The sequence below is a fragment of the Denticeps clupeoides genome, chromosome 1, assembly GCF_900700375.1.
Source record: "Denticeps clupeoides chromosome 1, fDenClu1.1, whole genome shotgun sequence".
NCBI classification, from domain to species: domain Eukaryota; kingdom Metazoa; phylum Chordata; class Actinopteri; order Clupeiformes; family Denticipitidae; genus Denticeps; species Denticeps clupeoides.
In genome coordinates, this window is record NC_041707.1 from 22,065,505 (window position 1) to 22,131,857 (window position 66,353).

Below are 66,353 nucleotides of genomic sequence, written 5' to 3' on the forward strand. Positions count from 1 at the left end.
TTAAAAATTCAAAAAGGGGGTCGTGATGTGTTATAGTTATTCGCAAGGCTGTAGATTTCCTGTTGAAATCAGTGGGGACAAATTTGCCTTTGCGCTTGTGTTGTCATCTCATCTCAAAAATACCAATGGGGACAATCGCTGTATATTGTCCATTCTGTGCCCTTGGTGCCCATGGTAGCGTGACAGAGGAAAAATAAACAAATGAATAAAAAGACCCAAAACAATCTTTTTTGACTTTGGTTGCACCCCGAGGAGGGTGTGGGTCTTGTTTGTCGTCTAAATCGACGCGGCGTGAAGAAAGGGCCGCAGTCGCCGGGCCAATGCGCTCGTCACAACAGCACGTCCTCTCGCAGGGAAGGGGGCGGGGCGGGCGCGCTGACGTCAGCGGGGTATATACACGCGGCCTCGGGACGTGGTCGCGCGTGGAGGGGGCGCTCGGTGCGGCTGTTGCGTGGGGAGGAGGATGCGCGCGCCCTGCGGCGTCTCACCTGGAAGTAGGAAGGAGCGGGGACGGTTCGCGCGCATTTCATGCCCCGTTTGAACTGTACAATATTGTTATAAAGGCAAACGTTCGGCCGCAATAACTCTTAGACCCAAAGACAGGAAATGCGGAAAACGGTATTTCTGGTCTCAGGATAGAACATTTTGAGGATTTATTTTATTAAAACTTTTTTTTTTTTTACATATTAGTATAAATTGTAGTTTTTTTTTTTTTGTAAATAATGTATAGGTAGAATATACGTTTTGTACGTTGAAATATTTGCCGAACACCTCTGCGAAGCCAAGTTGCGATAAGGCGGCAGCGAGAACTCCAGCGGCAGGATGGGTGACGGGCCGAGGCAGAGGGGCAGCGCGGCGACGGGCTCCAGCGCAGATGTGGCCGCAGACTCCGGGAAGGACACGGGGGACTCCGGCGTGGCCCTGAAGAAGGAGATTGGCCTCGTTAGCGCCTGCGGCATCATCGTGGGTAAGTTCTGTTATTCCCCGGCGTTTGCACTACCGGTATCGGTTTCACTGTGCGTACGCCCCTCTCTCTCTCTCTCTCTCTCTCTCTCTCTCTCTCTCTCTCTGCCTGGTGGTGAATTGTACTCATCGTTTACGGTGACATGTACCGATGCTGAAGATCGCTGGCTGATCTGCGGACAGCCCCTTGTGATAATATAGTCGCTACAGAGGGCGCGCTGCTGATCCAGGACCAGCCTTCGTTTAAATGTTAACTCTGGTCTTTATGGAGTCTGCAGATGGAGACTTGTGGGTATGATGAAGCAACAGTTACCCAAATGTAATGTAATTTCGTGTAATTCAGAGGCAACATTTGTCTTGTGAAAGCGACTCAGGGCTTTTCAGAAATAAATAATAAATAAGAGTCCTATTGTGAGCCTCCCGTTAGCTTCGGTTTTGTTGATAGTTGAAAATTGATAAATGTTAATAGATTTTGTTATCACTGTATATATTGTTCATAATAGTTCTAAAAATTTAAAGCTAATGTGCAAATAGTTTTTAGTGGTGATTTTGTAGCCGAGTGGAAATGTAATGCTGTCTGATGGGAAAGTGAATGTATAAACAAATCTATTAAGCACAAAAAACTGATTTTGAATAGTCTGTTGTCAACCAAGCCCTAGTACAGAGTCTGCAGCGTAAACCACCAAGATAATAAATACGGGGGGTATTTATTATCTTGGTGGTTTACGCTGAAACCACCATGGGGCTGAAAAAGGCAAGTAAATAAGTGCAACGTGTGTTGTGCAGATGCAAATTGCTGGTCTAAATTGCTAGAGCATTAAAATCCACGTACAGTTATAACAGTCACAGCATAATTGTGAAAATCCAACCTGGTTACATCCTGACCCAACCCAAATTCTGATGTGTGATGTCAAGATGACATGCTCTGACCTTGCAGTAGATGATGAATGGGAGGTTTCCATGGAAACTGAGCTGAAGGAATACAAGGACACTTGTGAGAGCTGCAGGTGGTAACCCTGCATCAAATGCTCAGTTTAGTCTCATCCACTATGGTAGTATGAAGGAAAATAAATTTTAATGATTTTGAATTACACCTTAATTACTAAGTTTAATTAGTTATGTGGTAATTGTTCTCATATTATTGTCATTTATTGTAATTATAGGTTGGCAGTTTCAGAACTGTCCAAAGACAACAGAAGAAAATCAGTTTATAGTTCAGTGACCACTGTTGTTATAAAAAAAAATAGACCAATTAAATCAACTGCCAGGTTAGATTAAAATGTTGGTACTGTGTGACCTGGTCACTCATTTACCAACCACCTCATGTGAATGGTGTTATCAGATCACTGCTATCATCATGCATTCACCAGCAAGGCCTTTGTCAGAAACAACTGTCATATTTATCAGCCTTGCAACATAAGACCAAGACCCCCGGCCAGCTTCAAGCAAAGGTTCGTCCAGATAACGGTGTTCATTAGCCTGGTAGCCGGTGGGACTTCCCACTGTGGGTTTATGGCCAAGGTTCACCTGCATAATTGAGAGTTTGATGAATCAGGACAAACTGAGAGACCTTTGATGAAGCGGTTTCAAAGAGACCTGCAGATCGCCTTTACCGAAAGGATGGTGTAATCTGGAATGTGATAAAAGAAGAGGTCAGGGGGTTGGGGGGGTGATCAGTGTTACAGAGTCATAGTGACTCATGATGAGTGCAGGGTTGATTTGTTTCAGCGCTCCATACCACTCTTCAACTGCTACAGTCTGCGGTGTGTAGCGGACGGACGGAAGTACCATGCTGATGCCGCATGGTTTGCTGAAAGCTGCTGGAGTTCTGATGACATTTCTTCCCCTTTTCAACTGAAAATGATCATTGAACCCCTCCTCACTTGATCGAGACTTTTGCACCATCTGTGCTGATTTTCTTTGGTTATACCATCCATTGCTAAAAAATTATGATGATAATTATAATAATTTATAATGTACTTTACATTTTACAGAACATATCAAAGTGCATACAGACAATAAAAACAGCATTAGGTTCAGATACAGCATTAAAATCCTGAGAAGAATCCAACATTATCAATCATCTAAAAGTCAATAAAACATAGGCCATCAATGTAGAGGTTGGGCTTTCCAAAGTCATGGGGCCACGCTGGAAATGGCCCTAGCTCCAGTGTTGTGGGAGTGTGTCTTATTAGGGTGGAGAAGGTTGGTGTTGGAAGAATGGAGAGTGCGTGAGTGACATTGAGGGCGTCAAGAGTCCTTTTAAGCATGCTGGCGCATTACCATGCAGATATTGGAACGTAAGAAAGGAGATCTTGTAGGTGATCTTGGAAGATAACGGAAGTAGCGAGCAGAGTATGGGGGTAATGTGCTCGTCAAATTCTCATCAGAATCCTGGCTGCGTTGTTTTGTGTTTTGAAGTGTTTTGTATGTTCTTGTCCGGCTTTTTTGCTGCCATTTATTCCATCTACATGCTGTCATTAGAACAAAATACCTAAAGGGAAGCTGTTTTTATTGGAACAATGTTTGATCTGAAAGGATGATTTATAAGCAGGAGTTGGCACATGTGCTCTCATCCCCACAGGCCCTGTGAATCCTAGGTTCTTATACGAGATGTGCATCAATAACTGGAAAAATCAATACAGGGTAGAGATGAGATTAAGTGGGGGGTTTGAAGAGAGGGTGTTTGCTATTGATTCAAGACATGGAAAACGGGGTGATTTGTAGACTGAATGTGGCCTTGCCCTATACCCTAGTGTTTTGCTAACAAGGAAAAGGAGAAGGATGACAGGAAACATTTGAGCATGCACATTATTTTTCCTCAACAGTCAGCAGCACTGTGGCTCAGAGCAGGGACTCTAGCCCATGTTTAAATTAGGCGCAAAAGACAAAACTGGACCAGCCCGGTCCTTTTCTTCAGACTCTGTACATTCTGCATTAATGAATGAGAACCGCTTGGTGCACTGAACATTTCAGCCCAAACTAGTTCAGACCAGTCATTGAACATATGAGGCCTTTGATCTTTGATCTCAAAACAGTGGACATATGGAAGAGGTTAGGGTTACTATACTCTTGTTTTTTCAGTCACATTATCACAATATGATAAAAAAAACATTTATATAATCCATGACTGATCATAGACTATAGAATTTAAATAAAATTCTCCATTTATAAAATGCTAGGCTTAATCTTAATAATATCAGACATGCATGCGCAGGTATATTTTTTTCAGAAGAACTGAGATTCGTCAATCAGGAATTTAAGTTTTGTACAGTGAGGCCTCCCCCCCAGCAGACCAGTCCCTTCACCATCTTCAAAATTATAGGTTGCATGATTCATGTGATCATGTGACCTGCCTAGTTTGAGGAACCTCACCTTTGAGTCTCAGAGGGGCCTCAAAGTGTCATGTAAGCTCATTTTTGTCTGCAGTCTTTTTAGCTGTAGGTGTTTGGAGGATCATACAGGCTGTCAGCAGAATATTCAGATTCATAAAACGCCCGCCCACCCTTCTGCACTCAGTCACCCCTATCTCACTCCAGGCTGACTCAGCAAATCGACCTTCCTTTTTTTGCCCACAGAGAGTGATTGTTAAAACATGTTGCCTTCCAACATATTTTCTTATCTCTTTCTTTTCTTCATTCTTTCCCATTCTTTGTGTTATCTTTTCTCTCCAAAAACCTTGTGTCTTGCCTCCCATGTGGCTCAACTGATACTAATGTTTATTATGTTGTTGTCCCAGGTAACATCATTGGATCAGGGATCTTTGTCAGTCCGAAGGGGGTTCTGGAAAACGCCAGTTCTGTAGGCTTGGCTCTGATCGTCTGGATCGTTACTGGCGTCATCACTGCCATTGGTGCCCTCTGCTACGCTGAGCTGGGAGTCACCATCCCCAAATCTGGGGGCGACTACTCCTATGTGAAAGACATCTTTGGTGGACTGGCAGGGTAAGAATCAGTGCTGAAAATGAGTGTGTTTCACCCTCCAGAGAGTTCCTGGTCTTGCTGGTTTTCTGCATAAAACAAGTAGGACAGCGGCATTACTGAATGGCAGAACTTTCCTTCTCTTTATCTTTCAGACAGTAAGGCAGGTTTGGGTAAATGCTGTATTTAGCATTTGGATCATGCTATTGGGGCATGTTTGCACCTGTCAAAATTTATTGAATGAATTTGTATGTAGTAGTTATTAACAACAAATTATTAACAACAATTGTCATGCACAAATACTTCTCAGTTCGGTGCATTTACACTAATAATTTGTAAGGGCAGAAACCCTGAGTACCCTGAGGATAAAGGTGATTCCTTTCCTTTTGGGTTTTTAATAAAATAGCATTATACTAATTCCCAATTACAAAGTGGATTTTTGGAGGCCCCAGTCTGCAGGAGCACCAGACATCCCTTCAGAGTGGCAGGATCCCTAACAAGGCCAGGCACAACACGTAATGAGAGCTCTATAAGCTTGTGGAGAATGTGTGGATGGAAAGCACGTGCAAGTCATGCTGTGCCGTGTTCATTTACTCCAGAATCACTGATCACGTTACCTGCTGTAACCCTCTTTTCAGGGAGTGAACTCGATCACTTATCAGGGCTCATCAAAAGAAAGACTGACAAATAGTGTGAGCAAAGTCCAGTGATAATACTGATGACTTTAAAGGAGTGTGTATGGACCTGGAAGAATGTTCCCCCCTATTTTCCCCTTATTTACGATGTTCCCATACTGGATTAATATAATAAAATACATTTTGGCATGCAATTTCTGGTACCTGCTTAATAATTAAAATGCCCTCAATTTGTTCCAGTAATTAGAAACATTAAATGTGCAGTTTTGTTCCATATGTGGTACTTGCACAAAAAAGCATGATCAGATTAAGGTTAATCTGTACTTTAGAAAATACCCCAAACTTTTCAGACATTTTTTACTGCTATTATGATGTGCATGGTCTTAATTCACAGTATGGGTACTTTGTGGATGTCCCCATTATCTTTCTTTGATATTAATTATCTTACTTTTGATATGAAATAATTAATTTGATTTGATTTCAGGAAAGTTTTCAGGAAATGTCTAGAGATCTTCTACGTAAAACTGGGTATTGGTCTTTCACAACTCCGTAAGCTAGTGAATGATCTCCAAAAGCAAAAGGAGATGGAAAAGCATATTGTATTGTTGCTCAGAGAACAATAGGATAACAGGGCTGTGGAGACTTTTTTTTTTGTTTCTTTCTCTGCACATAATGTCATTGTTTTTAATGAAAATAAAGAAATTCTGCAGGAAACTGTTTATCTAAATCAATATTTGATTTGAGTTTTTGGTTACATTAACATCTTAAAGGAACAGTGGTTTTGATCTCACTGGTTTGTATTTGACATTTTGCACAGTACTGTGCATTGCATAACTTTGGCAAATTCAGTGACCTTTTCGCGATTATGTTCCAAACTCAGTTGTTTATGTTGATGTTGATAAGAACTTTATCCCTTCTCCAGGTTTTTGAGGTTGTGGATTGCTGTGCTGGTTATCTACCCCACCAACCAGGCTGTCATTGCCCTCACCTTCTCTAACTACATCCTGCAGCCTCTGTTCCCCACCTGCTTCCCACCTGAGAAAGGGCTGAGCCTGCTCGCCGCCGTCTGCTTGTGTAAGTACCATTAAGATGGAAAATTGTGTGCACAGACTGCATAAAGCCATTAGTAGTAATCTTTGGTTAAAGTGTGGTTTAACCACGTGTTCTTTTTTGTTTTCCACCTGTAGGAACTTTTCATAGCTCGTGGTTAGCCAATAGTCCAAACTCTGTGAATAGAACAGTGAAGTGATTTATAGATTTATAGGGCCAAGATGTTGCAGAAGGGCCCTAGGCCATGTGTCACCCACTTTCCTGACTTGGTGTTATTGGGCAGAATCAGAGAAATATCTTATAAAAATTCCACAGAATTTTGTGGGTTTGTAGACCTCCAGATGAAACTCACATAAACTCTAGAACTGGCAAGAGTCAGTACAGGCCAGTTTCAGGCAGTGAAAGAGACCCCTGCCCCCAACCTTCTTTTGCGTAACATTCTGAGAAATCCCACCCTATGCAGATGAACTTGATCCCTGCTGAGAACAGTTTATGAGTGGGATTCTAAGTGGAGTGTGCATGTATCTGGCTGGCAAACCTTCGCTGAAAACTGTAGTAAGCTTCTTTCGTTACACGATGCCTTTTAGCAGAAATGGTAAAAGATTTTTTCATTTGTAGCAGCTTGAGACACGTGAATGCACAGCACAATCCTCATCATGTGTTTTTGGACAGCATGTGCCTCAGCACATGGACTTTTATAGCCAAAGTTCTTTTAAAGGGCAAAGGCAGTGCAGTTAGACAGGGAAGAACTGCTTTACCAGTAGTTCTAAAACGTGATCTCCATCTCTTCGTTATTTAGCTTGATTTGTGTACACACAGGAATCAATGTTCAATATGTCTTACCACAGCCACTTCATGTCAGAAAGCATGTGCATGTCAGTCTGGAGTGTTCCTCACCTGAAACATAATACTCCCTGACAGTCAGTGTCATGTGAGTAACACTCCTGTGTTGTGCCACCGGATTGCTTTATTTAAACTGTTGTCGATGTGTGCGAACACACACACTCATGGTACTTTTTGTCCTTGTTCTTCCATGAAGAAAAATCAGGAAAGACTGCGTAGTGACGTGGGAGACCACATTAAAATCAAGATTACAATATCTGTACTGATGTAAAAAAGAAATACAGTATTTCAAAAAAGTGAGAAGAATATTTTATTTTATCTCACCTTGGGACAACACTGAAGATATGACCACAAATGTAAATATACTGTTCCCTCAAAATATTTTCCAGGACTTAACTCTCTTGAGCATGTAGTTCTCTAGACCTTCAAAGGTTGCCTCTGGAATCTTCTTTCAATCCGGTGAATGTTAGAGACCTTGCACTCCTTGTGCTCCACCACCTTCCTTCAAGACATGCACGCTTTACCTTCAGTTTCTTTAGCAAGGCGGTGGTCGTCTTGGAGGTGTGTTTGGATTGATATAATATTGGAATACTGCCCAGAACTAGGTTTCATTGGATTCTTCAAAATGGCCTCCATTTTGGTCTCCCTGACAGCCACAGAGTAGGTGTGTAAGTGTATGCGCCCCTCACACACAACACAACCATCCGGTTGTGTTCAAAGTCCTGTATAAGAGTTGCGCTCAGGACAAAGGCTGAAGTGCTTTATCATTTTATGATCCAGCAAACCCATCACCCTTGCCGTCACGGTTCTAAAGCTATTTACGAAATGGAGATCATGACGATGTCCACACAGAGATATTAATTTGTGCTATACTGTAAAATCTACTGATCTGTTGAACAAGATGAACAACTAGGAAAACAAATACTATACTGCTATAATTTAAACCAGGACCATAAGCACTTCACTTCGAGATCAAAGCATAATAAACAGCCAAGGACCCGTCTACAAGCAGGGTTTGGCAAAATTCTTAACAAAGGAAGTCCAGTGTGGGATTTAGCCTAAAATACAGGACATCACGGCTAATGTGCTTCATTTGGCATATCAGCAGCAACGTGAACATCTGCACTGAGTGCACTTTTATTGGTCTTTTATATCATTGTACTTTTTAAGTAACTTTTCTGAATACTGAATTGTAATACAGATTACAATGCAGTATTCATAACTGCACAGTCATACTTCATCCCAGGCTGCAACTGTATGTATATATCTCATTCCTGATACCTGATTCTCTGCTTTTGTCAGTGCTGCTAACATGGGTGAATTGTGCCAGTGTGCGCTGGGCCACCCGGGTTCAGGACATCTTCACTGCGGGAAAACTCTTGGCCCTGGTGCTCATTATCATCATGGGAGTTGTGCAGATTTGCAAAGGTAAGCACCATCTGTCAGAGGATGTGTGTGTGTATATATGCATGGGGGGTGCCTTGGGTTCATGACTGGAGGAGATTAAAGAGCTGTGGCAACTCGGGGTGTCTGGAAATGTGGTCGGCTCGATGAACATGGTAGAAGTCATCGAGTTCAAACCATACAGGCGTAAAAACCAACAGTGATAATGCTGTTTTCACAGCAGATGCTCACACCGGGTTGGAAATAATAACCCAGATGAGGGTATCTTTTGGATCACGGGCCACTGGGGATATCAGAGCGACAGCTTATGATCATTAGCAGGATGCTCAAAGACAACATGGGGATCTGTGTATGTATGTGTTTGTGTGTGTTTTTCCCCCCACAGAGTGACCTGCTCAGTCATGTGTGGGAGTCATTAGAGGCAGACTTGTGGAATGTGCAAAAGAGAGATATTTCAGACACAGGACAACCTTTTATCTTAACATCTTTATCCGAGGACACAGACCTGTCAGTGTCCATGCAGTGACAAAATATTTTTTTTCCTTCTCTCTGTCTCTCTGCAGGGGAGTATTACTGGCTCGAGCCCGTCAATGCCTTCGAACCCTTTCAGAAATACGATGTGGGGCAGATTGCCCTAGCCTTCCTACAAGGTTCCTTTGCTTACGGAGGCTGGAACTTCCTTAACTATGTGACTGAGGAGCTTGTTGACCCTTACGTGTAAGCATTTTTCAGTCCTAATCTAACATGGCAGGGGCAGAACATGCAGTGGGGTGCAGACACAAATAACAAGAAACACTGGGATAGACGCCCACACACTTACACCTGTGAACACACCCCTTGCTGTTGAGCGAATAATCTGATCTTGATCAATTGTTTTGTTCAGGCTCTAATCTGCTTGAATGTGGCGGTTTTCAAGGCCTGCAGCTGGCAGGCCCTGTTGTAGAACATCACACCCTGTCTCATGGTCAACAGACAAAGCAACATTGTATTGGATTATCGGTTAAACAGCTCACACAGTGCTTTGTTAGTAATCTGACCTTGTTCTTCCTTTCCTCTCTTGCCTAAACATAGGAATCTCCCTCGGGCCATCTTCATATCCATCCCCTTGGTGACATTTGTTTATGTCTTCGCCAACATCGCCTACGTAACCGCAATGAGTCCCCAGGAGCTTCTAGCTTCCAATGCTGTAGCTGTGGTGAGTGTCCACAGATGGCAGATTGTCTGTACCAAATCCAGGAGAATGATGATGAGGTTCATTCATTTTCACACTAGGCACATGTTACACTCTACCATTGCTGACTGGTTATCTATTTCTTTTTATTGATACTGGTACAGCAGAACCTGTGCGTTGGTTGAGCTGGTTTCTCAATGCCACACACACAGGTCGTTTTTATACACTGCCTCATTCAGTGTATGTGGCCATGCACACATACGGGTGGGGAATGTGAGCATGTATTCATCCCAACTCTTCCCCCTCGCAGACATTTGGTGAGAAGTTGCTGGGAGTGATGTCATGGATCATGCCCATATCTGTGGCCCTATCCACCTTCGGGGGAGTCAACGGTTCCCTCTTCACCTCCTCCCGGTCAGTCGCCGTCCCATTAACCTGTCAGCCTGCTGGCCCTTAATGCACACTACTACCTGTCACCTTTCCATCGATCACCAAAGCCTGCTAAAATAAACTAAATAAACTAAAATCCCTCCTATAAAATGGAGGCTGGTTGTACTCTGATGGGTTAAAATTCAGCAACTTGCAGTATTTTTGTGTTCATACACTTCATATGCATAACACTGTAAGTAAATGATAGTAAATAATAAGTAAAGTCTAGCTATTTTTTTTATTCCTCGTTAATTTAGAAAGAGTTGCTAGTTATCCCATTGCTGACAATGAATATAATATGGAAGAGTCTGCTCTTTGCTACACGCGTCTGCTTTTTGCACAGCTTGGTTCTTTTCACTTCTGTGTTTCATTTCATACTTTGCTCTATCTCACTGGTCCAGTAACCTTATCTCTTACGTCTCTTTCTATCAGACTGTTTTTTGCCGGAGCACGCGAGGGCCACCTCCCCAGCCTGCTGGCCATGATCCATGTGAAGCGCTGCACCCCCATCCCAGCCCTTCTCTTCACTGTACGTCAGTTGAGGTTTCATACATGCCGAGCATGTGATTTTCAGCATAACCTGGAGCTAGTTGACAACAAGACCACTAATGTAAAATCCATCCCATTGAGTATCCTGTAATCATCCACCTCTTGTTTCTTCAGTGCCTGTCAACTCTCGTCATGCTGTGCACCAGTGATATGTACACCCTCATCAACTATGTGGGATTTATTAATTACCTCTTTTACGGGGTCACTGTTGCTGGCCAGATTGTACTTCGTATTAAACAACCAGATATCCATCGACCAATCAAGGTGAGTTTTCAACAGTGAAAACCTGCTTCAGGGTCCAGAATAACAAGATTTACAAGATTTGACATTTTCAATTAAGTAATTATCTGTAATTTCTGCTTATTTTACCCTTTTTAAATACTCAGATTAGTCTGGTGTGGCCGGTAATCTACCTCCTGTTCTGGGCCTTCCTGCTCATTTTCTCACTGTACTCTGAACCACTGGTGTGTGGCACCGGACTGGCCATCATGCTAACAGGCGTCCCTGTCTACTTCCTGGGCGTATACTGGGACAACAAGCCTCAGTGCTTCAACACGTTTGTTGGTATGTCAGCCATCTGTATCACTGGGGTGATGGTTCTTTTACCATCACCCCGAACCCAGGGGCATTATGCTATTGTATTCTGCTATTGTAAGCATAAATATATTTAAAAAATGAGGCAAGTGTTTCCCAAGTATGGTGTAAGGTTTGAAGGGATTGTCTATCGTGCTATGCTGGCCTTTCTTAATTTTTTTTTTCAAACCAGAAATTATGTTTTAGAACATGACAGAAAAGGTGGGAAAAGTGTAGTTTCATTTTGCAATAATGTAGCCTGTGCTGATGAATTAGTTTATGTGTATTGATTTTTCTAAACAAAGGTTACAGCACTAACTTGTTTGTGTGATTTTGGCACAGATAAAATGACATACCTGGGACAGAAATTCTGCGTAGTGGTTTACCCCGCTGAGGATAAGCCAAAAGAGGCTGGTGGTATTGAACTCAAAGAAGAGAAATCTCCACTGGCGGGAGAAGACAACGAGGCGACAAAATGAGAAGGGCAAACACACATAGCTGCTCTCTTGACCACTCACATAGAGTGACTGTTTTTAAAACATGAAACACTTTTCATGTTCACCCACAGATTTCCTGCTTACTTCATTAGGGGGCAGAGGGCACAGAAACAAAACCAATCAAAGCAGGGTGAGAGAAGGGAGGTGGTTATAGCTGAAGGTGTTCTGCGACCTGCTACCTCTCAGTGGTGGACTTGCTGCGGGGTTGTGGTTAAAACCCTTCCCAGCATTCTGTTAACCTCATGATCCACTTCCATGCATTTACCACTGTTAATGCTTACTTGGTCTCCTCACACTCCATGCACAACTACTGGTTGATTTAGTAGAGTGATTGTGCACAAATATTGCTTTTCAGTGCTCCAATTATATTTTATTTTTTGCCTTTAAACACTTCCCAGCATGGTTTTGCAATATGTCTTTCTTTATAAATTCTATCAATCGTATAAATTGCACACCAAGCACATCTCATCATTGCACAAAGAGCAAAGTGATCTTACAATGCTGAAGGCCATGATTTCAAATAGTTTTCTTTAAATATTAGAATTGTTTTAGAATGTGTGTGTTTTTTTCTTATTCATTATGAACACTGGAGTAATTATTACTGTTTGAAAGGCATGTATTTATGGATTTAAGTTTGGGTTATGTGCCTTTAACAACTTGTTGTACATTCTTTTTTTTCCACTTGCCTTAATTATTGTATAATCAGTATTTTTTCTTATTAATTGTATTTTTATTATTATATGACTTTTTAGAAACAAACATTTTTAGAAACAAAGAACTGATTGTGACATTTAGTCCTATAAACTATCATTGGCCCAGGAAACCACAGGAATTATGCTTCAGAATGGAGACTTATTTTTAGACAGTGTTATGTATGTTCTACAACTAGATTACACAAATGTGTAACAAAATGAATAAACATAAAAAGAATGGTCACAGTGAAACACAACAGAAGCTACTGAAACTGTGTGTATACAAGCCACACAAGTCACTCGTTTCTTGTGGGTAGAAAACTAGTATTGATGATCAAGTGAAAAATGCTATAATTAAAGACTATACATTTATAACTATATATTAATGCTAGATGTCAATATGGGAAGGATTTATTAAGCAACACACGAAAGATTGGTGTGCCAATCCTGTACATCTAGATGTGTGGTGGCAAGAAGCATAATGAATTCACTAACCAGTCACCATTAGTGCAGGTTAGTACTGTACTGCCAGGTGGCTGTCCCTCCAGGGACAGTCATGCCTTTGTCACATTGCCCATATGCTGCTTCCTGACACAAAGAACCTCCAAGAACAGAGACTCCCATTCCCTGATGCATCTGAGGGATCCACTCATTTCCTGTGTCTTTCCATGAGCCTTGGGGCAGTGGTGGCCTAGTGGTTAAGGAAGCGGATCCGTAATCAGAAGGTTGCTGGTTCGAATCCTGATCTGCCAAGGTACCACTGAGGTGCCACTGAGCAAAGTACCGTCCCCACACACTGCTCCCCGGGCGCCTGTCATGGCTGCCCACTGCTCACTCAGGGTGATGGGTTAAATGCAGAGGACAAATTTCACTGTGTGCACTGTGTGCTGTGTATCACGTGTGACAATCACTTCACTTTCACTTCATACATCAGCCATATCCCATTAGAGGCATTTCATTCTCATTCTACAACCATCATCAGAGAACCTTCAGCCTGTCAGCTCAACAAAACGTTAAAGGACACTATATTACCTGATAGTGTCTGCAGAAAGAAACGTGAACATGAGAACCATGCAAGTAACGTATGATGTCAGTTATTGTAAGTGGGGAAAAGGGTCTTTTTTTAACACATTTACTCAGCCCTGAGCCAATGCTGCGAGCTGTATTAGACTACATTTCTGCATAATGACCCATACACTGTCACAATTAGCTGAACCTTGAAGCCACATGAGCGGTAGATGGCCTTTTGTCACAATACGATTGTAACCCAGGAACTATGTGATTTATGATGTGCTATTTAGGTTTTGTTTTGACACAGAAAAGTCTTATGGATTTTTGTATGAGTCTCAACATAAACATACTGTATATATAGAGGGGGAAATAAATCTACGCTGAAAAATCTACAGTGTGAGAGTAGTGATGTTGGGAATGTCAATGATGGTAAATGAGCGCCCCCTTGCGCCGACGCCGGTGCTATAACACAGATGTGATTAACTGGCTTGAGGACAACGTGAAATGACAAAAGTCACCTTTAATTTTTCAAGAGCACACAGAGTTTGAAAGTAAGCAAGTCAGATTAAGGACACACAAGTAGTTCCCAGCTAAACTAAACCAAAATTCTCAGTGCACACTAAAGCAAAGACTGGTCTTTCGTAAACTGTGGCACATGTTGGCCAAAAGACAGGCTACGCAACCTGAAAAGAACATTAACAGGTTCAGGAAGGTTTTCTGCATGGATCCCAGTCAGTGCGATGCACTATTCTTGATCAGTGCCTCCACCTCGAAGAGCCAGGACCAAATGCAGCACAGAACCCCCCTGGATCTTGTAGTCTGCAGCAGTCTTCTCATCATTCCTGCAAGAAGAGCAGGGTGCATTCTGACAACAGCGCGCACATAATTATACCACATTGCACACAACCTTGCCGATGACTTACATCTGCTTGCCACTGTAAATGAGCCTCTGCTGCTGAGGTGGGATACCTTCTTTCTCCTCCACCCTTTCTTTAATCCTCTCCACCTACAGAACATGGAGACACGTTTGCACACGCGATCAACTCATCTCACACAGAGCACTGCCAGTGGAGGAATCGAGGGTCTGCGGTACCTTATCTGTGGGCTCGATGTCGATTTCTATCTCCTTTCCAGTGAGAGTCTACAAACACACGCAGAACACACGTCATCGGAAATCCTACAAACCACTGTAATAAAATAAAACCAACACCGGTGCAATCAAGCTTAATTCAAAAGCGTGGAAAAAGCAAGTGAGCTGCATTTGAGCTGTTCTTCAAAAGCAAGTGAGCTGCATGCACCGATGTAGTACATTTAAATAATTTTCAATACAATGTGTAAATGAAATCTGCAGCCCAAGTGATACGTCAAACCCTCTTTGTCTTACCTTAACTTTAATCAACATTTTGGCAGGTTAATAAATTACACACATCCAAATAACGCAGCGGGATCTGTATTTCAGACGATTTCACGGCACTGCTGTAAGAAACTGGCTCAAGATTAAACAACTCTCTCTAACTTCATTCCAAATTAATTCCTCTCAACATCACGTAGTAAAGCAAAACAGCGCTTCCTGAGTTACGCCGAAATCGCCCCGCACCGCAACCAAAGGACAAACAAATGTTCCGCTTTTAATATTAATCATTCATTGACGTCAATCAAACGTATGTGTTTTTTAAGTACCATTTATTAATATGTTATAAAAACCTAAACATAAGCAATATTTAAATAATTACTTCTTTAACAGGTATAATGCCTAACTGCCGTAAAGCGTTTTCGCTGCAGTTCCTATTTTGCGACAATACCTTAGTGTGAGAGCGACGACATGTGAAAAAACTACAACGTGGGGGTTTACGGCAAAGAGCAGACATACCAACAGCTCTCTCTTCCTGGACGCGAGCAGAGCGACCAGAAGCGTAAATTCATACAGTCCAGCTGTCACCACGGTTACACTGCAAAGGTACTGGTGTAGAGTATATTCCTTTCCGCGCGAGTGTTTTTGTTATTACGGCTGGTAAATCCATATCAGTATAGATATGTTTATTTAAATGAGAATTGAATTCTGACATTTGACACGTCTGTGGTGTGGCACAGTAAGTAGCTGGTTGCATTAGCTTGCTATTTTATGGTATATGTGTTGGTTTTGTATTCTGCATTATGGATATATGTTTATGAATTCTTTACAATCATTCAATGACGTCTATGTTTATACAATTTTTCATACAATTATTATGTTTTATGTATTTTCTTTTTCTTCTGCTACTGTGTTGAAGCAGCCATGCCACGCATTGAAAACGACATCAAACTTGACTTTAAGGATGTCCTTCTCCGGCCAAAGCGCAGTACCTTAAAGTCTCGTAGTGAAGTAAATGATGATCCTGGGTGCTGTCACACACACACACACACAAATACACACACACACACACACACACACGTTGTCAGAGTTTAACATGAATGCTTTTAATCTGTCCCTTTACCAGGTGGATCTGATGCGCAGTTTTTCCTTCCGGAACTCTAAAGGAAGTTATCGTGGCATCCCCATCATTGCTGCCAACATGGACACTGTTGGCACCTTTGAGATGGCTGTAGCTTTGCACCAGGTGTTGTTTTACACAGGGAGCTTTCTGCTCTTTTTTATTCCAACAAAACAGTTGGAAAATGTTGGGTCTGATATGTCAATTTTTCCACCTATTTTGTTGTGGGATTAAGAGCTTCTGTAATGGGCCTTTCCTTTTGTTTCCCTTAAGTTCGCCCTCTTCACTGCCATCCACAAGCACTACTCTGTCGACGAGTGGAAAGAGTTTGCATCCCAGCATTCAGAGTGCTTACAGGTACTTAAGCACCGTTCAAATAAAAATAGGGGTCCAATAAAAATGGTTGGTCACTCATGTTCTATTTTTTGGCATTCTCCAGAGTCTGGCAGTCAGTACTGGAACAGGCGATGGGGACTTCGAGAAACTCAGTGCCATTCTGGCAGCCGTGCCCCAGCTGCAGTACATCTGTGTGGATGTTGCCAACGGTTACTCTGAGCATTTCGTTCACTTTGTCAAAGACGTGCGACAGAAATTTCCTTCACACACCATCATGGTGAGGGCACCTCCTTCCTTCCAACACCACACATCATGTAATAAACTGGATGTTGACAGTAATATATGTGTAATAAAGGCAAACAAATATTAGTATTGTCAGTAAGGTATTGGGTTAAGGTGCGGAGTATTGCTTTAACTTCCTTGTATAGGCAGGCAATGTGGTCACAGGGGAAATGGTGGAAGAGCTGATTCTTGCCGGTGCGGACATCATCAAAGTTGGCATTGGACCAGGTGGGTGAAGTGAGACAGTGAGGGTTCGTTGTTTCGTCTTCCAGTGTGATAATGAAAATTTTATCCATTGCTGTCTCAGCAAGTTCCTGCAGCGCTCCACTTACGTTCTTCTAATTTCCTCTGCCTGAGTGTAGGCTCAGTGTGCACCACTCGTAAGAAGACAGGGGTGGGATACCCACAGCTGAGTGCAGTGATAGAGTGTGCAGATGCAGCACATGGCCTTGGAGGACACATTATCTCTGTGAGTGTGTTATTTTGTGTGAAAGTTGAAATATACTGATATAGCATGACTTAATATTAGAAATATTTAAACTGAAAACAGCTGAAGGCTGAATGATAAGCACCACTTCCACTTCTAGAATTTGATCTTCCTGCTTGTTCCAAAATGGTGCCTGAGTGATGTCATACACAACCAACCTATGTGACCACCTTGAACTTGAACTAGATTGATGGATTATATGTTGACTGAATGTTTAACCTTTCATCATTATCTAGGATGGTGGCTGCACTTGCCCAGGTGACGTCTCCAAGGCTTTTGGTGAGCTGCATTAACACAATGCAAAATGTAAACCCTTCCCCATTACGTAAGCAACCGCATGACATGAGAATCGTTTGCTCTGCTTGACTGACAGGTGCAGGGGCAGACTTTGTGATGCTGGGGGGTATGCTGGCCGGGCACACAGAGAGTGCAGGAGAGGTTATCGAAAAGAACGGGAAGAAGTACAAGCTCTTCTATGGCATGAGCTCAGACACAGCCATGAAAAAGCACGCAGGAGGGGTGGCTGAGTACAGGTAAGATTAGTGGAGAAGTGACTGCTGCAGTTTGAAGCCATTGTTATTAAACCTTTGCGCATGCTGTTGTCTAGAACTTGCTGTTTGCGCACTCTTGTCTAGAACTTGTCATGCATTCACTCCTGTCAAGAGTGCCATTTTTAGACTTGTAGCCCATATGTTGCTGTACACTGCCACTCAGTACCCCTTTCAGACCACTGCTGACCAAATATTACCACATTGCCCCGAATATATGTTTTTTTCTCCTTTCAAAATGCACATGAAAAAGTTATAGTATCTTACATTCAATATAAAAGTATATTCTCAACACAGCAATGACACTGTTGGGTGCAGAGTGTCAAAGCACCCAATTAGGTCTGGCCAGCAGTCATCAGAAATGACCGGAAATGCAAATATTGATGTCCAGAATTGTAGACTAATAATAGATTAATTTAAATCCCATACCATTCCACAAATTGTAAATTATGTTTAATCTGCAGTAGAAATTCTAAAGCATTTTTGAACATGGATGACTTCCCAGGGCCTCAGAGGGTAAGACAGTAGAGGTGCCATACAAGGGACCAGTGGACGTTACCTTGCGAGACGTGCTGGGTGGGGTTCGCTCCACCTGTACCTACGTTGGTGCTGCCAAGCTGAAGGAGTTGAGTCGTCGCACCACTTTCATCCGGGTCACCCAGCAGCTCAACACAGTCTTCGGCAATGACAACTAGGTGTGAAGTTTAGTAATAATACTAAATACCATACTTGTTTTGCCAAGGTACCCAAACCAAAGAAGGTGCATGGAGATGAGTCAGGGGCTCAGATCTTAAATTACATACATAGGGCCTTATTTACTGATCCATTTTAGAAGATAAAAAAAAACTCAAGCATGTCCATTATATTTGCATTTGCCATTTTAGTACATAAAGACCATTGCCCTAATTCAAAATCGAAAGAAGATACCAATCATCCTTCCAAGGGGATGTGGAATATGACATATACATCCACTAGCTTGTAATCTTCCTAACATTAATAGAAACCAGATAGACAATGATCGCAGGTTTCAGATCTATGTGGTCATCCCCTCTAAAATTTAGATTTAGCCTCAGGTAATCTTTTTTTTTTTTTTTTTAAACTTCCCATCTTTTGATGCCTACAATTGTTAGCTTTTGCTTGGTTTCAACTATTCTTATGAATTAGTGTTGACACTGCACAACCTTTAGGAGACTGGGTCCATCATCACATTCCTAAATAAATGTGTTTTTGTCTAGATATTTGAAGAGTATTTCAACACATTTCAATTCCTTTCATTTCTTTTCAGTTTGATGTGCATGTTCCTTTGCAATTCCCACATGATACATGTGAAACCAGTCCTTTATTTGTGGAACTTACGTCTAGCAAGGCGTCTTTAATGCAACATAGCCGGTGTCACTGTCAAACATTAAAATAGAGCCTTATCTACAGAACTGTGGCCACAGCACTTTCTTATATTTAGAGATAAGGGTTTTTTTAGGTGCTAGACAGCAAAATTTACATTATTGTGAGACACAATTCAGATAAATCAATACCGTGTTAAATGCAGTATTGCAATGACATCGTTACATTTTTTTATGTATTTGCAAATGAGCAAATGAGAAGTTTTAGTATGTAAACTAGTGTTCATTTTGTTGAATTCACTGCCAACAATCTTGACTTCTGATGAGGTTCTCAACAGTTGTGTTCTATTGTACTTAAATTTCACTGCACTTGCCACTTCTGTAGTTTTTTTCAGTGTTAGAACAAACATTCCTCTATATATATATATATATATATATATATATATACACACACACACACACACACACACACACACACACACACACACAGACACACACACACCGAATTCATATATATATATATATCCTTGAATTTGCTAAAGTCATCCACACAAAATAAATATGTGATTGAGGATTTTAAGTCTGTACATGTTTTTTTTTTATATAATAATAACTCTTGGTGAATTAGCACCTTTCCTTGAGCATAAAGCATGCTAAAATGGTCCAAGAAACACATTGAACTACAATGAAAACTGGAGTCACAGGAGCCCTGGAACATTGGGGCATGACAGTTGTACTGTCAGCATTATTTATTTGGAGCAGGTCTTTCACACAAGTCTTTACTAAAATATACATGCCACATATACATGCCACTGTTCCAATAGTGAGAAATTAAAGAAAATCAAGGGCTTCCTAAAAACATGAATTCACTACTATTTAAAGATTTTGTAGCAAAAGTGTTTTATTATGTTAGTAAAATATGTGATGTAGTGTATATGAAGATCTTTTTTATTATTATTTCTAACATATTTATTAAGTTAAATCCATATTTAATTATCTTAAGTACATAAAGCAGTTCCTTAGACAGACAACGTGTCAAAATCCAGAAAGGCCTATTCACATGAACGGATTACTCTCACAAATACTTGTGGCACTCTGGGTCTTTTTCCTCTTACACTAGTAATAATTGTTCGTTATGATGTCCCATTGCCTAGTTTGGTTTAATTGCCTGTGTCTTCAGGCACCTGTTCTGAGGATTTCACATAGCACTTCTGTATATGGTGTACAAATCATACGGCCACAGTGACATTTTTGGGACAGCTGAATGGATGCAGCATTGAAAGGTGTGGGCTGCATTTTTTTGCATGGACAGACCCACAAATTAGCTATTTGATTCACAGAATATCTTTGTGATTCATCCATCAGTGTCACAAAAGGTAATAAACAATATGTCGTGTCTACCTGGATCTCGTACAGAAGAACTTTTTTGTTGAATGTTCCTCTGCTGTAAAATTGCAAGCATTTTGAGTAAAAGTCCCAGAGAACTTCCACCGTTGTCGGATAGGTGTCATATTGTGTTCTGGCTTTAATACATGAATGATGTCTGTTGTCAAGGGAGAGTTTGTTGTTCTGCCATTTTAATCCAACTCTCCCTCTGGATTTCCTATCCGAAATGCCAATGCTCCAATCACAGTTTTTAGAGAGCTTGGCAATCCAGTGAAGGCCGCGTTGTATGCCGTCCTGTTGAGCGAAAACTGTGTGGGTGGTGTATGGCATTGTTGGGGTGTAGAACAGTGTCTTATGATCCAAAGACATTGACATAGCAGGTCCCAGGGTCTGAGGGTCAAACTTGATGTCTGAGAGTTCGCCTTCTACTTTCGGGTTCTGATGGTGTTCAGGATCAACCAAGACCATCAAATTGCATTGGAGCTTAGCAGCATTTTTCAAAATGCCTTCCCCACATTGCTGAATGTTCATTATTAGTTCATCCCGTTCTTTTTGCAGCTCTAAGCCTTCTCTCAAGTCCACAGCATGGGCTCTGTTAACTGCACTATGGACACCAGCAAACTTCTGCAAGAACACAAATGCTTCTTCATCCATCAATGCAGCCTCAGTGTTCTCTCTTGCTGTCCTGATGGCTTCCAGGCGAGCTGAGACAGAGGTCTGAACACTCTGTAGATTAAGTTTACTCAGGGCACACACACTTTTCACCAAATTACCTCTGGAAGCTTCCAGCTCGTCCCTGTGCTTTTTTTCCCAGCGCCGTAATTTCTGACCTTGGCCCTCTTTCTCAGTGAGCAACTTGAGCTCCGTCTTTAGTTTCTCCAACAGCTCCATGTGTGCTGAGGGAAGAGTCTTCATGTTGTGGTTGCGGTGCTGGTGCTCAATGGAACAGGCGACGCAGACACAAGAGCAGTCGTCCAGGCAATAGTATTCCAGCAGTTTACCGTGCTCGGAACATTTGCCGACTCCCAAAACTCCATCTGAAGGGTCCACCAGTGGGTGAGTCTGCCAGAAGACGGGTCTGGTGAGGTGGGTCTCCAGGTGCTCAGCGCACATGGAGAATTCACATTTTAGACAGGTCTTCAAAGCCGGCGTCTTCCCTTCCACACATATATCACACAGCACAGGTGTAACTGGAGCAGACGCGCCATCTTGCATATTCTTGCTCTGACTCTTTTTCATCTTTTCTTTGTTTAAAGTCGTGTCTCCTGATTAAAACATTGCTAGCAGGATTGCTTTTACTATGCTAGCTTGTCCCTTTTTCTCTGCAACTGCAGTGAATCCGTCTCAGAACAAAGACTGATCAGTTATATAATATGCAATAAACTGATAGATGGGACAATAAAACAGCCTGTGGGTGGAAAAAAGGGTGAAGTCCAAGTGATTATGCGATGCACATGGTGTGCATGTTTTTTATTATGGCTAATTCCACATAAGTGATCTAAGCTCAAGGCCATTATTTTGCAACAGATCAACATCTGTTTAAATAACAGTTAAATAACATAGTTTAAATATCTTGGGGGAGTGGACATGAATTTCATCAAAGTCTATATAAATAGGAGTATAGCATCAGTGAGTGGTATAAATACAGCCCCAGCATGGGACAATGCCAACACCCCAGACAACTGCATATAGTATTTTCTCTTCATTTATAAAAATGTGTCCCTTTAAAATATGTATGGTCTGGGTTTATTAGCTTTTCTTACATTGTTGTTGTTCCTTTATTGGAACATCGTTGTACCTTTACTGCTAATAGCTGGAATAACTGATTCAAGATTGTGTGTAAAAATCCAATGCTAGCAGAAACCGGCTAACCTGTGAAGCCTGTATAAAACAATTACAAAACGATCTTTTAAACAGGCATTTTCTACAAGTGTTCAATAAATATATTGTGACCTGATCAAAAGAACTATCACACATGTACCAAATCGAATGTATAATGAATCGTTTGAGCATGAAATCCCAATGGTTTCCACGCCTCGCGTTCCCACTATTCCAAGCCCTAGCGGTCAGTTCGCTGGAACTGCAGCAGCAGAGTCTGAACAACGAGAGTCAATTGAGAGTCGCCGATCTGTTCAATAGAAGCGGCCGATCTCTGCGGCCCTCGTCGTGCTGCGGGGCACAATGGAAAAGCACCATGAATTCACAACTAGCCAAGGCTAGCTGACCAGCGGCCCGGGTCGCAGCAGATATTTATCTCTGCCTTGGAAACCAAATCTAACCTTCCTACGGTAGCAGAGCCATAAAAGCCATTTACGCGTTAGCAAGCGTTGTTAGTGAACCAAAAACAACACAGCGGAGGGGGACGCAGCATTTGAACCTCGCTGGTAGGTGCTTATTTACTACTAGCGAGACATCTGGACATTGCACACGATTCAGCACGTTCGCAAATAGGCTTTCGTAAACTTCTCTGAACATCTGCCCATTTTTCGGTGAGCAGGCTGGTTGCGTTGCAAGGTTGTACGGTTGCAATGTGCTAGTATTGCAACTTTGGATCGTTTGACTAAAATTTCAGGGTTGTTTACTATTGTGCCGTTGCCGTTTGGTCTCGGGGCTGCGTTCTTCACTCGAACATGTTCATAAATGACTTCCCAGGCTGCTCTCCCCCCTTCTGACAGATTACTCGGAAATACGTGCCTTTTAAACGATGCTGAAGATACACACGGAGCCAAACGAGGAGGCGAGGGGACGGGAAGAAGGAGTGGTTATAAAAGAGGGGGGAAGACAAGAGAGCGAGGAAGACAGCGGTGAAGTCCCCTTCACAAATGTAACCCAGCTGGACGGTGCTGGGAGTGGAGGCCATGGAGATGGAGGAGAAGAAGAGGAGGAAGAAGAAGAAGGGAATTTGCCCGACGAGCATGTGGGAGAGGGTCAGCAAATGTTAACTTCTGGTGAGAGGAGCCCCAACGAAATGGCGAAAGAAGGAACCGGGGAGGTGAGGAATACGGTACCCCCATACCACCCCTACTCTGCTCCATATTGCCCCTAATTGCATAATCTAACAAATAACTGGTTGTTAAATTAATAAATACATTTTTTTAAATGCCCCTGAACGGTGAGCGACACGCTGATTATCTACGGACTTAATGCTGGTGCTGTGATGTTAAATTCAATAAAAAAATGCATAAAGCACAATTTTAATGTCACACTCTTCAATAAATTTGCCTTTGATACAATTAAGTTACCATATACTTAAGTTACCATATACTATATACTAGATTTCCTGTCTATAAAATGCAAATAATGTGGAAGGACTGGCAAGTATGATGAACAAAGAGAAATTTTTGTGAGAAAGTCAGTGTTGCAGTCTTTCCTGGCAAAAGCTTAATAAAAAGCTTATGGAAAGAATATTCTGTTCATAGAAATGTGTAATTACACACGCACACACAGTTTTCTTTAAATATTGCTTAAACCAAGCAATCAATTAATATAGTGACCACTGATATCAGTAGCCACTATAGGTTGTGTTCCTTACAGCTAGTTCATTGTCTCTAAAAATGTTTTTCTTCCGTAGATTGTTGTGTGTGAAGACCCAGCATCACCCTTGACCCCTAAGGGTTGTGATCAGGAAATAAGCCAAAGAACGAATGCTGAGGAGTCTCCCTCAGAAGATGTCAGACTAAGGAAAAATGATGACTCTTCTGAGTTTACAGATTCTGTCCAGTTCCAAAGAAAACCCCCTCCTGCCTCAGACAAGAGCGAAGCTGAGCAGGCATACGCCTCTTCCCCTGTCACAGCCACATCAGGCCTCAACCAGACACACATGGTGTGCCTGCCCAAGGTGGCAGAAAAGTTGAGGTTGGTCTGGAAGCGGGCAGAGCACATCCAACCTCTGGATGGTCAAACTGCTTTGGTGGATGCTTTCAATGCTTTTCCCTACCCCACTTTTCAGGAGACCAGTGCCCTGGCCCTCCAGTGTTCTCTGGAACTCGAGCAAGTCAGGGTGTGGTTCATGATGCAGCGTGTCCGCTATGGAATAAGCTGGGCTGAGGAGGACATTCAAGAGACACGGAGAAAACTTCAGCTCCTTCATGCCGAAGAAGTTGAGGAAGAGCAGTTGGAGGAGGTGACAGAAAACTGGGGCATAGGGCTAGAGGAGGAGGATGAAGATGAGGAGGAGGAAGAGATGATGCGTGCCTTCGGAGCGAGTGAGACCATGATTAGAGAGAGGAGGCAGGCTTATGCACAAGCCTCCTTTGGGACCTTCTCGCTCTCCTCATCACAAAACCAACCTCGTCAACCCTGCCTCAAGCAAACTCCTGACCAGCCTCATCAATCCCCAGCCCAGCCTCAACCCCACTGTCCTCCGACTCAAGACATCCACCAGTCTGTACCCACAATGCAACAAGGCCGAGTGCGATCCAAGAAATCCAAAGCACAGCTGATGATGCTTCGGCGCAGCTTTGTACGTAACAACTGGCCCTCTGACAACGAGGTCCAGAGGCTCCAGGCCACCACTGGACTTGGTCGCCATAACATTCGGAAGTGGTTCGCTGACAGCCGGTACCAGCTACGCAGAAGTGGTGCCCGTTGGCATGACAAGCATGATCTGTCTTCAGCCTCCCTCAGGTCTGCCAACTCTATACCTCGATCCAAAGACTATAAGTGGAGGCGAACTCCAAAACATCTCCAGGGGAAGTCTTTCAGTAGCAGCCAGTGGCCTGGTAGTTCACGTCCTGGGGCGGAGATTGAAGTGGAACTCAATGAGGAGGATGGCATGATGGCCATGTTTAATAGGACCAAAGAAGAGAACAGCGAAGTTAATGTGGATGGAACTTACCTCTCAGTCAATGGTCACTCAACGGCCTTCTCCTCGGCCTCATCCGCCATTCCCTCCAATTCATTTTTGGAGAAGAAGAAGAGGAAGAAGACGCTGGAGCAGACGGAGATTCTGCGCAGGAGTTTTTTAAAATGCCAGTGGCCCTCGCCGGAGCAGTACCAGAGACTCGAGCAGCTCACCGGCCTACCACGCACCCAGATTATCCACTGGTTCGGGGACACTCGCTATGCAGTCAAGCATTCCAGGCTGCGTTGGATTAACTCGGACGAGCGACAGCACATTGCCGCAGGGCTCAAGCAGCAGCAGGTGGATGGAGGACGCCAGTGGGGCGGCAGGCGACAGCCCCCAGAAGCCCTCGGTTCTACACCACCCTACACCAACCATGGACCAGCATCCAGTATCAGCGGTGGGGCTGAGGCTGGCAGCAGCCTTGACCACTCGGAGGAGCTGGTGAACGGACCTGATTTCAGTAATTGGTGTGAACCCTGGGAACTAGAGTAGAATTTGGAGAGTAGTCAAGCTGGACTGTCCCTGTCAGTGGTGGTTCTCATCCCAGGTCTCCATGTCTCTAGTTGTCATCGCCTTTTGGTTTATTTCTGTGTGTAAGTTCACTACGTTTGCTGCAGACACAATTAGCTTTCCCCTGAATCTGTCTTTGGATGAAACTGAATGGTTAAGATATTAAAGCAATATGATGGACGTTCCACCTACTTGGACCAAATCCGTCTACTAGTGGGAGGATTGGTGACTGAGAACAGATGCTATTTATTTATTTATATCTGTGAAGGGCTGACATCCGACCTCTCTTGGCCCCCCCCCCCCCTTTGAATGTGACCGTACGATGAAAGTGTTTTATCAAAATGTCATATTTACTGATGAAAATGATATGTGGTACTGTTTTCAGTCATAGGGAAACTCGTCCTAGGTCTTCTCGTGTTCACTTGAATTTTGTAAATGGACTTTAGTTTAAGCAGCAACTGTATTAAGTCCAATATGTTTTCAGATTTTATACTAGTTTAGTTTTTAGATCTTCCCAATGAAAGATGTCACTCTCATGACATATGCAATAACACAAATTCAATTTCATGATGAATGTTGCTGCAGTGAGGTGCACCTTTGTATTTGGAAATAGGAAGAGAAGGCAACTTTGTGGCTTTGGACATTTATTTGATGTGAAAACTGAATGAGAATAGAGATTACATAATCATGTGGACTCCATGTTTTTATTTAGGTAAAAAACAAAAGTCTGCTACCAATTTTGAATTAGCAGCAGAATACTATGCACATGCCAGTGTACACCAAAATATGTCCAAATGTTTACTTACTTGAAAGTAATAGTGCATTATAATTCTCATGAATTCCATTAAAGTGCAAAACAAAATATGTGCAAAATTGATTAATGTTGATTCGAACCTTCAGTAATTAGGGTTTGCATGGTACATCATACAACACTGTTTTAAATTAGTCCCAGTATTCCTCGTGTCTGATTGCCTGTGACTGCCAGAGATCCGCCGCAATGATGCGCTTAATTGTGCTGGCACACAGGATGAGCATGTGACCAGCTGCTTGCAGGAAATTGGAGGCAACACGAAGGGCTTCCCTATCAAATATAACAAAACAATTATTAACTACCATACACACACACACACATACATATACATACACAAAGAAAACTGCTCTGTGTCTCTGGTATGTGTGGATTTGTGCTTCTTCTATACACAATACACACACTAGAATCCGTAGACACCATAGAATCTTACTACTAATTCTCACTCACCTCAACACTTTCTTGGGTCCAAGGCACTGGAAGTCTGCACTGACCGTGTACAAGCCCTGGAAGGTGGCCTTCACATTTAACGAGCCAAACACATCTTTCGGGTTTAAACGATAAAGGTCAAAGGTGACTCTTGCAATGTCCCTGCCAGTCCTCGGCTTAATATCTGATGGTTTGGCAACTGTGTGTCTCTGAGGAGCCTGAATACGCAGATACTGATAAAAAGGTTAGTTGGTCAAACTGTACATTACATACTGTACCACAACCGGCCTTTATCATTTTCTTGTTGCCAGATTACAAAAACTAATTATAATTATTTAAAATTACATTATCATTACATAGCATTACATACACATTCCACTATTATTGGCACTCCTTGTTAAAAGGTTTAGGGAAGAAAGTCACACTTTGTTGAAGTACCTTTGGCCTTCTCTTAAACTAAAAAATATTATTAAAGAAAAGAGGTTGACTCCTCTGTAATAAATACTTTGTACAACCTCAATTTGCCAATAATATAGCTTGGAGACTTCATCTCTTCAGCTCACTCCAAAGGTTTTCAACACTGTTCAGGTCACAGGGTAGAGAACAATTTATCACATTTCCAGTTAATAACCATTTTTTAGCATCTTCATGTGAGCAGCTTTTTTTTAATGTTCTTTTCCTGACTCATAAATGGCAACACACCTCCCGTATTTGGATTGGGAGTTCTCATGATGATGTTTGGCTGAAGGAATTGATTCAGTGTCTCCTCATATTTGTATCCCAGTTGATCCGGAAGTCAGTGGGCAGCCATGAAAGGGTCCTAGGGAACAGTGTGCGGGGACGGTTCTTTGCTCAACAGGATCTCAGTGGCACCTCGGCAGTTTGGGATTTGAACCCACAACCTTTCAGTTATGAGTCCACTTCCTTACCGGCTATGGAAGTGAACTTCAGTTACATTGTTTCAGATTCATGGTTGCCAACAAATGTGGTACATGTTTTTGTAAAAAAATATATATTTATTTCTTGATGAGGGATCAAAAGTTTCAATCAAAAGGCAAATTCTCAATGTACAATAAAGGTACGAAAAACAAATGGTTTCAAGAGGTGCCTGTAATAGTGGAAGCGACTGTTTTTTGGCATACCCACACATTAATTACTACGGTGTCTTGTGAAGTCACAAATGGCAACAATGAGGAGACCACGTGACATACACATACCTTCTCAGAATGGTGGCTCCAGTTCTGTCCTGGTTCTAAGACCATAAAAACTGTGTTGTCTGGGAGGGCTTTGAGGAACTCTTCTGAATCCACTTCTGTCCCGTCCTCCTCACAAACCACAGCAAACAGTGAGGACAGTAGTAGGACCTGGGACACCTGTGAGACACAACAGAAGCGTTCATCAAGCTTTCTTATATTCTGAGAGCAGCCACCACACTGTGAATAAAGTGGAATAAGTCTTGTCTAATTATAATGATGCATTTTTCCTTTTATGTATAATTGTATGTGCATGTATTTTGAACCCTTTTCTGCTTGTCACCTTCTCTCTGAGCTCCTCTAGGGTTCCTGCAGTTAGCCCTTTCCGGACGCTCCGGTCGTAAGAACACACTCTGAAGGGGCGCTGAGGGGCTGCCCACACGCGGCGGGACACTGACCTGAGAGGAATGGAGGGAATACTTCATATATCTTTCATCCCATATACAGATTTAACATTGTCAGTTAGTTATGGATCAGATAAAAGACCTCATTCCTGCTTTATATGAGACCAATAATCATGTTTAAAAGTTATCTACACCCCACCCTCATACAAACACACAAACAAATGTAGCAATGAAGAAAGGTCTAATGTAGAAACAAGTTGTCCGAAATGGGACATAAATTGTATGTATAAATTCATGAATAATGATTATTGAGATAAAAAGAAAAGAAAACTGATACTAACAAACTCACTTGATCAGTGTAGATGTTGTGTCCATGTTAAAGAAAATCTCCTACTTCCACCTTCTTCTCCTGCTTCTCTGTCAGAACAGAAACTGAGTCCTTCAGAAGAGAGTTTGTTCTCTAACTGGTCAATGTCCGGCTGCCCTGCCATTTTATCTGACTGGACTTTAGAATGGCTTGCATGATCAGACAAAAAATATCTCATGGGGCCAAAGTCCCTAACTCTGCGATGTTATGCATCTGAGTGGGTATGTAATTTTACTACACCTGACCGCTTCTAACATTCCCCAGCATCAACTAACAAAATAATCTGTTCCTGTAGACGGTAATTCAGTCCAGTGTCACCAGTGTCATCCTTCCATTGCCATCTTTTGGCCACATGGGTCACAGTACAGAGAGTCCTCATCTTATTTTTTATTTACTTTACTTTACTTTACTTGGCAGATGCTTTCATCCAAAGCGACTTACAAGAGGAAGACACCAGCAATTCTCATTTGGTTTCTATAGATTTTGAGTTACAAAACTATGAGCCCTGATCAGGCCTAACTAACATGCTAGGGAATTGTTAAGTGCTAGACTATTTTTTTTAATATAGGACAATATATAATATACTGTGTTAATATACTTAAATATTGCGAAGTACACGTTGTGCCCAAATTTAACCAACTAATTCAATATTGCAAATATTTAACAATAAAAGAGTTTTAGTTTCTAGTTAAATCACACACCTGAAATTTCACTACACATAAAGCACTTTTTATATGGCGTGGGTGTTGGTCTATATTTTTTATTGTCTCTGGCATATTATTATGTGAATAAACAAAAAACAAATAGGAGCTAATTATTTTAGCACATACAAACTAATATTATATATAACATAGAATTATATGCAGAATAAGAGCAAACAAATACGTTTCATTTTAAATTATTTACATATTTACTAAACACACTTCGTGTAGACCGTCTTTACCAAGCAGTGTGTATTACACACGCAACATCATGCCGAGAAACCCGGTGTGTGAGTGTAGTGTTCACGTCGAACATGCCCGAAAAGAAGCTCGACGGACGAGAACGAACACGCCCCAGCTGGCCCGCGTCAGCGTAGCGGAAGTTGGACGGTTCGGGTTTTTAGCGCGCTTTGCCTTGTGAGGTTTTTTTCCCAGTCGAGACAGAAGTATGAGCTCCAGTCGGTTTCGGCTGTAGATCTTACACTGGATTTCCCTTCACGCAAACCAGAGAGTTTATTTTAATCGGCTGGATGTAAATGATCGTTAATACGTCCTTTGTCCTCAAAGATGGCAAATGAAGGTATGTTCATGCTTCTCTGTTTAGCTTTACTTATTTTGCCATTAAAGTGATGCATGAGCTCGTTATTGGTGTCTCCTCATCACAATCAGTCATCTAGGAGTCTAGACAAAGAATTACAAATGACTATGATCATCCAATACATCCTATACAATTTTGAATATACACTATATTTGTGAATGTAGCTTCACCATCTGATTAGAGTCAGTTGAGACTTGTCTATATCACAATAAAAATATGTGACTTATTATACAGGAAATGTTCATATTTATATATTTGGAAGGGAAAAGTCACCCTTTAAAAACAGTCTGCAGTGGTGGGGCATTTTTAATGTCGTTTTGCTGATTTTAGTATCTCTCCTTCCAGATGCAGCTCTACCCATCTCCACCCTGAGTCTCCTGGCCCCGCCCATGCGCCTGGTGTCGGCAGCCATGTGGAAAGTCATGCTACAGCGGGATGTGATGCACTATGGGAAGCTGGAGCAGTTTGTGACTTCTCTCTGTCAGACCGTACCTGGCTTGTTGGGTTACAGACACCAGGTCAAGCTGACTTTGGGTCTGCGAGCACGGGTAAGTTCCTCTGGGGGGACGTTTTGCTTGTCTAGTTCATCTATTCTGATATTTTTCCATTTGACCTGTGTGCTGTCAGATGATTCTGGAGTTGTGCCGTGGAACAGAACAACCAGAACAAAAAGTTGTCCTTGCGCAACTGGACACAATCCCAGGAATAATTCCTTTGAATAATGGCAAACAGGTTTGTGAAGCTCATACTAACTTGATGGTGCCAACATTCTCAGTCGGCTGTTTACGTGTCATGTGATTTGGTACATCTGAGTAAAATAATCTAATAATCCTGCTTGTATTTTATTCAGCATCAATATACAGTGCAGGGTGTGTACAGTGTTCATTAGTCTCAATGTGCTCCTTTTAGAGGAAGGACCTGAAGGTCGAGATGACTGTTAGGAATTTCCAGACGTTAGTGCAGAGCCTCCTTGGAGATCCTGAACAGAGACGGCTCTTCTTCCAGGTAGGAAACTGCATTAGAAGATAAATGGAACAGCTGTCTGGACGAGAGCATACAATGTCTGCCCAGTTGGAGTTCACCTTTTAAATAAAAATAGAAATTCAACTAGGGCTGTAATTATCGAATATTTTTCTCTGTCGAGTGCTCTGTCGATTTTATTTTCATAAAGTACTTGAGTACTCAACTATGCCAATAGTGTGTTATGCAGCATGAAAGGTATTCATATCATTCAATTTCATTAGACTTCATTAGACTGGACATTTCTCATTTTAAGGAAGACTTCCCTGATCAGTATGGGCCAGAATTTGATAAGGCGATGGAGAAGCTGCTGTGGGAGTTTCTGATTCGACTGGACCAATTGCTGCCTGTCCCAGACCTAAAGCAGGTACCCCACCTTATTACTGTCGAAGCCCTTACCCCATTGTATCCCACCTTATTACTGCTGAAGTAGAGATAGTACATGGAACATGGAAGCTAGGGGCCTTTCTCTGAGGTTCCTCCTAATTTGTCTGGCAAATTAGTTTAAGGGGCAGTGTGTGCCGTTTAATTTTGGGACTTTTCTTTGTTAAACAAGGATTGCCTTTCCAGAAAAATATATTAGTTTATCTATTATTAGTTTTGGCAATGTAGTTGAATATAATGAAAAACCCACTGTTCCAACATTTGCTTTACCTGCTCTCATTGAAACATCAGCCTGTGTTGTTTCTTTTGTGTGTTTCAGACTGTGTCGTGGATGTCTTCTGCCCCTGCGGTCTTGGAGTGGTGTGCCGAATCTGCCTCCCAGCCCAAACTACTCAGAAGTTTGCTGCAGCATGAGAAATGCTTAGGACACCTAGACTCTGCTGGTAGGAAGACTGACATTTTACATAAACATGAGTTTGTATAGGTTCCAATTCCAATCTATGTGTCTACGCTCTTATAAGGGTTGGAATTGGCTCCTGCCATTGGACAAATACAGGTACATTTTTGGAGTGGCTTTTAAATTTGAGCAATCAGTTTACAAATGACCAGTCAGGGCAGCAATTCAAATGTCACATGAAAGGCTTGCTTGGTGTCATATTTTACAAAAAATATAAACACAGTCAAGTCCATAAATATTGGGATGTTAACACAATTCAATTTTTTTGGGCTCCTTACATTTGAAATGAAACAAACAAAATGTGTCTTAATTTGAGGGTATTTGCATCAAAATCAGGTGAACTTTTTTCAGTCAATTGCATCCTGAGGTCTGGAATGCATAGACATCACCAGCTGCTTGGTTGCATCCCTGGTGATGCTATGCCAGGCCTCTACTTCAGTTCCTGCTTGTTCGTGGGGCATTTTCCCCAAGTGAAATGCATGCTCAATCGGATTCAGGTCAGGTGATTGACTTGGCCATTGCATAACTCTCCACATCTTTGCCTTAAACCCTTCGGTTTCTTTAGCAGTATGCTTAAGGCCATTCTGCACTGTCCATCTGCACTAATGAGTTCTCATGCATTTGGCTGAATATGAGTGGATAATATTGCCAGAAACACTTAACATCTTGTGAAACAATAAACATCTCGTTTATTTAAAATCCATTCTGGAAGTGTGTTGAGCCAAACATATTTCACATAGAATTCTCAATATTCATGAGCCTGAATGTATCACTTGCTTTAATATTGATTGTGTATGTATGTTTATTTGAGTTACAATGTAAGTTTTAACATGTAATCTAAATGTTTACTTTTTATTTTAATTCATTTAATTATACAAAAGAATTATTGTAATCCGGTAGCTGGTAGACAAATTTCTGTGACAATGGTCACCACACCAACACAGTGCAAAGACTGTCTTCATATCACATGTATCAAACTCGCAGGCTGCGGGCCACATCCCACAAGATTAATTTTTATAGATCTATTATTATGACCCTTAGATATGAACCACTGATGACTCAAAATAAGTTAGGGAAATTGTTATTTACATGAGGGCTTTTCCTATTTGCTCTGAATTTTAATTAAATAAGTAAAAGTTCCCTTTGATATTACTAATAATGTATGAGAAGAAACACCATTTTTATTAGTTAAATATTTATTAGCCCAAATTTTGACAATAACAGGGATAGCCCCAAATAACAAAAATTGACTGTCAGTAGCGGGTGTTTACTTTATAGTTTGCCATTTGTGATGCCAAAATATCTGTATAAGTTTAGTTTGAGTTAATGAGCCATGCAGTGTAGCAGTAAACTGAGACTTGATAAGACTTCATTATCGGTTTTATAGATTTATAAACTGTCATAATTTTTGTATATACTTTTTCAGGCTGATAATATATATTTTTTATTATTTTTTTATGTGTGTTTTCAAGCAGTTTGGGGTTATTTATAATCTTCTTCTCTTTTTATCTCTTCTTTATAGCATCCCTTCTTCCCTCCACTGGTGACTCCATTCTGTCCTCCCTGTCTCTCCCTCCTTCTGGCAGAGTGAAGCAGTCCAACCAATCACAATCCAACCTGACTTCAAACAGAACTACCACCCCGGTCAAGTCTTTTTCACGCACTAGTGATAGACTTACAAGAAGAGTTTCTTCACCCATTGCTCCGGTCATTGGCCTGATATCTACTAAAGATCTCCCACATTCCACCTCAGATGGCAATCAAGAAACTTTTCCTTGTAGAGAAAGTGATTTTGTCACACCAGTTGTTCAAAATGATTCAAACATCCGCCTGAGGTCACACTTAAGGCCAATGCAGAAGAGTGTGGAAGAGGTGGATAGAACAAAGGAGAGTAGGCGAGCCAATGAGAGACAGCCAACTGATGAAAAGGACACATTCATCAGAAAATTTCGAGCAAGGGAACGCAGAGCCAGCAAAGCAAGTGAGAAGGAACACAAAACTGTGGATATCATGGATACCAAAAAGATGGATGGAGAGGTGGCCATTGAGCACAGTGGCTATATAAAAAAATTAGGAGAAGGGTGTGACCTGTCTGACCTTATTGCCTCATGCATGAAGCGCCAGATCAGAGTGGTCATCCCTCGGGTGGACGTCTCAGACATGAACCTGAGAGAACTGCGTTCTGCGCGGGACCAGAAAACAGTTGAGAATTCCTTGCCTGAAGCAACGTCTGAGACTCTATCCACAAAGAAGAAAGGCAGAATGTTGGCCCGGAAGAGGAAGCTGAGCACTTGCTCTCTGTCCTCGGATTATATGCTGTCTGACATGGCTGAAAAAGAGTAAGGCTGAGAGGGTCATTTCTTTTGAGGACTGAAATCCATTTTTAAAAATTCTTTCATGTGCCCATGTCATTAAATGGTTTCGTTGCTGTACAGGAACTGTGGCGGGTCTTTGTGCTTCTCCCAAGTCAATTTCATGTGGCAGGATAGCCCAGGTGAAAATACGCTTTGTATTCAATTTTGCATAGCTTGTCGCTTTTGCATCCGTCATACGACTCAAGGCTCTCGTCCTGTCTCTCAGGTAAGGTCTCCTTGTTTGGCGAAGATATAATCACTGATTCGGAGGATGAAGCCACCAAGAATTTCAAAAGAAAGGTGAGAAGCTTCTGCTTGATTTGTCGCATGTTCAAGTCTGTTTGTCAGACATGCTATGACCCTCCCCAAAACATCATGTAGGGCACTGTTTTTGAATTGCTAAAGGAAGCACTATGTACTACGCATTGGACCTGTTTGCTACTAAATGTCAAAGGCATCCTCAGGATTTAAGATTAAGATCAAATTATCCTTTAATAGTCCCACAAATTGTACATTAACATTGTCATGGCTGAAAATGGAGAACAAGGTGTACAATATTAAAGTATATTCAAATAAATAGTCTGGAAAAAACTGGATTAGTATTAAAAATATATGTTATATATATCTAAAAATATATTTATGATTTTATTCATAGACTATAAGTAAGGGCATATGTACAGAGTGGATATACACTACTCACAATAAGTTAGGGAAATTGTGCTTTTCCTATTTGCTCTGAGCTTTAATTAAGTAAAAGTTCCCTTTGATATTACTAATAATGTATGAGAAGAAACACCATTTTCATTAGTTTAATAGTTATTACTCCAAAAATTTTGAGAATAACAGGGATCGCCCCAAATCACAAAAATTTATAATGTCAGTAGCGGGTGTTTCCACTATTTGCTGCAATTACAGCTTGACAGCGACGTCTCATGCTCCTCACTAGCCTCAAGATGCTGTTCTGAGGTAATGCGCGCCACTCTTCCACAAGTGCTGCCAAGTCACGTGGGGTCGTGGTACGATCACTCAGTCTCTGCTTCAACTTGTCCCAGACGCGCTCTATGGGGTTGAGGTCAGGGGACATTGATGGCCATACCATATGAGGCACTCCAACTTCCTGAAGTCAAGCTGTGACAATTCTGTCATTCAGGCCAAAGCAGTGGAGTCAGTTGTGAATGGTTTGTCTGGAAACCCTAATATCCCTCATATCTTGTAAACGGGCCTGCAGCTGTGTGGCAGTGCATAGGTCCTTAGGTCCTGGTCATCATTGTGGGTCTGTCATGAACTCTGCTAGTAGTTCTGTGTCTTGATACAAGTCTGCTGATGACACTTTAAGACACGGCAAGTTCACGAGCAACATCTGACTGCCTGCCACCTGCCCAAAGGCGCACCATGGCCAGATGATGCTGCTTGTCCGTTAAGCGACGTTGTGTGTTCATGGCTGTTTGAATGATCAAATTTGACTTACTGACAATACCAGCTTTTAATACCCACAGAAATTGATGCCACATTGAGAAAGGTTGTCTCTTGGTATTGGCCCCAATATAAGGCACACCTTTACACAATGAGACCATTACATGGAAAACATAAAATGAGGTGTGTCTATCACCCCAATACAATTGCCTCCCTATCCCAAAAATGTCTAAAGTGAAACAAATGGCGTATGAATGAATGGAAATTGTGTGTGCTTGTTTGTATATGTAGTCAGCTGTTGTAGAGTCTTGACAGCGGTTGGCAGGAAAGACCTTCTGAATCTCTCCGTCCCACATAGTGGGTGCCGCAGCGTGCCACTGAAGGAGCTGCTCAGTGCTGTCAGGGTCTCCTGCATGGGGTGGGAGATGTTGTCCAATAGGGATGACAGCTTAGTCGCCATTCTCCTGTCATTGGGCGTCAGAGAACAGAGTTGGCCCTCCAGATCAGCCTGTTTCCCTAGCAGAGATGCTGCCCCAGCAGACCACAATGTAAAAGATGGCTTAAGCCACCACAGTCATAAAAAGTCTTCAAGAGTGGTCTTTTCAGTCCAAAAGACCTCAGCAGGTACAGCTTGCTCTGCTCTTTTTTTCCCGTAGAGAGCATCGGAGTTGTGGGTCCAGTCCAGTTTATTGTTCAGATAAACACCAAGGTAGCTAGCTCTCCACAGCCTCAAGTCCATACCTTGGATGTGGACGCAGTGGAGAATGTTTGTGCCTGCGGAAGTCTACCACCAGCTTCTTGGTCTTTCCAATGTTGATCTGGAGATCATTCTACTGGTACCAGTCCACAGTCATGGGTCAGTTCTCTGTGGTCAGTTGTCCCTATTTGTGATGAGGTTGACTATTGCAAAGTCATCAGAGAACATATATAGGATGCAGTTGGTAGAGTTGTGAGTTAAGTGTGCGGTGTAGATGGTGAAGAGGAATGGTGCCAGAACTGTTCCCTGTGGGCTCCCGTACTGCAGATGACCTTGTCCAACACACAGTTTTCACATTCTGTGGTCTGTTGGTGAGGTAGTCCAAGATCCATGTTGTGAGCTGACTATTCACTCGTCACTTCACAATGACCTCCAGGTAGGAGGTGCATGACCACATCATCAAGTACCAGGATGGTAGGTAAACTGTAGTGGGTCCAGTGATGTGCTCACCAGGGTCTTCTTTCCAACAAAGTGGGAAAAAGACAAGCAGTAGCAATCAGGTTAGATTTTGAGGCTGATATCAGAATGGACTGGGTTCTACAGTAGCTTTCCCCCCCTCTGTGTGGAGTACCTGTAATTGAGTCTTTGACTTCTCAGATTTGAAGTGTCCTTGGTGAACCCTACCTGAACCCTAACCATAAATCTGAATGATGGGCTTTGGTTCGTGAGAGTGATGTCACAGCCTTTTCACTGCCATCTTCAAATAAGACCACATTCTCAGTAGGGAATTTCTTAACCATTTGTGTTGTATTAGTTTTGTGCTTGTTGAATGTGTTCGTAAAATGCAGTTTGGCACAAGCTTGAGTTGCTTGAGTTACTGCAACATCAACCTCCTACAACCTGGACCTTTTAGACATATTCAGCTTGTGGTATAATGCTTCTCTTCATTTCCTATAGCTCTTCATGAAGCAGTACTGCAAGACCAAGCACAACACTTATGTGCCAACACTTCAAGAGTTCTGGAAACCGGGAGTGCACGAGCAGCCTCTGCACCCTAATGCCAGCAGGAAACGATAGAGCATGGAAATGAATGCTGTTTCCTTATTTTACTGGTAGACCTTCCAACCCATAATCATGTTTGTTTGTTTGGTTGTTTACTTATGATAAATTACAGGAAATATTATAATGAACTTTTGTGACCCATGTCAAAAACATTATGAATAAAAACAATGTATGTAATGTATTAATATTCATTTGAATAAAGTTTTTTTTTTTGTTAAAAAGCTTTACTTCTTGAATCCATGCACACCTTTTCTTCTCTATATCAAAATTATCACAACATCTTTGATATTTCTCCAGTAACCATTTAAGCTTTGGAAGTTTGGAAAGTAGTAAAATTATTTTAGTTCATGGAAGCTTTGTGTAGCTTGTGCAACCCCATAATAAATCATCTGCCCCCCCACCCAGTGTTAAATCACTATACATTTTTTTACATACACAAATCTCTGAACAATTATCTTACATTAGCTGACATTTGTCATTTATTGTGCTCTGACATGTAGAAGAGGGAAGTAATGTATTTCATACACTAAAGCCTGCAACTGATCCCTCCTGTGACCATTACGGTTTCACCAGTGATGTAAGAGGCATCATCAGAACACAGGAAGGCAATAACACCACCAATTTCTTCTGGCTCTCCAAGCCTGAGTGAGGAAACAAATTAAAACTGTGAGCAAAAAAAAAATAAATGTGAAACTAAAGATAGGTAAGAAAGCAGAAGGAACCTTTTAATGCTTAGCTGCTTCTTCAACTCATCTACAAGGTCTTCAGACTGCCACAACTGAAAAAAACGATGTTTCAAAACAGTGAGATTTCAGACAGGAAGTATTCACATTTCATGTTCTCTGCTGCCCCAATGTCAAAACGACTAGGCTGTATTAATGGATTCAGTTTGGCAAAATGGGGTGACTGAATGGCTCTTTAGAGAATAATTATGTAGCAAAGGCTCCAAATTCACAATTGGCTTTCAGTTCCTCTATATAATTACATTTTGATGATCATTACTTGAAGAAAACAGTAAGGGTGAGATCTGCATGTTTAACTTACCGCTGAGCTAAATCGGGTTTTAATGATTCCTGGTGCAACACAGTTGACCCGGATGTTGCTATTGGCAAGGTCAGGTGCCAGTGCCCGGGTAAGGCCTAGCAAGGCTGTCTTACTCACACTATACGGACCCAAAGCCTGAAGGTTAAAGGTCATAGGTTGAAAAGTGCACTACAATTAACTTGACAACTAAATCATATTCAACAGAAACATTTGACAAACCTGCATTGGCTGGTACCCAGCAATTGATGACACAAAAACCACAGACCCGCCCCTAGAAATGAAAGAATCATATCAACTGTCAAACACTGGACAATTTATTTCAAAGTAATTCAGCAAGTCTGTGTCTCACCCTCTCTTCTCCATGTGTGGCACAATAAGTTTGGTCAGCAGGAAAGAAGCTTTCACGTTGACATCTAGGATCTGGCAGAAGGTACGAATCACAGTAGCTCCTCAACTATTATTCAATAACACTTCAGAAGCAATGCTTATACATTATTATAGAAAACATTGTTTGTCCTAACCTTATCCCAAACCGCCTCAGTGGATTCCAAGATGTTTCCAAAGAAAGGATTGACTGCTGCATTGGACACTAAGATGTCTATGCCACCACACTCCTTCACTGTCTGAATGGAACAGTAACTTCAATGTATGTCTCTCTGTTGATCTTAATAATCATGTACTACACAAGAAACTAAGATCCACCAGGTGAAAACTCACCAGGTTCACAAGCTTCTCACGATCTTCGCGGTTACCCACATTGCATGTGGTGCCGGTGACTTGTATATGCTCGCTACGCAGCAGGGACACGGCCTTGTCCACATTAGCCTGTTTACGACTGCTCACCACAACATGAGCGCCTCTTTTGCCCAAAGCCTGTGCTGCAGCTAGGCCAATTCTGAAAGACACAAACTGAACTCACTGCAACTGTTCAACTGTGATGACCTTATGTAGTGATAAATGAACGCGTGTTCTGACAGAAAATCTTTCTGTGTGAAAGGGCATTGGATGACTGTTTTTGCATGAACTCTGGTCCATCTACAGTTGTGAAAAATATTATATATACACATACACATACTCACACTCATATAGCTTTTTCCACTCTACCCTAAACATACTCTTGATTTATATTAGATTTGACCGCTCACGTTATTGGTGTATATGTATACCAACATAGTTTGGCTCTAGCTCGGACACTACTTTCTGTAACAGGATGACATGATCATTGGCTGTACAGGGCTGTATGAATGAATGAATGAATGAAGAACTAGTTCAATAAACATTTTTACAAGAGAAAAGGCCAGGGATTGATTTAAAACCATTACACACCCATCAGTTGATGCAGTCACGATGGCGACTTTTCCTGACAGACTGCTGTGTGACATTGTCCTTCTAGCAGCAGCAACAGAGCTGGTAAGTAGACCCTTAGCAAACGATCTCAGCATTGGGTCTGTGTGAATAAAAATTGATTATTAATTTACACTAGAAAAGTGTAATTTTATGTTTATTGGTTGTTTCACCCATTCCCACACACTCAACTCTCTCAAGACATTGTAACAAAGGAATATGTCATAGACTGGGCACAGCCTATGGACAGTGCATTGGTTGCAACATATTGCAAGACATTTCAAGCTGCTGTGTGTTTAAATAAAGTGTAGCAATTATCACTCCTGTGTGTTTGACTGCCGTACTTACAGTGTAAAACAGCCAACAAAAAATAATATTAGGAATAAAACAGTCTCCTGTGAAAATTAGTACTGTATACAGTTTTATTGGCAGTATTTAACAATCCAAGCATTTTCAGAAATAGAACTCACCCTTTAGGGTGTTGAATGTAAATATACATTCATAAAACAAAATCTCAATTTCTCTCGAGGGACCTGACACTGGCTGTTCGCTGTACAGATGCGCATGCACGCAGCGCCAGAGACATTTTACCTTTAACTTTCATGTACTTTTGGGGCAGTGGTGGCCTAGCAGTTAAGGAAGCGGCCCTGTGATCAGAAGGTTGCCAGTTCAAATCCCGATCCACCAAAGTGCCACTGAGCAAAGCACCGTCCCCACACACTGCTCCCCAGGCCACTGTCATGGCTGCCCACTGCTCATCAAGGGTGATGGGTTAAAGCAGAGGACACATTTTGTAGTGTGCACATGTGCTGTGATGCACTGTTTCACAATGACAATCACTTCACAGTTCTTTTAGATGTACTGAATCTTTAGAATCAGTTCACTAAAAAGACACGTTCGAAAGATTTGTTCACCCAATCTAGAGGAGCCTGTGAACCCGACTCCCTGAACTGATTGTTGTGACTCTTCTTTTCAACAAACACCTTTGTAAAAACTAAACTCGTTTATAAATCGTGATGTTTTAATCCTTTGATATGCTATTTAACTGGTCCATTACAAATACTGTATAATTCACACTATACACAAGTACTACTCTGGTTTAATCAGCTCTAATCAAGGTAATACAAAGTCACTATTCTCATTGTATAAGAACATCCTCTTTCGTCCATTTGAATGTCCCTTTGGCCCATCTTACATCTATGGGCAGCAGAGGACTTAGCCGCTCCACAACCAAGCTCAGAAATATGAATTCACTACGCTGTTCAAGTGTACTCTTGCAGACAGTCTAATTGATTAGTATATATGACTCATAATCTTGTATTTTATTGTAGTTTTACTGTGTCTTGTATTGTTGTTTGTACGGTGTCCTTGTGTGTCAGAAAGGCACCTATAAATAAAATAAATTTACTCCACAGTATATTCAGCGAAGGATTCACACTGAACATAAATGTCTCCTAAATAGTTGCAATGAGTCGCATATTTTCTCAAACTGAGATTTATACACGACTTCTTACCTGCTATGTGCTACTGTTCATGCAATTTATGCACAATGCACTTAAGCAGAATCCATAGTCACTACCCAATGATGTCCTTGAGCATAAATATTTTTGTTTGTTCATTCATTCAGGCAGACAGCTCAACTGAACAGAGAGACAAACAAAACCACGCGAGAAAACGATTCGGCTCAGTACGGTCCTTTAAAAGATCCGTTCGTTTGAACGAATCGTTTCGCGAACGACACAATTTCACTGTGGAAAGTGACGTGGCTGATATGGGCCAAAGGTTACGAGTCGCGGTAAATGTTCGGACGCGCACCGCACACGCAGCTGCTTTGGGCAGCACAGCATTTTTACATTTACAGCGTTTATCAGACGCCCTGATCAATAAGTACAATAAGTAGTTACATGGACAGTTCCCCCCCTGGAGCAACTTAGGCTTAAGTCTCTTGCTCAGGGACACAATGGTAGTAAGTGGGATTTGAACCTGGGTCTTCTGGTTCATAGGCGAGTGTGTTACCCACTAGGCTACTACCACCTAGCTCGTGATAGTTCGTAACGTCCCCGCTAAACTGCGCGTTTAACTCTTATCAAAAACACGCAAGACTTGCCTAGGTGCACCAATGCATCACAATCTAAATATTCTGTCCGACGAGGGGAGACGCGAGAGCACGCCCGTCTACCCGCTAAGCAGCTTCATTTCGTTCGTAAAACGCGAGCAGCAACCCGGCCGCTGGTTCCGCGTTCGCAGCTTACCTGCGTGGTGTGCGAGGGAAACCTCGCAATGGCTTTTTTTTTTAAATTGCGCATACAAGCTCAAAGTGCGTTCAGCGCGACCTTCTGACGCTGAAGGCGGCCATGCTGACGACGGGCACTTCCTGCGGCTACCGTAGCGCGACTAGAATACTCCAGCCACGCTGGAAAAGCCTCACAAAACGCGCGACGGGAGAATACTGTTCGGAACTTCGCTCAGTGGTTTCTGAGCTTTACAATTATGAAAACTGCATTTAAACTGTATGATTTAAGACCACCCCCTTAAAAGGCAGAACCTGTGCCATATTCTCTCAGGTACAACAGCCATGACCTCCCCAGTCATTTGCACAGCTTCACTTTTCACTTCACACATTTTACATGTGCACACCTTTACATATTATGTTTAAAAACATACATTTGTAATATTTGTTTATATTTCCAATATTTGAACACTTGTAATTACTTGCAATATTGCAAGTAATATTGACCATGCACCAGTCACTCTGTGCAGCTCTGGTCTGCCAACTACCTCACTTGTCACTTCGTCACTTTAAACTTACCTCTGTTGCACTACATGGTTTTGCACTCTCCACCATGTGCCCTTATTTGTATATGGTGTTTTTAAAATTGTATATTGTGTTTTTTTTTTAAATTGTATTTATACTTTGTATTCAATGTTACTGTTTTTGTATTTAATGTTACTTGTATGGGTCAGAGAGTAACGTAATTTCAATTCTCTGAATGTCCTGTACATGTGGCAGAATTGACAATAAAGCTGTATAAATGTTTAACATTTTATTCCCCTACTGGAGTCAGTTCATTTTGCTGTTTACTCTCAAGCACATGCACAGTCATGTCAAATATTTATTGTGAGGCTGAGAAAATCTTGATTAATTAATTACAATCATATGCTTATGGAACCCAGGTAACATTGATGTTGAAAAAAACATTTTCTTTAATTGGGATTCAGTTTAATTTAAGATTTACCGGAGCAAAGAGGTATTAAAAAAAAAAAAAAAAAAAAAACAAAGTTAACAGTAATGGTTAAAATAAAATCTGCCAGAGTATGACTATTTTCCTCAGATAAGTAAAAAAAATTATATATATAAAATGTATTCATAAGAAATAAAATACAAAAGCATTACTCCTGTCTATATACGTCTTAGTCCCTTAATTCTTCCAATGGCATAGTAATCAGATCAGAGAAGAAACTGCCCTCATTGTCGCCTCCACCAAATATAAGTAAAGTCTGAGGGGTGCATTCTGAATCCTGGTCCTGCTCAGCCACAGGACCCTAAATGGGAGACAAAAAAAGAAGAAAGGGTGAGCGAGAGAAACAAACTAAACTAATTACATATTGGAAACCTAATATCAGACAGGGCAAAGGTGGGGAAAAAAATTATATTTTAACTGATTATCAACTGATGCACTGAAAATCAGCTTAATGCTAGTTCCAGGAATGTAAAGTGCAAGAGGCATCCTCGCTAACCCCATTACTTCTTCACCCTTCACAAATAAATCTGATTAGTAACAGAGGTTTATGGCTCTCTTTAACACTTTTGACCATACCAAAACCGGATCTAATGAGAAACCCGAGGATTCCACAAACATCTACCTCCAGAGATGATGTCGACATGGTGATAATTGAATGTCCGGCACGAGGGACTGAACTTAGCCTGGAATGGACCACAGTGGTCCAGCTGCTTGTGTCTACAAAGCAAGGACAAGACAAGTCAATAATAAGTTTCAGTTGTATTAGAACCATTAAACAAAGACTCACCAGTGTTAAAAATGAATGTGTCATTTAGAGCATTGTTTCCATTGTATCCTCCATGAACAAGAAATCGGGAGTCTGAGAGAAGGGCACATCCATGCCAGCTGTGGGACAACACCATTTTAAATTAATGCATTTCTTGATAGTCATACCCTCCATACAAAAGAAATACAATAAATAAAAATTCAATTCAATGATTTGCACAAACAAGCAAATTACTAATGAAAAGTACAGTTTTCATGTCTACCTTCTTGGGGAGGGAGGCGTCCCATAAGTCTTAACAGTAGAAAACTCCATCAGCCCTAAAACAGAAAAAACAAAAAGCTGAAAATAAAACTAAATAAAACATTTACAAACAAATAAAAATAAATGTATTTTAATGTCTGCACAATTACATAATTGTTAGGCGTGGAGAGAGAAGCACAGACCCAGCCATTCTTACTACAACAGTATTGCTTAATGGTGGCAATTTAAATATTCATTTTACGTTTGAAGAACTTTACTCCCCTCTCGAAACTCCACGTTTTGAGTGATGTTTCAAATGCTTTCTAAATTTGTTGTGCTTTAATAGCGACAAATTTGAAGAACTTTTTGCCAACATTCATCTGGTATCAGAAATACTTCCAGACAGTGGTCTTACTCTTAACTTTTTTTTTTTTTCACAAGCTTGGTGCTGCAGAACTATCATTCGCCCACTGCCATGTTTCTCTCATGTAAGTATCCAGGGAAGGGGCTGCCTGCTTCAATGCCTGTTAAAAATGGTTGTAATTTGCTGGCAATTTCCATGAATTGCCAGATGCAAAACTGGAATTTAAACATCAAGTGCTAATTAATTTTCGAAAATCAATTAGTATTTTAGAATAATCAATGCATCGCAATGCAGACGTGGACCGTTCTGCACCGATGTAGTAGAGAACTTGGTGATTTTCTCTCAGCGGCATAAAAATTCTGGTTAAAAAGTAGTGCTGGTAGTGACTGTGGCTTGCCACGTTAGCGTGTGCTGCATTCAGTCTGAAAGTGGTTTAAGATTTTTTCCAAAGGAGAACTACCAGTATATACACGACTGTTAAAAAGTGAGTGTGGACTGAACACCGACAGTTTTTCTGATCATTGTAGCAAATCATAGAGTCTACACAGATGAACGAGTCCTGAACTCTTGAAGAGAGAGAAAAAAAACCACACACACAATGTAGAACATTTTTGATTCTGGATGATGCATCGATGATCGTAATCAAATTGAATCATGAGACCACAGAAGGTTCACGTCTCTAGTAAACAGTGAGTCTGTGAGTCAACCTTATCTTACAAATCTGCCAGATCAAAACATGTACTACAATTTACAACAATGCCACATCTGCAGTGAAACTGAATGACAGCCATAATGACATAACATGAGTTAAGGAATGGACCCTTACCAAGATCCAGCATGTTCATATCATTAAAGCACACAGGTGTGTCCCAGCCTCCAAAGATAAAAATCTTCCCCTGAATCACACAAGCAGAATGTCTGGAGAGAAAAGGAGAAATGTGTCATAATTTTAAAATCGGTAAAAGCACACTGATCAGACACCAACCACCACACCCCGACAGCTTACCCTGAGCGTGGGGCAGGACGTTCTCCAGTAACAATCGGCTGGTACCAGATGGCCATCTCAGGACTGAAGATATAGATTGAGTCGCTGCAACCATCCGGCTCGGGGTTTGGGCAAGGAAACACCCCACCAAAGACAAACAGTTCCCCCCGAAAGAGACTGCAGCTGTGATATGCCAGTGGGGGGACTTTACCCTGCGCCTATTCAAAGAATTGTCACATAGAATCCAATGTCAGCCTCATTGGGTTTTATTTAGGAGCTGAATTGATGGAGCGATCAAGCAAATTAAAAGCAACAATGCTCTACATTTATGAAACTAAATATTTCACACAGAAATCATGAGGACAAAACCAAATATATAAGCATTTGTTTGGTAGGATGGTGATTACACTGACCTCCACCATGCTCCAACGCCAGCTCTGGGTGTCCAAAATGTGCATGTCATTGAACCACTTCTTGTTTTTAGAACCACCGAAAACAAAGATGCGCCTTGACTCTGGGTCATATGTGGCTGTGTGCCCAATCCGAGCTTCGGGTGTGGGGCCTTCAGCCAGCGTTTCAGCAGGAACCCATGAAAGATCCTCTGGCAATGATAAACTGTTCTTAAACATTCAAAGTCATTCAATTGTATTTGCATTTAAATATACAATACATTATTTTGGTAGCTACACTATGAGTGTTCTGGTATCCATTTACATCAAGTAGCATATAGATCAGGATTATGCTGATGTACTAAACTGAAATATTAATGAGCTCACTAGGTTTTCCCCCTTCTTAATTTATATATTTCGTGGCATGGAGACAGCTTAAAAAATTATAAAGAAAATAACAAAAGAGGGGAACTTACCAGTGCACAGCTTCCACATGGGGTCCTTGCAAAAATGCATCCTTGATCCCTGTCCTCCAATCAAAATGGCTGTTTGTGGGTCAATAGGGCAGAGAGTGTGGCCCCAGCGACCTGAGGGACTGTCCAGGGGAGCTGAGGAAGACAGTTTGAAAGAAACATGGCTCATATTATCACAACTAGAGAAAGAATAGGGGAAACAACATAAGTCTTAGGAAATTCATGTGAAAGTTAAAAATACCAGTTTGGGTTGGAGTTTTGCCCTGTCTGCCTTTAGGTTTCTGGGTCTGGGGAGTACGGGCAGATGCCCCCGGTCCACTGTTCTCATCTCCCTGGGGAAAGAGGCTACCACGGAGCGTCTTGCTGCCCCGTCTATGAGGCGTGTTCTCAGAGGCAGCACCATTAGGACACAGATTCTCCTGCCCTGGTCCATCATCTTCCTGCACCTCTTGTTTCCTCTTTCTTTTGCCATGAGCCTCACGGGCGACTCGGGGTCCCACACTGCCCTGAAAGATACGCAAGAAATTGTTTAAAGAGTTCAAAAAATGTCACTGATGCAATAACAAAGCAGGGAAATGTTGCATTACATGCTTTTATCCAATCGCACAGAAATTATTTGATACAGACGTGCAAAAAAAAAATTCTGAGACCCATTTTTGCCGTTTAGGTTGTTCTAGTGACAAACATCCAACCATTAAGTGTATAGTAAGAAAGTTTCTGATGTTCTGAAACATCTGAAATTACACATCATCATGATTGTGAGAAGGTGCATTTTGCCCTGTGTCTGCTCACAGATAAAAAACAAAACAAAACAAAACAAAACAAAAAAAAAAAACAGGAAGATGACATTCTGTAAATAAGTTCACAGCAAAAATTATCGTTGCCCAGCTTACTTGCGGAGTGACCTCCTTCCTGGAGACTGTTAATTCTGCATCAGAGACTCCATCTTTACTCTGTTCAATGAAACATAATCATGATTAAATAACTCACATTCTATAAAACCATAACTGTAATAATATACAAGCGATACAGACCATGCCACCCTGACCAACTTTCACGGTAACAGTCGCACCACTGGACCACACACCATCTTCCCAATATTCCCAACACAGGGACCTTGGAAATGTAATGCATGTTTGATTAGGTCTACATGGGCAGAATTATGACCCAAGCGCCACACCTTACTTGTTGAGAGGAGTCAGCTTGGCAGAAAGCAGCGGGTTCTTCTCGGCGTCCCGCAACTCCGCCGTGACGCAGGTGCAGCTGCCCCACCTGCCCCTGGTGAACAGCACCACCTGCTGCACGGAGGCGGGAACCGCGACGGAGCCGCGGCCGCTCTTCCCAACCCTGACAACAAAGAGAGGGGGCTGAGTCCACATTCCCCTCAGCTGTCGCACAACGTTCACAACGACCCGGTCCCTTCTGGTCCTCGTTCCTTACAAGGAGACGGACAGAGAGACATTTTGCGTGGGGAAATGGCAAGAATCTTCCGAGGTTCTCCGGTCCACGTGTTCCATGCTCAACACACACATTTAGAATTTATCGATCGACGACGTGGTTAAAGTGTGCTTTTTGGGTCCAGATATCACCGTCTTGATATCTTGAATATCTTTTTGGAATTAATGCGTCCTATTCCACCCGAAACGTTCTACAACACAGGCCTGGGGCAAACATTCGTGTTAAATTAGCCTGAATTCTATCCTGTCGAATAAGCAAGTTGACGAGCCGCAGTAATGTTGTAATCGCTGAAATGTGGGACCGAGACGATACGCACCCAAGCACTTCCCGCGGAGCTTCATCCAGTCCAAAGAGCGCGTAAATACTGAAGCCGTCCATTCCGCTCAGCTTGAACGTATATTCAAATATATCCAAGCGTCCAAACAATGTGCACGTTTAAAATCTTTTTTCATGAAAGGAAAGGAAAAAAATGATGAAAGAACAAATCGTACAATCCGGCAAGCGCCACCATAAAAACACGAAGAGCGCGCCACGGCTTAAACGCTACGTAGGCGGTGACGAATCAAAAGGCGCGTTGATGGTAAGTCGGCTGACGAGCCAATGAAAGATTAATGGGCGGGAACGCGACGTCAAGCGGGTTGCCAGTTGCTAAGTAAGTATTTCGAAGTAATGTGCTTCTGTAGCTCGAATGTTTCTACTTGATGTATTCATGTATTTGTAACACTTAATTGCTGTGTTGTAAATAAACGTTAATAAATTGATTTTTAAAGAACGGACTTACAGTTACATTTAAAAGCGTATGTTTGATTTGGCAACCGCAATTCCCCATTTAGCCAATTGATGTCGCTAATGAAACGCTGGCAGTGGGAGTACGTTGCAACTCGTAAAATTGCGCACTTCTAAGCTAAAAGTAAGTTGCAGATTCTTAAGATTTATTAATTCCTTTATTAAATGCTAGCTCTGTTCTTTATGGAACGTAGAACGCTCGCGGTGGTTCCTTTCTTCAAATTCGTTAACCGTGGGGGTTTGAGGTATAAGATAATTCTCCCAAACTCTGGACTGCAGGCTTTCTAAGATATAATTAGGCAGCAACTCTAAAAATTCGAGCTGATTCATCAAGTTGGTCAGCCATGTGGCTGTCAGGAGTTATGTTGATAAAAAAAAAAAAGAAAAGTACATATGCTTTACGTTCATTAGCTTTTTACATTACATTTACAGCATTTATCAGACGCCCTTATCCAGAGCGACCTTCAATCAGTAGTTACAGGGACAGTCTCCCTGGAGCAATTTAGGGTTAAGTGTCTTGCTCAGGGACACAATGGTAGTAAGTGGGATTCGAACCCGGGTCTTCTGGTTCATAGGCGAGTGTGTTACCCACTAGGCTACTACCACACTAGCTTTGGGCCAGTGGTGGGCCAGTGGTTAATGAAGCGGCCCCGTAATCAGAAGGTTGCTGGTTCGAATTCCGATCCACTAGGGTGCCACTGCAAATCACAGTCCCCACACACTGCTCCCTGGGCGCCTGTCATGGCTGCCCACTGCTCACCAAGGGTGATGGGGTAAAACGCAGAGGACACATTTTGTTGTGTGCATCGGGTGCTGTGCTGTGTATCACAATGACAATAATTTTCACTTCACGTTAATATTCCCACTATTTATTGTAACAGCAGGCTCTATACTGCAAATTGTCCAAATAAAAGTGCCCAAAATGTCACCCTTCCCTTCCCAGATGGCGACCCATGAAGTCAGTGCCAAAGAGAAGAGCAGGAAGCGGCTGCCACGAATGGCAGCTTCCTTTGCAATCCGCGTCTCCTCAGATCATGAACCCAGTTGTGCAGGCCCTGCTGGTGCACCAACACCCCCTGCCTGTGACCCGAGGGACCATTTTAAGACTGCCGATCGTGACAGTTCAGGAACCTCTGACCTGCTGGACGTGGCGCCTGAGCAGACACGGGTGGAGGAGGAGACCCTCGAGTGCCCAGAATTCCCAGCATTGCAGGATTTGGAGGAAGAGTCAGATGATTGCTGCTTTGAGACCTACTCTCTGGAGAGCCTGGGCTGTCCGTCTGACAGAGGTGACAGCTCTCAGGATGGCATCTTTGAAACCAAGAGGGGACATGGGATGTGTTATTTACATGTATAAATGGTGTAATACAGGCTTAAAGTAACAATTATTAATCTATACTGACAGATATTTGATCATTATAGATTTGTCAATTTAGAGTTGTACAGTTTAGCAATCTAATACAAGTAATGGCTGTCGTTCAAATAATGCTTCAAATATCTGGATTGGGTATCAATAACACTGTGACGACCTATTTTTTTTTTTTAAATGTAGGAACATCTTTGTTTTCCTCATTTGATACACCAACATGTTCCACAGCAACTTGTAAGGTCTGCAGGGCCAATGTTTTAGGGGGGGCTGCTGCATTACTAAGTGTAAGATGACTAATTTAATAAAGCACCTCCAGAAGCCCAATAACACGTCAGCAAAACAAATACGTATAAGTATATATATTTGTTCAATTGATATATTTAATTGTAGTATATAAATCAGTAATCTGTCTCTGTAATCACTAATATCGGATCGGTAATCTGGATCAATATTCAAACATTCATCAATGTTCCTCTCTTCCTCAGTCTCTCATCATCTACTTTACCTGTTGTGATTTACTTGTGTTGAACCACTGAAAGCACTGTTGAGTGAAATAGCTTTTTAAAAGATTAGTTTTTACAGGGTCTAGTGATGTGTATGACTTTGAGTGACTTTTCATGTGTTTTTCAGATGTAGTTTTGAACTGGCACAGTCAGCGCATTGCAGCCCTGAGCACGGAACACTTTGACCGACTGACAAAAGACTGCCCGGAGTTCCTGGGCACGAAGAACTGCCTCGCTGTTTTCATACTGGAAAGAGGTGTGTGTTTCAGTCCAGGAGTGGGCCTTCTGAGAAGCAGAAATATGCTTATCCTAATACAGATAGATAGTCAGATAGATAGACACTTTATTCATCCCAGAGGAAATTCAGTGTCCTGCAGTTTAAGATTACAAATAGACAAGATTACATAGTACACACCATATAGACATGTAAACATGGAGGCTTGTAAATAATGGGAACTTGAGAGGTGTTGCTAGTGCTGCACTAGTACGGTATGCATGTGGTAGTGCAAGGTGCTGTGTGCAAAAAGCAAACTGTGTGGGTGTGAATTGTAACATTATCGCACCGCCCCTCCCCGTCCTTTTGTGGAATTGAAGAGTCTCATGGCATTGGGGAGGAACATCCAGTTGCACTGTAGGTCTCGACAATCTCTATGCATTCCCCTTTTATTATTACATGCTCAGGGTGTGACCTCCACCACCATCTCGATTGTTTTCTGAGTGTTTAAGCGCAATTTGTTTTAGTCACTCCATGACACAAAGTCCCGGATTAGCGTCCTGCGTTTGTCCTCCTGTCCCTATACACACCGAATTTCTGCACATGGCAGTGCTGCGAATGGTTGAATGGTCTGACACACAGACCTCCACTCCACAGGACTGGAGAGAGTACTGCTGATGACAGTGTCTGACCTGCAATTCCCCAGTCGCACCTCCAGTCCACTAGGTGCAGGTCTACTCTCATCTCTGTCAGTTTGTCCTTAAGTAGCATAGGCTGGATGTTATTAAAGGCATTGGAGAATCCATAATACATAGCAGGATAAGGGGTAAGGTTGGCTTTCCTTTTTTTGCGTGTGTGTGAGAGACTTTTTTCATCCAACAACAGCACCAGAAAGCTCTGACTAATTATACTAAAACACACACAATCATTGCAAGAGGATGTTTGTAGATGCACACATTGAAATGAATTCTCATTTAACTGATGTGCATATTGGGCATGTTTTTGCTGTGTGTGTGAGTGTATGTTGCAGGGGTGACTGACACTGGAGGCCAGCCGTGTGAACTGTATGAGGTGGTGGCGATGGGAACCGGCCAGAACTGCTGCAGCGGTTGGCTGCGTTTTAATGGCTCAGTGGTCCATGACTGCCACGCCACAGTCGTCGCTCGGCGCGCTCTCAAGCGGTGCGCATTAACTCTCTTTAACTCTTCATCCCTCCCGCCCCTCCCTCGACTCTGTGCATAATCATTTCAGCTGGGGCATTCTCTTTTGATTGAATTATGCATGTTGCACATTAGACAACAACAAACTTTGAGTAATGATGCATTTTTGGCATCAGCAGAGTGATCCATCTGTTTGCTGTGCAGCTGAGCCACTACATTCCTGTACGTGCCGTTAAAATGGGACTTCAAATGAAAGTGTCAGCCAGCTTTTACATGTAAATGTCTCATTCGTTATTTGCCTAGGTACCTGTACAAGCAGCTGCTGCTGACCTTCAGTTCCGACCTACAGCTGAAGCAGCGGTCTATATTTGAGAAGCCTACAGACCAACAGCATCTTCAGCTCAAACCTAAAATGTACCTGCATCTGTACACCAACTATACACCGGAGGGAGCTGCCCAGTCCATGCTGCTGTCAGTCTGTTTTTTTTTTTTGCTTCAGATGCCCTGCTATCCCTTTAGCTACCCATATAGTACTTTACAGCCAATATTTGATCGCCTATAATCAACAGGACGTCCCAGAGCAGCCAGCTGAAGCTTCAGTGCCACAGTAAAGGCTCACTGATCCCGGCAGCGCTCCTCTCCCCCAGCATTTGGGGAGCACGCATATGCTGCATGTCAGAGAGTGATAAACTTACCCGCTGGACTGTCACTGGAGTGCAGGGGGCAGTACTGAGCCACTTCATTCAGCCGCTCTACATTACCAGCTTTGTACTGGGTAAGCCTACAGGCTGCGCTTCTATTGCTAAATGCAGGTACTGCGTCACAGTTTGCTTGTAACTCAGTGAAGGAGTTCATGCCTGTGATTTATTCGCAATGTGATTAGGATAATACAAATTTTTGAAATACCAATTTCTTACTCTTTGCAGCAATATTATGTCTTACTGCTCAACTTTGGTCCTTTCTCAGGTGATCCCTGCCACTCCTCTGAGAAAGTCTCGGATATCATCAACAAGCGACTGGGAGTGAGTTGGCAGAAGGCCTTGAACCCTCCATACCGTGAAAGCACCGTGACCTTTCTGAGTGGGGGCCGCGTAGGTCCGCTGTTGCCCACAGAGGCATGTCAGGACCTCAGCGTCAACTGGTGCTTGGGCGACTCTTGCATTGAGGTTGTAGATAGCACTACTGGCTGCACCATTGAGAGGTGGGTTCAACAAAGAACACATTGCTAGTCTTTCACATAAATTCCTTTCCACCATTTAATGTGACTTATGGCAGTGGTGGCCTAGTGGGTAAGGAAGTGACCTTGTAACTGAAGGGTTGCGAGTTCAAATACCGAACCATCAAGGTGCCAGTGGGCTAGATGCACATTGTGTTGTGTGCACCATGTGCTGCTCTGTATCACAATGATAAAAATGTTCACTTTCAAAGTTTTTTTTGGTCTCCTGCAATCTCTCTCCTCCCAGGTCTCCATTTGTGAGTGGGCCAAGGTTCTACAGTCGACTCTGCAAAAGATCATTCTACGGTGCCTTCCAGAAGGTGGCAACCCTGGCAGACCAACATCTACTAAATTTCCCCACTTACCGTAGTGCCAAGGTGTGTGTGTGTGTGTGTGTGTGTGTGTATGTATATGTATATATATATTTTTTTTTCTTTATATGCATTTCTTTTACAATATGCTTTTTTTATGCAACAACCTTGATGTAGGGCTCAAATTCTTTAAAATTTAACTTCAGACAGCTGCTGCGCTGTATCAGAAGACCAAAACCCTGGTCAACCAACAGTTCCTTGCTAACAATGCTGGACCTTGGAGCCCCAAACACCTGGTTGACTGCTTCAAACTGTGAATCGGTCTACGAAGAACAGATACTGTAACTGGCAGCTTTGTTAATCAGCTATTGCAGGGGTTCCCAGTCTTGTTTCTTAGGGCCCCCCTTAAAAAAAGTTTTATCTCCAGTCATTGCTTAAGTTGGATCAGATGACAACTGTCTAATAATATGTGGGACAGGTTGAAAGCACATTGTGAGAACATTGTGTCAAGGAGGCCTATAGAAACAGGACTGGAAACCTCTGAACTAAAATAGAACAGTATGCATAATGTTAATTCATGTTAATTTTTTTTTTTAACTCTCAGTGTTGCAAGTTTATGTTCACATTATCATTTAAAACTAATTGTTCAGAGAAGTTTAAAATGAGAAGAATTTCAGAGAAAAAATATTAATGTAAATTTTGGAGTTCATATTATTACAAATAAAACATTGTTACATTGCTGAAGTATTTGATTGGACTGCTTTTTGACTTGTGTATGACAGCAACCCCATGAGCCAAGGAAGGGAAGGAAAACAACAAAGAAACATTTTATTGCTGTTCTGAAATGGAACATGTAAAAATGTATAAAAAGCATCTTGGTGTTCATTAGTTTGTCTAACCGTAACAATGAGAGTGAACATTAAAGAGAAAACATGATGCAATGTCATCTTTGGAGAGGGATGGAAAGATATTTTTAATCCCCTAAACAATGCAGGTAGTATAATACCAACAACAGGCAAGAGTACACACACACACACACACACACACACACAAATAAGGCAGAAAAGGGTGTCTTGAGTTTACGGCACTTTTGGCAGAAACCATCAGTAGTCTTACATATGAAACATTTAGTTTTTTTCTCTTTTCTGGGTATTTTAACAAAATTGGATGACTATTCCAACATCAAATCTATACAATATCTTGTTTTTTTGTTTTAATAAATAAATGATTTTCCAGCTAAAGGAGGAGTACTGCTTCGTAGGACCATGGTATGATCAATAATTAGGTGAACATTTTATGTACAGCTTTAAATATAAAATATATATATTTTTTGTAAAAGCTACTAGAGTGCAGTTATAATGACCAGACGGAAGACTGCACCGATACTTAGTACGCATCTAACTAGATGTTCCAATGAACTGGTCTGTCATAATTATACCGGCGTCACAATGTAAAAATCTTTATTCAAACACATCTAGCATTTAGCAAAATAGCAACTGTGTGAAAGTGAGTAAGATAGGCACGTTTGATTTAAGCGTAAACTCTCATTTGTCACTTGGCAGTTTCAGAGGTGGCACTGTTTTAGCTTTAATGCCCTCATTAAAACAGCATTACACACAAATAGATAAACAATGTTCTTAGAAAACAACAAAAAGGAACATACACTGACCTTAAAGCCACAATTTCCACAATCTCTCCATGTCTTTAAGAGCTATAAACATGACTGTAACTCAATTTCAGCAACAGATGGCATTCCGAATATTAACTGTATTCAAGCTGACTGGCCCTTTCATAATTGAATTATGGATATATAGTGTGGAATCAGTCGGTGACCATTTTGGCTGAAAGGAAATGCTTAAATACAAAGAGAGTATATATATCCTCTTATTATTTACTCTGATATTTACCACTGAAAGTTGTGTGTGCTTCACCTATGCTGTAAACACTCTCAGTCTACCTTCTCAAATGCGGCTTGATTAAAATCAGCTCAGGTCAGTCAGGAGATGGGCTTGGCATTAAGGTACAGTGATGGTGCCAGCTTTTCCCTCTGCCAAGCCCAGATTGGTAACCATGACAACAGGCCTTGGCTTGGCATTGCCAGCAGGGGTGATATGGAGAGATGTTTGTCACAGCCTGTCTGGCATTAACCCCTTCACGCAATGTAATGATATATGAATCTGAATGAAAATTTCTAGGAAAATATTGTGCTTTATAGAGGGATGGAGCAGTGCTTGAGAGAACGTGGATGGACGGGGCTAACGTTTAGTGGAAGTGGTCACTTGGTTTGACCAGGACGATGAAAGAAGGGTTCTGTCTCAGAGGGACTTGCCCCAACATCCTCTCCCCCACTCCGGAATTCTGAGTTCCCCTGTCTCCGCTGGAATATCAGCAGGATTCCGATGATGATCCAACAGAAGAAATTCACCCACACTGATGTCTGAAAAAACATGCATAAGACGTTCATCACTATATGGCTTCTTCTTAAAACACATAACGTACTGCTACTATTAGACTGATCTTCTGACCCTTTCATATTTGTATCCATACTTTTCCCACCAATTAATGGTTTAAATGGTTCTCTCAAAAGCTTGAAAAAGTGAATCCTGCTCTGAGTTTTACTGGCGAGCAATAGGACAAGCCTGCTTCCAGTAAAGGAGGTTCCACTTCTGACTAAACCTGCCGTTTCTGTCACTTACACCAAGTCACATTCATATCCAGTCCTGGATTGTTTCAGCAGTAAGTCTGACTATTATTCATTCTTACGAGTAAAACCAATGAGGCAGAAATGCATAGTTAGGACTTAATTTAATTCTACATGTTAGTAGTGTAACTTTTATCATATATGTTTTTTAAAATGTGAACTTTTATCAGGCAATGCCTGGTAATGCCTTTAAAAAGAATTAGGTAACATAAGAATGGAGACAGCTTCTGCTGTAAATACATGTAATCTGCGAAATAAACATTAATTGATGAATGTAAAGAAAAAAATGGGATGAGAGGATTGGGAGGGGGAGGAAGGAAAGAGGAGAAAGAAAAACAGAGGCGATGACAGATTTGCACAAAGCAAAAAATGAAGAATTGAGGCAATTAAAGCAAAACACAGCAGAAGAAAGTGAGAGAAGTCCTGATGAAACTCCACAGACCTGAGCACTTTGCAGACGGGTGTAGAATTCAGAGCCATCATAGGAACTGGCCCATTTCTTAGTCTCAGCATCGCTGCACCTAAAAATATGCAAATACTTTTATTCACCAATCAAATATTTATGCTAAAATCACAAGTACTGGTCAAGTACTAAAAAATACAAGTGATTAGACAAAACCTGCTTTTATTTTTGCATGTCAAAGGTCAGTTATAGTGACCATTGTACAACTGTATGGTGACCCTGTACCACATGTTCCTGCAGAGTTGAAAAAAACAATGACATACATAGCTTGTTTCTAACGGGAAACAGAATGCACATGAACAAAACCAACAACATTAAATATTCAACATGTATTATATTGATTTTTTTGGTATATGAAATATACCCTAAACATTCTACTCCTCTCATTTAAGCGTTATGGGGAGGAATTCCTCAGTTCAGAAAAACAACGGTCATCACCTGGTTAGGTTGGTCACTTTCTGCTGTAAGGACTCACACAGCTTGTCCAGGCCAATTTTCAGGATGCAACCCGTTATGAGCAGGAAGAACAGGAAGACTCCACAAACGCAGAGGGTCACGTTCATCCACAATCGTTCTCTGACAGCACAATCGGGGTAAAAGGGTCACACCACACACACTGCTGCATCACCAACGAACTGGCCTTGAATGCACTCGTATTTGCAGACGTACTGCAGTAACATCTCACCTCTGCACTTCGCCCTCCATACATATCGTGTAGATCCAGTAGAGGCTGAGGGAAAAACAGAAGATTGCCACACACACGGAAATGGCAGACACAAAGTAACAGAGGGAAAGGGGGCTGTAGGAGCCCACGTTGATGATCTGGGCTGATCCATTGTATTCCACGCTTCCATAAAGCACACACTTCCCATTCAAGGCACCCTGCAGCAAGAGAGAGAGAGAGAGAGTGAGGGCGGAGAATGCAACATATTTGATGAAGGGTGGCAGATAGTTGCACCACCACGTTTCCTCTCATCTGACTCCAATTCCGCAGGCACGTCGGGTCACGTGACTGAGGAAGACGCTTCACTTCCACATTTCATTTCCCTATCGGCTACTTAATTCATCGATATGAAATGCTGTTCCCGGGGTGTTAGGGACTCGTGTCGCATACAGCATGATTCAGAGCACAGAAAACAGTAAGACAAAAAAAAAAAAAATCACGGGCGTTTTAATCTGGTTTATTTCACTGGAACGTGACGACCGCGCATTCTTACATCCCATTTAATGGAATACGAGTAAATTAGCCGTAAAAAATAAAAACTTTCGTTGTCCCCGCGTTTGGTAAGTTCAGCAAGTTTCCATTTTGATCTAGAGCAGTCACGCGCAGGACAGAAAGTTCAGACAAGGCGACGAAAGGCGGCAGCGATCCACCGACAACATCAACAGGCGAACCGCAGGCCGGGCCGGTGAAACGGGTCGCTGTACCTGAGTGATGGTCACCGACGCCGCGGTGATGATGCCGCAGACGAAGCAGCTGGCGTACAGCGCGAGCTCCAGCAGCAGCGACCACGGAAGCGCCATCGCGGCGGGTCGCGGGTCACGTGTGCGCGCGCGCGCGCCCGCGCCCGTCAGGCGTCTGATACGCGGCAGTCGCGTCGATCCTGCTTTCGTTAGGGAGATTCGTCCAGAGGTTATTGTTACGGTGGCTTAATACATAGGAGTAGCTTCCGCGGGAATTAAAGTGCAAATGGATCAAAAGTGAAAGTACCACGAAGTAAAAGTTATTTTGGTTAAAGAACTCTTGTAAGGTGTTAGGTCAGGAGGGCCTGGACGTACAGTACACACCTTCTCATTCAATGTGTTTTCTTTATTTTCATGACCATTTACATTGGTAGATTCTCACTGAAGGCAACAAAACTATGAATGAACACTTCAGAACACATGTACTTATCAAAAAGTGGAGACCTGGCCTCCACAGTCACTGGACCTGAACCCAATCGAGATGGTTTGGGGTGAGCTGGGTGAAGGCAAAGACGCCAACAAGTGCTAAACACCTCTGGGAACTTCAAGACTGTTGGAGAAGCATTTCAGGTCACGACCTCTTGAAGCTCATCTAGAGAATGCCAAGAGTGTGCAAAGCAGTAATCAGAGCGAAGGGTGGCTATTTTGAAGAAACTAGAATATAAAACATGTTTTCAGTTATTTCACCTTTCACATAACTCCACATGTGTTCATTCATAGTGTTGATACCTTCAGTGAGAATCTACCAATGTAAATGGTCATGAAAATAAAGAAAACACATTGAATGAGAAGGTGTGTCCAAACCTTTGGCCTCTACTGTATTTACTTCGATATTTTACATGGACAGCAGAGAAGAACCTAAACCTAGGTTAAATATTACACACATAACATCAAGCTTTCATTAGATCTACATCATTATGTGCACTATGACAAATAGTCCTGCACGTGAACATTTCCCATGCCACCATCACACTGTCAAATGTACCAATGGTCCACTGTTAATATTATAAAATGCAATGAATGTTCATATAGCTCATTTTTAATTCCCAAATCACAAAATTGCTTTCAGAAGGATTAAATATATTCCTAGTCTCTACATAGCATTTGGATAGTTTGATTGTTCTGTTGTTTGTGATACATCCTATACCTGATGCCCGCTGTCTCTGTCTGCATGTTGGATCACCAAACAGTATTTCTACCTTTTTCTGTCTGGTGGCAGAAGAAACCACAATCATATATCCAGCTGTCTCAGAACATCCATGACAATAAAAAAAACCTTTCAACCTGCAGAGCTCATTGTTCTCAAAAATAAAAAATCTCCATCAAGTATGAACGTTTGTCAAAGTGTCAGCAGAGTACAAATCAAAACATCACATTTTTCATTTTCATCAACTTACTGGGAGACCAAATTGGAAATTGAACTGGTACTAATTTATCTGGGCTCAAGTGTGTATTTTGTCTCAGGTATTTGGTTTATGTTGTTATGAGCAGCAGGGAGTAGAGAGTGAGGACTGAGAAGGAGGCATCTACTGACAACTGGTCTTTTAAAAAGAGATTTGTTTATTGGTTTTTACACAGGAAATAAAGATCAATAAACAGCATACTATAAAAAATTTAAAAAACAGAATACCCCACCCAGTCACTAAAAAAAAAGAATTCTGTGAGATGATGTCAACAGGTAGAACTGTTCGAACATCATCACTTCACACTGCCTCTTATTCAGCATGGTTGATTCAGAGAGAGTGGGAGGGAGGATCGCGATTCTTCCAGGGAAGTAGAATTAAACCTCTCCCAACGTCATAAAATCATGCAAGGCCACAGAATTGGGACAATGTCTTGCAGACTAGACACCAGAGAGTCCTCCAATGGGGTCAGGGGTTAAGTAAGTAAGTGCGGTGAATTGCAGAGCATAGTTTCTTCCTTTTACTTCCCTACTAATGTCACTAAATATCTTTTTGACATCAAATCAATACCATTTTAATTGGTGACAGTGTGATCTAAACTACTGAAATATAATGATTTCTGTGCTTTGCTTTTCATATCAAACTTGCAGCTGAGCAGCTGCACACTAGTAAAATAAAATAGAGCTGTGAGATATTTTTAAGAAAGATGTGACTCAGGGTATATGCCCTATTAACCACAGAGATGATAACATCACATTGTAAAAAATTAGCTCAGTGAAAATTACACTGCAAAATGAATCAAAGGAAACAGACCCAAATCCTGCCAAGGTGCCACTGAGCAAAGTACTGTCCCCACACACTGCTTCCCGGGTGCCTGTCATGGCTGCCCACTGTTCACTAAGGTGATGGGTTAAATGCTGAGGACACTATCAGTTGTGGGTAACAAATAAGTGTTTCACAGTGACAATCCTTTCATGTCGAGAGTTGACAAGGGGTCTTGAGCTTTCACTATTTCCACATTGCTTAACAATGGCAATGATTCCAAGCAAAATCCAAACAATTAGAGTAGCCCATATTGATGTCTGTGGAGAAAATACAAAAACATTTATCATTTACAGACACATTCACTGTACTTTTACAAAATACATAAAAAATACAAATTTTTCCTCGCAAACCAGATGGCAAAAAAAATTGGCTAACAGTGTCTGTCACTGAGAATTGTTAAGCGAGAACAGTAAGAGGCCGAGGGAAAGAGTTTTTATAAGTTGCACAGACCTCAGCAACATTCAGACAGTTGTAGAATTTATCGCCTTTGAAGGGACTGGTCCATTTCCTCGTCTGGGCATTGTAACAACTGAAAATGCAAACACATACGCACACATTTATTGACCAGAACTTGTAATAAAAAGTGTAAAATATACTTTAGCATGTATTAACAGTGCCAATGAAGGCCAAGAAAGATATTACTTTCCATATCTTACACATCAATAATTTGAAATCATTGTCAGGACAGGGTCATTTAGAAATGAATGAATGTAAAACTGACCTTCTTCAGTCTAGTTGAGTAACTGTTGCACTGGAAAATCATTATTTTAAAACATTTTCCATTTTGTAATAGTTTCTAAATGACATTTGAATGGTAGTGCGTCTCAAAGTTTTGACTTTTTGTTAGGGCTGTCAAAATGATCTGACTGAGCTATGCCAAGGATGTAAAATTAGTCCTAGCCAGAGACAATCCCAGCATGAAGATGTTAGGGAGAGCAAAGGAATTGTAAGGCTGATTTTGTGTATTTTGTGTGAGAATTTACATTATTTTCAAGTGCAGAGACTCAGGAAATCAGGCATGACCACATGAAATATGTAAAATATTGAAATAATTTAGTAATTTAATAATTTAACTACTGAAAATCTCAAATATATCAAAAACACGATTAATTGATTGCAAAATGTATTAATTTGTTACAGTTTTTAATTGTTCGACTTCACACACCTGGTCAGGTTGATCACTTTGTCCTTTAAGGACCCACATAGACTTTCAGTCCCATATTTCATGATGCACCCCGTTATGAGCAGGAAAAATAGCAGGACTCCACAAATTCCAAGGGTCACTTTTGGGCACTCTCTGAGAGCACATGTACACAAACAGACACTAGTCAACAATTTCATATGAACTGACCTTGAATATGCCTCAAAACATAAATTCCTTCCATAATAAACACACATCTTTGCTGTAACATTATTGAGAGAACAACAAATATTCAACATATATTAAACAGGACCCCTCCACACCTATAGCTAAAGAAGACCAAAGACAGGAGCGTCACGATCACAGAAATGGCGATCACAAATCTGCAGTGGGAGAGGGGGCTGGATGATATCAGACTGATAGCCTGGGTTGAGGCATTATAATCCACAGTACCATAGAGTGCACAGTTCCAGTCCAGATCACTCTGCAACATAGAGAGGGTAAGAAGGAGGGTAGACAAAAATAAAAGCATATAATAAGCTGGTTGCATTAGTGTTCACACCCTTGTCCTTTATTGATTAATGACACCATTCAGTCTTGGTGGGTATGAGATAATCAGCATTTTTTTGGAATTGTGGCTAAAAAGTTCAAACTTCGTCTCACAGACAATAACTTTTTGACTTCATCAACACCATTCACCAACCACCCAAATTTTCACAGACAGGAAGTTGTAAAAAGCATGGGAAAACCTTGATTATCTGACTCCACAAAAGTGAAGTGATTGTCATTGTGATACACTACAGGACAGCACACGGTGCCACACAACGAACTTGGCGGTTTGGGGATTCGAACAGGCAACCTTCCGATTACGGGTCCGCTTCCTTTTCCGCTAGGCCATCACTGCCCCATTAATCATTAGCAATGTACTAATGTTCCCTGTACATACATAAACATTAGCAATGTACTAATGTTCCCTGTACATACATAAACATTAGCAATGTACTAATGTTCCCTGTACATACATAAACATTAGCAATGTACTAATGTTCCCTGTACATAAAGAGGCATGGCAGATTGAACAGTTTCTAATTTATGAACACAGGTAGAGTACTATTCTACTAACATGTAAACATTGTATGTACAGAAAAACCCAAATTAAAAGAAAAGTGAAATAGATCGAGTAAGAGAGTAAGAGAGTAAGAGAGTAAGAGAGAGAAAGCAGGCAGCCAAGGGGACAAACAAGGGGGGGGGGGAGAGAAAGGCCCAGAAATGGGGGACATCCCAGCATCTCAGTGCCCAATGGTGAAGGCAAAGAAGACACAGTAGCCTTCAAGGGAAACTCTTTTATATTCAACATTTGACTCCCAAAAAGGTCACCACAGACCAATCAGATTGTCCTGTGTAGTTTCTGCCTTGTCCAAGTGCTCATCCACCCCCAACAAGGCTTTCCTGTCATAACACCTGAGGCTATTTGCTGGCCTCTTGGCACCCTGCTGAAATCTTGATGAAGGAAATCTTGTACTCAGAAGGTTGCCGGTTTGAATCTTTACACCTAACGCCATTTCTAGATACTACTGGACCATAGACAGGCTAGGGGAACTCATATTAAAGTCAAATTAAATTTTCATGATAGGGGACCTTTAAGGTTGTGTAGTATATATATGATAGATTTTGCAGCTGTCATCATAAATGTTCTATCACAATGCAACTGACTCTATATCATTCATAATAGCGACAACTCAGAGCAAGTAATCATGTGAGTAAGATGCAAACTGGTTGTTTTTGTTGTCTCATACAGAGACATCAAGAATCAAGAACTACAGAAGGAGATCACTGAAAAAAGTCCAAAACTTCGAACAAACAACAACCTAATAACAGATCAAAATAAAGCACTCACTTCTCATCCAAAACTGAGTACACAGACAACTTCACCACCATGAATTTCTACTTTAGTAAATTAATTTACACATTAATTTACTTTATTTAGCAAAATACACATGATTTACTTTGAGGGGCAGAGGTGGCCTAGCAGGTATAAGTAAGTGGTCCCGTAATCAAAAAGTTACGGGTTCAAATCCCAAACTGTCAACCTTGAGCAAGGTACCGTCCCCACACACTGTACCCTGGGCGGCTTTCATGGCTGCCCACTGCACCCTCAGGGCATGGGTCAAAAGCAGACACCGCATTTCACTGTGTGCTGGGCTGTGGTGTATTGTGACAATTAATCGCTTAAGATGAGGGTTATTAAAAAATAAAAAAAAACAAAAAAAACATTTTACAGACTACTGTTTAAAGTCCAGGTATGTTTAATTTTCACAAAAAAGTGCTTGCAATATTATGTTTCATATGTACTTAATTTAAATAATTCAAATGTATTTAACCAAAATAATATTAAGAAATGTCTATCTCAGTCATATTAAATTAAAATTCCTATTAGAATTAGAATTCCTATCTTAGGAAGTAGACACAGTCTGGCAGTATAAACATGTCCGAACAATTTCGGAATCGGATCGAGATTTTGAGAAAGAAAACCACCCTTGTCGGTCTACCTGAAAGATGGCCGTGGACGCTGCCGTGACGATTCCACACACAAAACAGCAGGCGTGCAGTGCGAGCTCCAGCATGGATGGACACCCGGGCGCCATCGTGGAGGGAGAGTAAACACTTTCACATTCAGTAGAGGAGAATCAGGGAGGATCAGGATCGAAACTCAGAGACGCCCCCCCCGGGACACGCCCCACCCTATTGTGCGCATGTTCGGTTTGCATCTCTTTTGTTTTTTGTCTGCGATTTCGCACAACCCAGAAAATATGACAATAATATGACAAGACAGAAAATATGACATAATGAGCTTGGATTGACAATATACCGTATACCATACCATATTTATTTATAAAGCACTTTAACACAACAAAGGAGCTGCCCAAAGTGCTGTACTTTAAAATAAAAAATAAGTTCAATTACCAGGAATAAAACAGACAAAAAATGCATTAAAAATTAAGAACACAAAATAAACAGAATTAATCTGAATTACACAAGGGGTTGAATAAAACAGAGAATATTTAAGACAACATATTAAAAGAGTTAAGAAAGTACTGCATAAGAATATGAATGAAATGTGCTTTATCGTTTATTATTAAATAATTTTATCATTTAAATTGTGCTAGGGCAGTGGTGGCCTACCGGTTAAACCAAGGTGCCACTGAGCAAGGCACCATCCACACACACTGCTCCCCGGGCAACTGCCCACTTATATGGGTTTGATATAATTTAGAGTACACAGCAACACTCAAGTTAGTTCCTTATTCAAATTGCCTGTTCCACCTTAAATACTGCTCAGCAGGCTATTTATTTAACATATTCATCATAAATCTATGCGCACATGAGCAAAGTTTCTAATAATTCCGAATTTTGAGTGATCATCACCATATACAGATTTAAAATGTTCTTTATTTCTGAAACAGATTTCCTGTTCATGCATCTGACATTTCTATCATGCAGTGAGGACATCAGAGCATTTCACTTTTCTCCATGTATATTTACATTTTCCTTATGTTTTTGAACAAACTACCACTTTCGTGTTATTGGTCAAAATATGCACTGTATGTGTGTGTGTGTGTGTGTGTGTAGTTAGTAAACATTTGCTTGTATAAATTTAGAAGCAATGCCAGGAGTCACAAGTATATGTGCACATACTGTATTTCTGTATTTCATTCACAAGTAAAAAGGAACAACAGATTTGACATAAGTAAAACTTATTTTAATTCATTCTTTAAACCAATGGTCCAGTGTATAGTTCTAATTGTTTTGGTTTTATCAGTTAAAAATTGTGGGAATTTACAAATACTTTTACTTTTTTTTTTAGTTTACATAAGATTTTCTGCACTAATCATGAGGGTGGTAGTAGCCTAGTGGGTAACACACTCGCTTATGAACCAGAAGACCCAGGTTGAAATCCCGCTTACTACCATTGTGTCCCTGAGCAAGACACTTAACCCTGAGTTGCTCCAGGGGGGACTGTCCCTGTAACTACTGATTGTAAGTTGCTCTGGATAAGGGCGTCTGATAAATGCTGTAAATGTAAATTTACTCTACTTTGAATGCCATATAAAATATGTCTTCAAGAACTGAAGAAAAGATGGATGCATTAATCGTTGTGAGGTTTTGCACATGAAGAGGTATAAAAAGGCCTTAAAATTATAGTCTGTAACCGCTGCAATGGCAACTTCCCCAGTAGGAGCAGCAAAATAAGACATATGCAATCTTGCAGACCACAGCCTTTTAAAAAGTTTCATTTTTATTACACTTAACATTTTTACAGCAAGAAAAAACGTCTTTAATATAAAACATCAAATGCATGGAAAATTGAATATGCTGTATTTTCATGTCAAGTTTCAAGATGTGTTTTGCATTTTTAAGACATATCACAGATTACATGTAAATAAGGTGAAAAGGTGAAAGATTCTTTGTGTGTCACTACAGGAGAGCCCTTTATGTAGTTTTACACAATTTCACATGGAGTTAAAAAGCTCAACATGGCACAAAATACAAGAGCATTTCTTTACAGATATGTAGCATGGTTCTAATCAGAATTTTCCATTTGGCCATAAACTTTAAAATCTCCTTATTTGTACTTAAATATACTTCATTAGAACCCTAAAC

The 66,353-nt window shown here is 41.5% G+C and overlaps 12 protein-coding genes across 18 annotated transcripts in view; 5 read left to right on the plus strand and 7 right to left on the minus strand.

The window, feature by feature from the left end:
* The first annotated feature begins 412 nt into the window (after nucleotides 1-412).
* On the plus strand, nucleotides 413-12,978 carry slc7a8a (solute carrier family 7 member 8a). 2 transcript variants are annotated; one of them, XM_028990140.1, is made up of 11 exons: nucleotides 413-967; nucleotides 4,703-4,907; nucleotides 6,441-6,592; nucleotides 8,714-8,839; nucleotides 9,379-9,532; nucleotides 9,887-10,010; nucleotides 10,297-10,400; nucleotides 10,848-10,944; nucleotides 11,079-11,228; nucleotides 11,351-11,528; nucleotides 11,880-12,978. In XM_028990140.1, exons 1-11 carry the CDS (start codon nucleotides 823-825, stop codon nucleotides 12,014-12,016), a joined length of 1,572 nt encoding a protein of 523 aa, XP_028845973.1. In that variant the 5' UTR covers nucleotides 413-822; the 3' UTR covers nucleotides 12,017-12,978. The 2 variants fall into 2 exon arrangements, with proteins under 2 accessions (XP_028845973.1, XP_028845983.1); XM_028990150.1 differs by lacking the exons at nucleotides 413-967; nucleotides 4,703-4,907; nucleotides 6,441-6,592; nucleotides 9,379-9,532 and having other exon boundaries at nucleotides 8,724-8,839.
* Nucleotides 12,979-14,237: 1,259 nt separating this feature from the next.
* Nucleotides 14,238-15,335, minus strand: LOC114786024 (NEDD8). The gene is made up of 4 exons (XM_028972757.1): nucleotides 15,122-15,335; nucleotides 14,831-14,878; nucleotides 14,661-14,743; nucleotides 14,238-14,579 (listed from the first exon to the last, which is right to left on the minus strand). The coding sequence occupies exons 1-4, from the start codon at nucleotides 15,137-15,139 to the stop codon at nucleotides 14,483-14,485; spliced, it is 246 nt and encodes an 81-aa protein (XP_028828590.1). The 5' UTR covers nucleotides 15,140-15,335; the 3' UTR covers nucleotides 14,238-14,482.
* A 244-nt stretch (nucleotides 15,336-15,579) lies between these two features.
* Nucleotides 15,580-18,707, plus strand: gmpr2 (guanosine monophosphate reductase 2). Of its 4 annotated transcripts, none has more exons than XM_028972714.1 (10): nucleotides 15,580-15,694; nucleotides 16,011-16,099; nucleotides 16,215-16,334; nucleotides 16,482-16,565; nucleotides 16,648-16,821; nucleotides 16,973-17,054; nucleotides 17,189-17,295; nucleotides 17,550-17,592; nucleotides 17,687-17,846; nucleotides 18,367-18,707. In XM_028972714.1, the coding sequence occupies exons 2-10, from the start codon at nucleotides 16,013-16,015 to the stop codon at nucleotides 18,554-18,556; spliced, it is 1,047 nt and encodes a 348-aa protein (XP_028828547.1). In that variant the 5' UTR covers nucleotides 15,580-15,694; nucleotides 16,011-16,012; the 3' UTR covers nucleotides 18,557-18,707. The 4 variants fall into 4 exon arrangements, with proteins under 4 accessions (XP_028828547.1, XP_028828556.1, XP_028828530.1 ...); XM_028972723.1 differs by having other exon boundaries at nucleotides 15,590-15,694; nucleotides 16,008-16,099; XM_028972697.1 differs by having other exon boundaries at nucleotides 15,635-15,694; nucleotides 16,011-16,334.
* A 3,900-nt stretch (nucleotides 18,708-22,607) lies between these two features.
* On the plus strand, nucleotides 22,608-26,631 carry homezb (homeobox and leucine zipper encoding b). Of its 2 annotated transcripts, none has more exons than XM_028972675.1 (3): nucleotides 22,608-22,971; nucleotides 23,263-23,579; nucleotides 24,159-26,631. In XM_028972675.1, exons 2-3 carry the CDS (start codon nucleotides 23,292-23,294, stop codon nucleotides 25,923-25,925), a joined length of 2,055 nt encoding a protein of 684 aa, XP_028828508.1. In that variant the 5' UTR covers nucleotides 22,608-22,971; nucleotides 23,263-23,291; the 3' UTR covers nucleotides 25,926-26,631. The 2 variants fall into 2 exon arrangements, with proteins under 2 accessions (XP_028828508.1, XP_028828516.1); XM_028972683.1 differs by lacking the exon at nucleotides 22,608-22,971 and adding an exon at nucleotides 22,978-23,076.
* A 112-nt stretch (nucleotides 26,632-26,743) lies between these two features.
* Nucleotides 26,744-29,293, minus strand: cideb (cell death inducing DFFA like effector b). 2 transcript variants are annotated; one of them, XM_028972746.1, is made up of 5 exons: nucleotides 29,127-29,293; nucleotides 28,717-28,831; nucleotides 28,398-28,553; nucleotides 27,202-27,398; nucleotides 26,744-27,024 (listed from the first exon to the last, which is right to left on the minus strand). In XM_028972746.1, exons 1-5 carry the CDS (start codon nucleotides 29,150-29,152, stop codon nucleotides 26,886-26,888), a joined length of 633 nt encoding a protein of 210 aa, XP_028828579.1. In that variant the 5' UTR covers nucleotides 29,153-29,293; the 3' UTR covers nucleotides 26,744-26,885. The 2 variants fall into 2 exon arrangements, with proteins under 2 accessions (XP_028828579.1, XP_028828570.1); XM_028972737.1 differs by having other exon boundaries at nucleotides 27,202-27,413.
* A 933-nt stretch (nucleotides 29,294-30,226) lies between these two features.
* tinf2 (TERF1 (TRF1)-interacting nuclear factor 2) lies at nucleotides 30,227-37,982 on the plus strand. The gene is made up of 10 exons (XM_028990164.1): nucleotides 30,227-30,425; nucleotides 30,789-30,991; nucleotides 31,071-31,175; nucleotides 31,353-31,448; nucleotides 31,720-31,830; nucleotides 32,167-32,290; nucleotides 33,827-34,643; nucleotides 34,740-34,798; nucleotides 34,885-34,958; nucleotides 37,726-37,982. Exons 1-10 carry the CDS (start codon nucleotides 30,413-30,415, stop codon nucleotides 37,843-37,845), a joined length of 1,722 nt encoding a protein of 573 aa, XP_028845997.1. The 5' UTR covers nucleotides 30,227-30,412; the 3' UTR covers nucleotides 37,846-37,982.
* Nucleotides 37,983-38,004: 22 nt separating this feature from the next.
* dhrs4 (dehydrogenase/reductase (SDR family) member 4) lies at nucleotides 38,005-42,739 on the minus strand. The gene is made up of 9 exons (XM_028990174.1): nucleotides 42,471-42,739; nucleotides 40,201-40,321; nucleotides 39,592-39,769; nucleotides 39,396-39,497; nucleotides 39,224-39,294; nucleotides 39,094-39,145; nucleotides 38,875-39,009; nucleotides 38,553-38,608; nucleotides 38,005-38,471 (listed from the first exon to the last, which is right to left on the minus strand). Exons 2-9 carry the CDS (start codon nucleotides 40,314-40,316, stop codon nucleotides 38,357-38,359), a joined length of 825 nt encoding a protein of 274 aa, XP_028846007.1. The 5' UTR covers nucleotides 40,317-40,321; nucleotides 42,471-42,739; the 3' UTR covers nucleotides 38,005-38,356.
* A 579-nt stretch (nucleotides 42,740-43,318) lies between these two features.
* Nucleotides 43,319-48,638, minus strand: krcp (kelch repeat-containing protein). The gene is made up of 13 exons (XM_028992712.1): nucleotides 48,452-48,638; nucleotides 47,863-48,024; nucleotides 47,712-47,793; nucleotides 47,571-47,630; nucleotides 46,919-47,183; nucleotides 46,681-46,812; nucleotides 46,229-46,416; nucleotides 45,837-46,033; nucleotides 45,657-45,748; nucleotides 44,489-44,543; nucleotides 44,248-44,345; nucleotides 44,083-44,177; nucleotides 43,319-43,761 (listed from the first exon to the last, which is right to left on the minus strand). Exons 1-13 carry the CDS (start codon nucleotides 48,511-48,513, stop codon nucleotides 43,630-43,632), a joined length of 1,620 nt encoding a protein of 539 aa, XP_028848545.1. The 5' UTR covers nucleotides 48,514-48,638; the 3' UTR covers nucleotides 43,319-43,629.
* A 339-nt stretch (nucleotides 48,639-48,977) lies between these two features.
* Nucleotides 48,978-54,202, plus strand: adad2 (adenosine deaminase domain containing 2). Its single transcript, XM_028992467.1, has 9 exons — nucleotides 48,978-49,045; nucleotides 49,865-50,210; nucleotides 50,921-51,049; nucleotides 52,038-52,188; nucleotides 52,471-52,638; nucleotides 52,737-52,942; nucleotides 53,134-53,368; nucleotides 53,631-53,760; nucleotides 53,901-54,202. Exons 2-9 carry the CDS (start codon nucleotides 49,865-49,867, stop codon nucleotides 54,009-54,011), a joined length of 1,476 nt encoding a protein of 491 aa, XP_028848300.1. The 5' UTR covers nucleotides 48,978-49,045; the 3' UTR covers nucleotides 54,012-54,202.
* Nucleotides 54,203-54,642: 440 nt separating this feature from the next.
* On the minus strand, nucleotides 54,643-58,417 carry LOC114794697 (transmembrane protein 179B-like). The gene is made up of 5 exons (XM_028987422.1): nucleotides 58,287-58,417; nucleotides 57,544-57,740; nucleotides 57,297-57,434; nucleotides 56,838-56,916; nucleotides 54,643-56,131 (listed from the first exon to the last, which is right to left on the minus strand). Exons 1-5 carry the CDS (start codon nucleotides 58,380-58,382, stop codon nucleotides 55,970-55,972), a joined length of 672 nt encoding a protein of 223 aa, XP_028843255.1. The 5' UTR covers nucleotides 58,383-58,417; the 3' UTR covers nucleotides 54,643-55,969.
* A 1,445-nt stretch (nucleotides 58,418-59,862) lies between these two features.
* On the minus strand, nucleotides 59,863-64,378 carry LOC114796768 (transmembrane protein 179B-like). The gene is made up of 5 exons (XM_028991257.1): nucleotides 64,241-64,378; nucleotides 62,015-62,175; nucleotides 61,716-61,847; nucleotides 61,001-61,079; nucleotides 59,863-60,807 (listed from the first exon to the last, which is right to left on the minus strand). Exons 1-5 carry the CDS (start codon nucleotides 64,334-64,336, stop codon nucleotides 60,655-60,657), a joined length of 621 nt encoding a protein of 206 aa, XP_028847090.1. The 5' UTR covers nucleotides 64,337-64,378; the 3' UTR covers nucleotides 59,863-60,654.
* Nucleotides 64,379-65,967: 1,589 nt separating this feature from the next.
* The window catches only part of prox3 (prospero homeobox 3), a 5,363-nt gene continuing 4,977 nt past the window's right edge, over nucleotides 65,968-66,353 (minus strand). Inside the window, exon 6 of the mRNA XM_028984340.1 lies at nucleotides 65,968-66,353. This exon is cut by the window's right edge and continues 256 nt beyond it. The gene's annotated coding sequence lies outside the window, so the exon portion shown is untranslated.

Bases quoted from the DNA above. Each gene is read 5' to 3' on its own strand.
- slc7a8a (XM_028990140.1), top strand. From the start codon at position 823: ATGGGTGACGGGCCGAGGCAGAGGGGCAGCGCGGCGACGGGCTCCAGC. The intron at 968-4,702 runs GTAAGTTCTGTT...TTGTTGTCCCAG, and splicing joins CGCCTGCGGCATCATCGTGG to GTAACATCATTGGATCAGGG. The intron at 8,840-9,378 runs GTAAGCACCATC...GTCTCTCTGCAG, and splicing joins AGTTGTGCAGATTTGCAAAG to GGGAGTATTACTGGCTCGAG.
- LOC114786024 (XM_028972757.1), bottom strand. The intron at 14,744-14,830 runs GTACCGCAGACC...CATGTTCTGTAG, and splicing joins ACATCGAGCCCACAGATAAG to GTGGAGAGGATTAAAGAAAG. The intron at 14,580-14,660 runs GTAAGTCATCGG...CTCTTCTTGCAG, and splicing joins ATTTACAGTGGCAAGCAGAT to GAATGATGAGAAGACTGCTG.
- gmpr2 (XM_028972697.1), top strand. From the start codon at position 16,104: ATGATGATCCTGGGTGCTGTCACACACACACACACACAAATACACACA. The intron at 16,335-16,481 runs GTGTTGTTTTAC...GTTTCCCTTAAG, and splicing joins TGGCTGTAGCTTTGCACCAG to TTCGCCCTCTTCACTGCCAT. The intron at 16,566-16,647 runs GTACTTAAGCAC...GGCATTCTCCAG, and splicing joins AGCATTCAGAGTGCTTACAG to AGTCTGGCAGTCAGTACTGG.
- homezb (XM_028972675.1), top strand. From the start codon at position 23,292: ATGCTGAAGATACACACGGAGCCAAACGAGGAGGCGAGGGGACGGGAA. The intron at 23,580-24,158 runs GTGAGGAATACG...TTTCTTCCGTAG, and splicing joins CGAAAGAAGGAACCGGGGAG to ATTGTTGTGTGTGAAGACCC.
- cideb (XM_028972737.1), bottom strand. From the start codon at position 29,152: ATGGACACAACATCTACACTGATCAA. The intron at 28,832-29,126 runs GTGAGTTTGTTA...CATTCCTCTCAG, and splicing joins ACAACATCTACACTGATCAA to GTCAGTGTCCCGCCGCGTGT. The intron at 27,025-27,201 runs GTGAGTGAGAAT...TATATTTGATAG, and splicing joins GGACCCAAGAAAGTGTTGAG to GGAAGCCCTTCGTGTTGCCT.
- tinf2 (XM_028990164.1), top strand. The intron at 30,992-31,070 runs GTAAGTTCCTCT...GTGTGCTGTCAG, and splicing joins CTTTGGGTCTGCGAGCACGG to ATGATTCTGGAGTTGTGCCG. The intron at 31,449-31,719 runs GTAGGAAACTGC...TCTCATTTTAAG, and splicing joins AGAGACGGCTCTTCTTCCAG to GAAGACTTCCCTGATCAGTA.
- dhrs4 (XM_028990174.1), bottom strand. From the start codon at position 40,316: ATGCTGAGATCGTTTGCTAAGGGTCTACTTACCAGCTCTGTTGCTGCT. The intron at 39,498-39,591 runs GTGAGTTTTCAC...TGTTCCATTCAG, and splicing joins GTGAGAAGCTTGTGAACCTG to ACAGTGAAGGAGTGTGGTGG. The intron at 39,010-39,093 runs GTTTGTCAAATG...TTTAACCTTCAG, and splicing joins CTGGGTACCAGCCAATGCAG to GCTTTGGGTCCGTATAGTGT.
- krcp (XM_028992712.1), bottom strand. From the start codon at position 48,513: ATGGACGGCTTCAGTATTTACGCGCTCTTTGGACTGGATGAAGCTCCG. The intron at 47,184-47,570 runs GTAAGCTGGGCA...CGTATCTTTCAG, and splicing joins GGAAGGAGGTCACTCCGCAA to GGCAGTGTGGGACCCCGAGT. The intron at 43,762-44,082 runs GTAGATGTTTGT...TCTCCCATTTAG, and splicing joins TGTCGACATCATCTCTGGAG to GGTCCTGTGGCTGAGCAGGA.
- adad2 (XM_028992467.1), top strand. From the start codon at position 49,865: ATGGCGACCCATGAAGTCAGTGCCAAAGAGAAGAGCAGGAAGCGGCTG. The intron at 50,211-50,920 runs GTGACAGCTCTC...TGTGTTTTTCAG, and splicing joins GGGCTGTCCGTCTGACAGAG to ATGTAGTTTTGAACTGGCAC. The intron at 52,189-52,470 runs GTGCGCATTAAC...TTATTTGCCTAG, and splicing joins GCTCGGCGCGCTCTCAAGCG to GTACCTGTACAAGCAGCTGC.
- LOC114794697 (XM_028987422.1), bottom strand. From the start codon at position 58,382: ATGGCGCTTCCGTGGTCGCTGCTGCTGGAGCTCGCGCTGTACGCCAGC. The intron at 57,435-57,543 runs GTGAGATGTTAC...TTGTGCTGTCAG, and splicing joins ATGGAGGGCGAAGTGCAGAG to AGAACGATTGTGGATGAACG. The intron at 56,132-56,837 runs GTCTGTGGAGTT...ATGTTTTTTCAG, and splicing joins CCCGTCTGCAAAGTGCTCAG to ACATCAGTGTGGGTGAATTT.
- LOC114796768 (XM_028991257.1), bottom strand. From the start codon at position 64,336: ATGGCGCCCGGGTGTCCATCCATGCTGGAGCTCGCACTGCACGCCTGC. The intron at 61,080-61,715 runs GTGTGTGAAGTC...TTGCATTTTCAG, and splicing joins AAAGTGATCAACCTGACCAG to TTGTTACAATGCCCAGACGA. The intron at 60,808-61,000 runs GTCTGTGCAACT...TTTTCTCCACAG, and splicing joins ACTGTCTGAATGTTGCTGAG to ACATCAATATGGGCTACTCT.